Source organism: Lolium perenne, chromosome 4, assembly GCF_019359855.2.
Source record: "Lolium perenne isolate Kyuss_39 chromosome 4, Kyuss_2.0, whole genome shotgun sequence".
Lineage (NCBI taxonomy): Eukaryota > Viridiplantae > Streptophyta > Magnoliopsida > Poales > Poaceae > Lolium > Lolium perenne.
The window spans coordinates 272317308-272388998 of NC_067247.2; the positions used below are offsets into that span (position 1 = coordinate 272317308).

Below are 71691 nucleotides of genomic sequence, written 5' to 3' on the forward strand. Positions count from 1 at the left end.
AAATCTCGTGTGCAGATCCAAATCGAGTGATTCAAAGTTCCACGGATAGATGTTAAAAATATCTACAACTTGGCGTTGGTCTCATCCTCAAATTAGTTACAGATTTTCCTAGGTAAATAAAGTTCTGTAAACATGCAGAATCTCTGTTTGTTAGATTTCTTCCGTTTTACAAAATATTTTTGAGCAAAATCAACTGTGGGTGAAAGCCCTCTTCAGTACCTTCATTTTGGCGTTGGTTTCACTTCTAATGATCTCCTGAAATTGAAATGGTTCATAGATCAAGATTTGGTCGGATCTGACTTTGTCGAATTAAAACAGGAGCTTGGAAGCGAATTTTTGAATGAAATAAATTGGGGAAGAACCATCTTTTCAATACCTTTCAGATGCAGCTGACCTCATATTTTTATTAGCTGTGTATGATTTTTGGTGAATTAAACTTGTTCTGTGTGTTCTGCAGACATGGCTATTAGCTTTTAAATCACAAAAAATCCATCTTTAATCCAAATTGAGTGATTCTAATTTAGTAGTACTACTGAATGTTTTCTTTATCTTATCAAACAAGTTTCAAATATTTATCTATTCTGTAACTCCAGAGGTAAAGCAAATGGTAAATACATGCAGTAACCTTGTCAATCCATTTGTGAGAGTTTCAGAAACAATTTGAACCCAAATCCAATTGTGTATGCATCTCTGTTTGAATATCTTTCAAATGCCAGTGGCCTCATATTTTTAGGATTTTTCTACGATTTATGGCTTACAGATCTTTTTTTCTGTACAGTCAGATTCAAGGAAATTCCTAAAATTGTAGGTTTAATATTTTTGGGTGATTCCAATTGGGTTAGTCTTGTATTAGTACTGGCTATCTAGGAAAAATATTATTAGTCTCTGTTCATACATATTTGTTGCTGTTAGTAATGTTTATGTGTGACATGCATTGTTGAAGCAAAACTTTTCGGTTTATTTAAAACCCTTGACCAACTCTTTTTAGTAGAGATGGGCAACCTTTGTTTTATGCTTGCAAAACAAAACCTCTGCAACTTAACATTAGCTCTTTTGTTTAGCTTGAGTTTTCGAATGGTGTGGTATCTTGCTTGCTTCCTATTATTGCGTAGTGTTATGTGAACAAATTAAGTTCGGAAAACTGTTTTCTACTTTTCCAAAAATGTTTGAAAATGCTTTGTGAATTTTTTTGATGTCAAACTAATGCACTTGTCCTCTTTAGGATGTTATCTACCAGGGGATATTTGGTTTATACCATGGTGATACCCGAAAGAGGCAATTGCTAAGTTGTGATGCACTCATACCTCTACTAGGTAAATAAATGGGGTTTTCTAAACTAAAACTCTTAAAGTTGTTTTGTGGTATCTATAAGTCCTTAGTATGTTATACCTTGGCTGCATGGTTAGTTGTTGATTGTTGAATGTTGTCTTGTTGGTGCAATGTGATTGATTGTGTTCTTTTTTTTATTATTTTCCGGCGATAGATGCGAACAATTCCGGGGAAGAAGAAGAAGTGGAATCGGACAAGGATTTTATATATATTGTTGGGATTCTTATATTGATGGAGTTGAAGAAGTACAGGGACAAATAAGCCAAGGCAAGCCATCTTTTGATCTCTGACTTGGTGTCTAGTTGGATGTCATTTGTTGATGTCCAAAGCACCTTAATTCTATGTGTGTTATTCTCTCTATTTATGTCATCTATGTGTGATTGCAAGTGGGGTACTCCCTAGTGGTGATGCTCCACTATTGTCCTTGTGTTATGGGATGCATGCTATTATGGCCGTGCTATTCCACTTGGTTATCTTGTATGCTCAACTTGAGCATGTTCCATCTCAAGATAGTAACTTACACCACATCCACCCCCTTTGTAGTATAGAGGTATCAATGTCATGATCTTGGTATATTCTCAACTTGAGAGGAGTATGCCGTGTACCCATTGGAGAGTATGTTGGATAGTGATACTCCACTATCTAAGTTGTATAGTAGTACCTCAACTCTGAAAGTTTGATCCCCCCTTTGTCGTCTTTATACGTGCTTACCTTAAGCAAGTATAATCCTCTTTGAGCCACTCACACATACCCCTCATGGCGTGATGACCCTCATCTCGGCCATGGTGTTGTATTAGTTCCTTCTCATGAAACTATAGGTTGGGAACCCCTCAAGGTTTACCTTGTTGTAAATGTTTATGAAAACCTTGGGTGAGTTAACCCAAGTGTATGGTTTATGAAAGCAAAGGATCTTGATAAAGATGTTTGGGAAACTGGTGTATGGAGGTTGGTTGAACAACCGAGGTGTTGTGGGGAAAAAAAAGAAAAGGTTTCTAAAAAGGAGCACTGCGTATAAGTGTTCGCCGTCCCAACTTTTATTCGCGCAACCACATTATCCAAAGTGGGCACGGGCTTAGTCCGTAGTCGGTTGAAATTGGCATAAGCACCCTTCACAACTTTCTAGGGAGGGTCACGATGACCTCCGATGCCGGGTTGCGCTCTGGAGAAGGCAATACACTGTCTTAACTGATAGTGTAACATCCCAAGTTTCAACAATAATAATCAAGAAAGAGAATTTCCCAAACTCAAAAATTGCAATTAACAAAAACTTTTTCTATGCATATAGTGCCACATATAGTTTCATGCATATGAGTGATTTTCTTTTGTGCAATTGCCATGATGAGTGCTAGTATGTTGATCAAGTGTGCTTAAACCCTAAACCAAGATCATCTAACCCTAATTTGAGAAGAAAAGAAGAAAAAGAGAAAAACCTATTTCACACTCACATACACATTATGCCAAATTGCAAATCTTCCTCAAAGGCCATAATTGCTTGCTCTCTTGCTTGTAGAATACTTAGATATGATAAACAAACACAATTGCATCAATGAAACAAGAATCAAACCAAAGGAAATCTCAAAACCTTCACACATATGATAATGGTCATATGTCACCAATATATTTTCTTCACCACTTTGCCCCTCATTATCTCTTTATTCCTAAACTAAACTTGGTCAACCAATGCTATGTCATCCAAGACCATGTCAAGGTGAGTAACTTTCATGTTGACCACCAGGGCTAGAGTTGACTAGGTTGACCAGAAATAATGTGCCAAAATGGAACCCAAGTTTGAAAACAAGATCATCTCACTTTTGCCATTTTGCAAATCAACTCCAAAATGAACCCCACCACCACCAATCTTTCACTTTAATTATATAAATGAGATGTAACAAAAAGATTTCCAAAATTCAACCAAAAGTTTCTTGCGGGCATTGTGTCGAACACCTTGCAGGCTCTGTTCCAGAATTGTGTTACACCCTATTACACGATGGTTTCTTGCCTAAACCCACTTTAATTCGTGATGATCAGCTCTCTCTACACCCCCTGCATCAAGACCTGTCCTTGCCTTGGCCGTTTAAAGTGAAGAAATGAGGAGGAGAGCCCCAACCCGTACCATGCCGGCCACCTTTGGCATCTCTCCCTCTGGCCACCATCTCGCCCTTTCTCCTTGTCCTGGAGCATCTCTGCAGCTCAAGGACGCCGACGGTACACGCCCAAGCAACACCAAGCCACGGCATTGGCCAGACGAGCCGCGTCCAAAACCCTGCCAGTGCACGCCAGGCACGCGGTGAGCGCGCTCTGGACGCGCCAGAGCGTCACGCGATCGAGTACCCTCGTCCTTCCCCTGCATCCCTATGCCTACGACGAGCACTGCCACCCTCACCTCTACCGCATAGCCACACTCGAACGACTGCGGCCGCCTTGTCACCGTTGTCCTCGTCGGAATCGTACCGCGGGTACTGCCGCGATCATCGCATGCGCCCGAGCCCTCCCGTCACCTTTTCTCTGCGCCAGCTACACCTTGAGCATCGCCGGGACGACACCTACACCTAGCCGTCCTCGCCTTGCCCCTTCGAGCGCCGGAGACGCCGCGCCATGGACGCCCCTTCTCAGCACCCTGCGGCACCCCTCGACCCTATAAATAGAGACCCTCCCAGCACGCTCTCTTCACACCATTCAACTCCCCTCTCATCACTGATCCTCCTCACCACCGTAGCTCGTCCAATTACTGTCGGAGGCGCCTCAATTGCAAGATCGGAGCCGCCGGAGCCAGGACATCGACGCCGTTGATCCACGCCGCCCCAAGCCTCGCCACCGCTACCAGACGCTTCCTCGCCGTCGACAACGCCGCCTCGCCCTCACCAGAACCCCGCGGGAACGCCGGTAGGTCCTCTGACCCCCTAGGCTCGCCGCCAGTGAGCCCGTCGCTCGTCGGAGACGATGACGCTCACACGCCGTTGATTCCTGTTCTAATCCAACGGCTCATCTCGCGCGTACCGCTTCGCTGTGTTAAACGCCGCTGACAGGTGGCCCCCACCTCATCAGGGCAGCCCAAGTGCACCAGATGCTTGTTGGGCTGCGCGGTGCAAATTAAATTCGTTTCGGCCCGTTTACGTTTCCCGCCTAGCCCAATAATTCAAACTTAGGTTTAATTGATAATTCAAATTGTCCTGCAGATGCTTTAGTAAATTTTGAATAGTTTGAAATCTACCAAACCAAATTTATCAAACTTTATACCGTTGGAAAGCCCATGAAATTATCTAACTAATGCCACTGGTCCCACCTCCAAATTCAAAGAAGAATTAATCTGATAAAAATAACAAGACAGGGACTTTTGTAAATTCAAACTTTATTTAAAATTCAACCATAATTGATTTTGAGTTGATTCCAACTCTCATAATTCACAATTGATGTCCTCTAATTGATTATGCAATAATATAGATAGGTTATTTGTATGATCATGGACTAGATCAAAATGGTGGCTATGTAGCCATTACTAGTGCATTAAAACTTGAAATTCAAATTCAACAAATAGTATGAGAGCTACTCTCTCATTTAAATCTTGATCATAAGTAATACAATCAGAGGGAATGACCTTAGTCTAATGAACCTCTGATAATTATTACTTAGAGATTTTAATTCATTTAAATGTTAGTATTAAACTATGTGAAGTATAACACTTCAATTAAATTGTACTCACATATAATAGATATGGGATGTTGACTTTGGTCAACCTATATTTCATACCTGATTATTATATGAGGAGATTAAATCTTAATAAGATTTAATGAGAGGAAATTATTTTCCCTAAAGATCTAAATAGCAAATTAAAGAAATAAGAACAATGAGAGGAAATTATTTTTCTCTTAAATAAGAACCAACCCATTTAATCCACCATGCCATCAGTAATATGATGCTAAGATTAGTGTGTGAATCTTTGGTGTGTTTTAGACTAGTATGTGAGCTTGGTTTAGTATTTATACCTCGTATTCGTATATAGACGCTAGTAACGAGGAGTACCAAGAGGAGGAAGCCTACTCCCAAGAAGAAGAGGAGAACTTCGATAACTACTCTGCTCAAGGCAAGCTAACCCTTGCTAAACACCAAGTGCATAGCTCTACAAGAGCAAGGCACCATCACATATTATTTAATGCCTTACCTATCCCATGTTTTTACCTTGCAATTATTTTGCTTATTTACTTTCAAAGTACTTTTTGATTCATGATTCACTTGGGCCTAGAGTAGAACAATACTTGAAGTTAGCTTAGAACAAATCAAAGCTAGATAGCACCCCTCATGAAATAGTTGCTAGTGCTAATCAATTAAAATTGACTACTCTAGATGGGAACATGGTGAAGTGAAATAACTTGAAAGAATGTAAAGTGAAGGTGAATATGAACAAGAGAAGATGATGATTTTTGATAAAACTGATGATTGGGTTTGAATGCGATACCCTTCCAATTATACAAGTACCCCCACAATACCTGATTATGGGTAGGGCTTAACTAGAAACTTATGTATCTTAGTATGGGTTCCCTCTAAAACAAGCATCATAGGGGTTACGCCGAGGCTACCTCCGTTAAGTGTGGAACGATGTTAATATGAGGTGAATGTACGGCCCAAGCCCTGTGCAGTTCCCGGGTTGACTGTGGTTTTCACCGGGAGGCCAAGCTCATGGGGAGAGGTGCTCATACTAGCATATATAAGTGAAAGGTTATGGTTGATGATCCGCGTACTGAGTTACGATTATTCGGGGTTATCCTCGACGGATGAAATCAAAAGTTGTGGCACAAGAGTAAAACCTCTGCAGAGTGTTAAACCTATTTGAATAGCCGTGTCCACGGTTACGGACGATTGGAAAGGCCATACTATCTCGTTATCATAATTTTGATCTTAAAAAGGAATGATGAATTGAAAGGTGACATTGAGGTGAATCACCATGAGTTGTGGGAATGACACTAATGTTCCCACTTGAGTAGTCTAGCACATGATAAGGCTTTACTAAATGTTTATCAAACTAAAACTTGGCTTTATGCAAATAAACCTAGAGCTTAGCACCCTTACTACACTTAATAAGTAATTACTTTAGTGGTAGTTTGCGAGTACTTTAAAAGTACTCATGGCTTTGCCCTGGCTATTCAAATGCCAGACTTTGAAGGAGAGCAACAGTATCAGGATGATGGACAGCAGGACGTCTACGATAACTAGGACCGTCTTCTAACGTCAAGCGTTGCCTGTGGAATAGATAGTCCACTACTACTTTGCTTCCGCTACTATTTGTGTTGTGAACAATATATTTGTGTAATATTAGATCATGTGATCTATGGTTGTAAGACAATATGTGTTGTAATAAATGATGACTCTATGCTACTTACTATTATGTCTCGCAAAAACATTATTCCTGGGATTGCGATGTACGGCATAATAGGAATCTGGACTTAAAAATCCGGGTGTTGACAGATAGCCGGACGATTACTGAGGGTCTTCTGTCATGGCGCCGGAGATACGCTCAAAGGAGGTATGCTGCCGGGGTGCCGGGAAGGGGTAAGCCCGCGGGGAAGGACTTGTGCCAAGGGAGACGGGCGAAAGACTATGACTGATTATTCGAGACTCGCATACTTTCGTATGACGATCCGGGGATGATCCCGGCGGATTTATCAGTTCTTGTGGGGAAAGTGCGCAAACTCTGCAGAGTCAAATCTATTCGAATAGCCACGTCCGCGGTCATGGACGGGTTGAAATGGCCATACTTAACCGGGGCTTGCGTTTTGTTTTTGAACAAATGATTTCCAAAGGAAGTGTTGTGTTTGTGTGTACCGGAAAGGTACGGAAAATGGGTGTGTGTTGACCATATAGAGATGGTCGTGGAAAAATGGAGCCTAAGTGGGGAACTCTTTCCTAAATGTTTCTTGAAGAGGAACTCTTCTTTAACAAAGATATAGAGATGTCATAGATATCTTTTGAAGTATCTTCTTCAATAAAGATATAGGTATGTCATAGGAATTCTCTAGCATTCCCATCAACTGAGATGGACTCATGCTACCTCTTCTTCAATAAAGATATAGATATGTCATAGAACTTCCTTAGCGTTCCCATCAATTGAGATGGCGGTATGCTACCTTTCCTCCTAGAAGGTTGGCCGGATGTCTTTGAAATACCATAGTGTCCGCATCACTTGAGATGCCGACATGCTATATCCACAAGAGAAACTGACGCTCTTGTGCATGCCATATCCACAAGAGAAACTATGTCTCTTTCACCTGCTATATCCACAAGAGACACTGATTCTCTTCCTCATGCCATTTCCACTAGAGAAAATAGCTCTTCCTTCTTGTCTTCTTAGATTAGCACTTGTCATCTTGCACTCTTGCAAAGTACCTTTCTTGATGGTTTGCGAGTACAATTCCAAATGTACTCACGGCTTTGTCCCTGGCTATTTACTTGGCCAGACTTGGAGGTACACGACGGATGAAGAAGGAGTTGGCGAAGTCTATGCGAGCTAGGAACGTCTTCCCAGTCAGTTGCCTGTAGGGTTATGGTAGATGACTTGGGTACTGCGCTGTTGAAGTGATGATGCTACTCTGATGTTTAGATAGGCCCTTCGAGGCTATTATGTAAGAATGGTCATGTGACCTTGTTGTAATTTTCTTATTCCGCTTTGTAATGGATGGTGTAATTTGATATCAGTTCGGTTATGTGTTCACGACACACTGATCATGGGATCGTGAACTGTATACAGGGTATTTCGGACAGTTAGTCCGGGGTCCCCACAATGGTTTCAAGATATACTCTCAGAACAAGTTCAATAAAGGATACATTTCCTTCTGCTATCCTCTAGAACCCACAGCTGGTCCTCCCACTATCTCTGGCATGTGCTACTCCTACCTTGTACTTGCCAAGCTATTCCGTGAGAACCTCATCAGTAAGTCCAGAGATACAAGTGAATGTCGTGCATACCATCTAAACTTGATGTACTACTGCCGTCCTGAGAACCAGAAGACCATTGATGGTTGTGATCTCCTCTACTGTGAACTGAGGCGCTCTGTTCGCGAAAGGATGACTACAAATTATGCTCAGTGCATTCAGCTTCTCATCAACAAGGTTGTGCCAACACCTCACAATAAGCAAGATCAACGGGTCAAGATGGAAGCTTTCAAGGTACCTATACAAGGAGATAGACCGGAAATCCCTGCCATGATGCCCTCTGAGCGCCGGTCCAAGGAAAGGCATGACCCTGCTAGCTCCAGCTACTCCAGGCGCCCCAAGCGTGGTGCCTCACGGTTCTTCACCAGCTTGTGGTAGATGTGCAAAAATACCAATGATGTTGCACATCAAAGCCTTGCCTTGAACCAGGAAACTAGGAGGCGTCAAAATGACTTCATGGCTGCCAGAAACGCTCCTGTTCCTCCTCCTGGCCCTGAGATGGAGCCTGTGCATGCACCTAATTGGGAAATGCCTTCCATTACTGATGAGATGCTCCAGAACTTTGATCCCTCCATGTACACTCTTGGTGGTCTTCCTCCTCGGTATGCTCAGGACCCTGATACTACTGGAGATGGAGAAGAAGATGATGATGATGGCAACGAAGATGACGATGAGGATGATGAAGAGGATGATGGTGATGCTAGTGATGATGGCTCTCCACCCGCCGGGACCGAGTTCTGTTGACGGGAGCGCTAGCATTCCTACTTTTTTCTTCGCCTTTTTGGTGTTCCGATGCAAAAGGGGGAGAAAAGAGTAGAGTCTAGGATCACGGGGTTCCTTGGTTGCACAAGCCATGCTTGACATTTTATTTGCTTCTTATTTGGCTTGTGCTTATTGTTTGCTTTTCCATTCCAAGAACCATTTGCTACTTTAAGTAATTCGTGTATGGTCATGTACTTATATGCTTAACCTCTATGTTGGGATGTTTATGTGCTATGCTTATATATCTTGATATTCACATGTCCATACCATGCTTGTTTCCTAAAAATATTGGGGGAGCTTCTCATATTCCACAAATGGTGCACTTTGCATTCAAACGCAAATTCTCCAAGTGCACACATTATGGGGGAGTTGTCTCAATATCTCATATGGAATCAAGGTTTAAAGCTTATCATAATATCTATATGTGACTCTAGCTCGGTTTGTCATCGTATACCAAAAAGGGGGAGATTGTAAGGGTATTTTACCCTTATCCATTATTTTGGTAACTATGACACCGTGCTAGAGTATTTGGTCTAATACATGTCTACAGGATGATTCCCAGGTATTAGCCAAAGAGGTATAATGGTGTATCAATGGAACAAGAAGGCAATGGGAGAACCCCCACCTCGATGAAAAATCAACAAAGGATTTTCAGAGCATGGCCGGTCACTGGCCCGGTCAGACCGGCCCTAGCACCGGCCAGCCCAGCGCCGACCGGCCCCAGGACCGGTGCCAACCGGGTGGAGTCCAGTAAGGTCGGGCGCTCGTCCGGTCAGGGTCCGGTCTCCGGCCCGGTTTGGACCGGCCGATCCGGTACCAGGCCCGGTCGGACCGGGTGCAGGACCTGGCGCCCCGGCGTCCCACCGGCTCCCACGCCTGAGCCAACCGTACGATGTCCAGTATGCCAAAGAAGCTGCTCCGGTCAGGATCCGGCCCCAGATCCGGTTTGGACCGGCGGTCCGGTCCCTGGCCCGGTCTGACCGGCCTGTGCGCCGGCCTGTCCGGCGCCAGGCCCGGTTGACCGGGTTTCTCGAGGAATCTGCTGACGTGGCAAGTGAGCAATGGCCAGAATTCAAGTGACACTATATATACCCCTTCTTCTACCTCTGAAGGGGTAGGCACTACACTACAAGCTGTTCTTGAGCTCTCTCTCTCATACTCCATTGCTAGGAACACCAAAAGCCTCAGATCTCCCTCCCCCTCCACCCAAACTCAAATCCCTCCGGGGAAACGATAGAGGAGGACCCGATCTACTGTTCTACCAAGTCAAATCTCATTCCCCCTTGTATTCATCAAGAAACTTGCTCTCTTGGGTTCCTTGGAAACCCTAGGTGGGCAAGAGAGGTCCGGAAGCATCCGGGCTGTGGATTTGCTCCTGACAAGATTGTGAAGGTTTGGAGGCTACCTCAAAGTCTACCACAAGTGAGTGAGCTATTCCTTCGTGGGATAGGCTCTGAAGAATAGGGTGAGCCTTTGTGGCGTGGGGAATCCTTCGTGGGACCTCCACCCCTCCAAACGTGACGTACCTTCTTGCAAAGGAAGGGAACACGGGAATAAACCCTCGTCTCCGCGTGCTATCGGTTATCTCTAACCGAACTCCTTACTTGTGATATAATTGCCCGTGAGAGCCTCCGTGCTTGAGTTATTTGTATCCTCATATAGGTTGCTTCACCTAGTTTGCATTAGGCTCATCTTTATATTCCGCAAAGCCTAATATTGCAAAGAAAGAATTAAAATCTGTAGAAACCTATTCACCCCCTCTAGGTTTACCATCTCTGAAATTTCAAATATGACTATGTGGTGGGCAATGGAACCATGGTATGAGTATGGTGGAGGTTTCATTGCAATGGGTCTATATCCATCTAGGATTAACAACAAATGTCATCCAATGATTCTTGTGCCGTAAGACCCGTGTTAATCATAAGATCTGGAGTGGGACGGAGTAGTCAGTTGTATTTCTTCCTCTCGTACATCAACGGATGCGCTTACCGTAGTCAGTTGAATCCCGAGGGACAATTGGAGTGGGTGGGAAACCCCCAAGTCCCCAAGGTAATGCGGTCTATGATGGGTTGCAGAAGGCCGTCAAAGGTATCGAGGTCGGATGATACCCAATGGGGTATGCTGACCGACATGGATATTAGTCGAGGTTGGATGATATCCAATGGATATGCTGATCGGCGAGGAACCAAGGTCGGAACTGCAACAAAGGGTGGGTGTGCGGGGTCACGGAGAAATGTAATGATTGGCTAGGACCTTATACCTCATACCACAGAAGTGTGGACGGGGAAATTACCCGGTTGGCACCAAGGTTAAGATCTCTTATGGGTAAAGCAACACACCTCTGCAAAGTGTATCAAATCGTGACCTGTCACTCCCTGTTCCGGGTTTTGGAACTGCGAACGCGGCTGGAAAGGAACTCCATGAAGTTCTAGAAACCCGGTGAAGGCTGACGGACATAGCTCTTCAGAATAAAAGCAACATTTTGAAGAAATGTTTACAAAAACTTGCATTGCCTATGACTTTCTGGTCTATGGATGTAGCTAGTGCATTAAACACCTCTTTCCTATAATGAACTTGTTGAGTACACTCGTACTCATCCATCTTTAAATCCTAACTCGAAGGCAGAGGAGTCAATAAGTACTTCAAAAGACAGAATCCTTCCAGAGGAGTCAATTACCACATCCACCAAGGAGCAAACCTAGATTAACAGTAGAAGGGAACTAGCTCCCTAATCCTAGCTCCTAATTAGCTAGAATCCAATCATAGCCTCTATAGCTAGTCAAATCCTCTATAGATAGAGTTATCAATAAGTTAGACTACGCGTTGTTCTTCTGGAGTTTATTTGCAGTTTTCCCTCAATGTAAAGTTGCAGGCTGTGCTGATCTTCTGATCTTCTGTAAAGAGTCTGTGTGTAATTCTATAGACAAGCCTTGGACCCGCATATGTTTCTGTTGTACCACTCTGAGAGATGTAATACTAGTTCATTGGTGTTATGTCAACGACTTGCATGCTACACCATGCAGTGGTATGCTGGGTCACCACACAACTCTTGTGAAGTCCATTAAAGAGAAGAAAGGAAAACCCTTATCAAACAAAGAAGCTAATTTCACAAAGACACAAGAGGCAACCCGCAAAGACATCGAGAGAGCTTTCGGTGTTTTGCAAGCAAGATTTGCCATTGTTCGGGATCCAACTCATTTTTGGGACAAGAAAACCTTTGTGAACATCATGAAGTGTTGTGTCATTCTACACACCATGATACTCGAGGATGAGAGGGGGTTAAACTTGCCATATTTTTATGACAATGTTTACCCGAGTGCGAGCGGAGAGGAACCCCAATCGCCTTCAAGCTTTTCTCCAAACACATCGGAATATTGAAAATGCCAGCACTCATAACCAGTTCCGCGATGTTCTGGTCGAGCACCACTGGCAGCTGCTTGGCCGTGGCCAATGATCTACCTTTGTTTTAGTTGATTCATGTTCCATTTGATTCGAACACTTATTCACGTTTCTATTTGCTTCGAACTATTATTGTAATTTACAGAAAACATTGTTGTAAATAAGTCGATTTATTATTGTGTGTTTGAAACTATTATTTGTTGGTGTTTTATGATAGCGTAGAATGATTATTATGTGCTACAAACTATTATTGTTAGCTGTTGTATGAAATCATTTATTCTGTTTTGAGGATTGGTTTGAGGGCACTGATCTGCGTCAGCTGTTTTGGGTCTTCAAATTCACGTGTTTTTCGATTCTCAAACTGGTTTTGAGGGTTACCAGTTTGAGGGCACCGCTATGCTCTTAGACCCTAAATCGATAGTTATTATGCGAAAAATTCCACCATCCTTGCAATTAAGCACCCTACTACACGGACCCGACCCAATTGCCAACTAACCCCACGCCGTCGCAGAACAAGTGAACAACGAACGCTCGCCCATTCACAACACCACCACCACTAGTTTAGTGGCGAGCCCGGTAAAGCTTAGGAGTCGGAAGCCTCTATGGCCAAGCACAAGGCCTCGCTTCCGGTGATCCGCCGCCGCGTCGGCGGCGCCGGACTGTTGCGGTGGGCGGTGCGAGTCGCCTCGAGCATACTGCTGTGGACGGCGCTCCTCCAGCTCTCCACCTTCTTCGGCCTTCCCCGCTTGCCGCTCCGCGCCGCCCGGCCTTCCTGCCCAGGGAACCGCAACGCCTCTACCACCGCCTCCGCCGTCGCCTCCGACGAGGTCCTGGGCCTTGCGCCCCCAACTCCGCCTACCAGGAGTGAGTGACTCTTACCCTCTCGATCTCGCCGTTCGGGTGATTCTTGGTTCTTTGGTTGTGGGTTCTTGGAATCTGGTCCTACTTGCAGCAGTCTCCATTCAGAGGGGTTTCTCGCTACTCGGTAGGGGCAGGCGAAATGTGGCTGCCTACAGCATTCACGAGTCGGATCGAAGCGTGTACGGGGAATCGAACGAACGAGCCCAGTTAATTCGAGCCGTTCTTGGTGTAGATCGTTGATCTGGTGGCATTGGAATGTTCGGAGATTTAGGGTTGCCAAATTTCCGAGTCCGTAGTTGCATGGTTCCTCTTCCTCCTGAGTAGTGCCTGGCTTGGTGTCCTGGTTCTTGATTCGCCTCTTAGTTTGCAATGCCGATTTGGTGGATCAGTAAAAAAAATGGATTTCGATGGGCTGTTGTGACGGAGACGGGTTGCAGAATAATTGATGGCTTCGGTGTTGTCTTATGCTATTTTCAGTTAGCTGGTTAGTTGGGGTTCGTTTGGTTCTGTCTTTATGCCAAAAGGTGTGGCCTTAATTTGTGTTTTGGCTTGTCGACAAGGTGCATTTGTGTCGTTTGCATAGAAATGCTAGGTCTAGTGTCTGTTGTAAACATGGAGATATCGATAGTTTGGAAGGAAAATTTTCTGTTTCTGTAATCTGGGAGTTTTTCCCTATGATCGGTAGGGGTAGGTGATACATCCAATCCAACAGAAACACTTTGTAGCTCTCAGTGCTGTGATTTTCTTTTTCACCCAAATGTGTCTCGTTTTGTATAAGTAGAAGGCCAAGATGATGCAAAGTACAACATAAACACACTCAAAAGAAACAAAAGCAAACACACAAAAAACTGGCCAAGAGCCAAATACTGGAGAAAGAAACACAAAACGGAAACTGTACAGCAGCTAGTCTGCAACTAGCCTGCAGAGTTTACAATATATTTTAGTGCTCGAGAATAGAGTTCCTCATCTTTACCTGAGCCTGCAGTGTAGCTTGTTCTTGACATACATGCAGCATCACTCTGGTAGACTGGTAGCGATGTTGATACTACTAGTGACAACTGTATGTCGGTGGAATAAGTTCAGTCTGATAATATTTTCTTTGTTTCCTGTAGGACTTTACAGAAGTAACGGCTATCTTCTTATTTCATGCAATGGCGGTCTGAATCAAATGCGAGCTGCGGTTAGTACTGAATGCTAACTCTTTTGTCCTTTTTACTGAAAGGGCAGCTATAATCTACATCAATTGCGTCAACCCATGCTATTCTAGTGCTTCATGAAAGCTTCTCTTGTGCAGATATGTGACATGGTAACCGTGGCACGCTATTTGAATCTGACCATGGTGGTACCTGAACTCGATAAGCAATCCTTCTGGGCTGATCCTAGGTGTGTGGTTCTCGCACTTCCTTTCGCTAGTTGAGAATATCATTTGGAACTTGCAAGTGCTGACCTAATGTAGTTATACGTTTCAGTGATTTTGGGGATATATTTGATGTGGATCATTTCATCTATTCTCTAAGAGATGAGGTAAAGATTATCAGAGAACTCCCACGTAAATTCAATGGGAAAGTTCCACTATCAATGCAACCAGTCAGCTGGTCTAGTGAGAAATACTACTTGAGACAGGTTAGAAAGTAACCTTCCTCCGAGAATAGAGTTATACTTCTGTTCTATTCTCTGTTTGATTCTTACTTTCAGAGTTGCCTTGCTTTCAGATCCTGCCTCTTGTACGAAAGCACAAGGTTATACGTTTTAGCCGGACAGATTCTCGCCTTGCGAACAATGGCCTTCCTTTAAGGCTCCAAAAGCTTCGCTGCCGTGTGAACTACAATGCGCTAAGATTTACACCATCCATTGAGGCCCTAGGCAACAAGATGATATCAAGTCTCAGGAAGACTGGATCGTTTGTTGTGCTTCATCTGAGATATGAGATGGATATGCTTGCCTTCTCTGGTTGTACACATGGATGTTCTAATCAAGAAACAGCAGAGCTCACGAGAATGAGGTTCCTTTGGCTTTGCATATTTTCAATCATCTATAATTTCTCCTCCCATCCTTTGTCTTGATTCTTCGTTTTTGTCTGTTCTTTGGGCTTCAGGTATGCATATCCCTGGTGGAAAGAAAAGGAAATAGACTCTGAGAAGAAAAGGCTAGAGGGATTGTGCCCGCTTACACCTGGAGAAACAACATTAGTGCTCAAAGCTCTTGGTTTCCCCAGGGACACTCGGATTTATATTGCGTCAGGTGAAATCTATGGTGGTGAAAAAAGATTAGCTGCATTGAAGACAGAGTTCCCTAACATTGTAAGCAGATCATAATTCAACATCCAAAATTTTCTGCTAACACTGGAATGATGCTTATCTGCTATGTAAACTGTAGGTGCGTAAGGAGATGCTTTTATCTGATGATGAGCTACGGCTCTTCAAAAAACACTCAACTCAAATGGCAGCCCTGGACTATCTTGTTTCTGTTGCAAGTGATGTTTTTATTCCAAGTAATGATGGAAACATGGCTAAAGTTGTAGAAGGACACCGCAGGTATATCTACTCTGACCCTCCTAAGATGAATTCTTTTCTACTTGCTATCATGTGTATGGTATCATAATGATGTGGTTAGCTGAGTGGGACGTGAGAAGAAAAGAAATACGGAGTATTTGTGTGCACACACAGGTTTGTAGTGTGTAGCTTCCATGTATATGTAGATGCTTGTTTTGAGGAATCACCACTAATAGCGAGCAAGAATGAATATAGCAAAATAGACACCCATATGCTAACTGAGAATATATGTTGCAAATGCAGGTTTATGGGCTTCCACAGAACTATACAGCTTGATAGGAAGAAGCTTGTTGAGCTTATAGATCTTTTTGAAGACCAGGAACTGTCATGGGATGAATTCTGCATTGCTGTTAAGGAGATACACGAGGGCCGAATGAGCCAACCCACCAGAAGAAAAGTTATTGCTGGGCAGCCAAAGGAAGAAGACTACTTCTATGCAAATCCTTATGAATGTCTTGGGCCTGCTACAAAGAGAAGGGAAAAGCTAAAACATACTGAGACATGAACACTACACTTAGTGCCTGACTGGTACAGAAGGCTGGTGTGGAAGTGGTAAAAAGTAGTTTGACAATTTCATTTAGACACCGTCCTAATAACCTGATTAGTTGACTTCAGTAGTGACATAACAAGCTTCAGCACGTGCTCATATTTTTGCCGAGCCTCATCCTCATGAAGCGCAACTATGTGAATAAGTTGTAACACTACCATGCCTGTGCAAGCTGATAGCTCAGCTATGAAGCATCATTCTTCTGGATTGGATGATCAATATGGGAGGTGGAGTAGCTTATTACCACCCAGAGACTTGGTGGACATCATTGGTTTCTGTGCTCAGAGTTTGTTGATTCCATATTCATTTCTCCCTATTTTTGGCTGATGGCACAGCCTTGATGGAGCTGGAAGCGCTACATATGAGCTGTACATGTAGACCTGACCATTCTTGAGTCGCTGCCAGCTACTATGTTGTAATGTTAGGTTGATGCATCTGCTCCTGTGTAAAAAGTGTTGTTGCATTTGATTTTGATGTACATAAACCTTGCTTCAAAGTAATGGAAATGCATTGTATGCAAAGTAATGGAGGGCATTATTGGACTGTTGATGCAATAACTGAGCTCGTCTGACACTACGGCATACATGCCTTATTATCGTACGCTGTGTACGGTACACAGGAGCAACAGACGTCTACAGCTACTTCAGAGAGAATCTTGACACATCAGCACACGCATTCAAGCTGCTGTGTAGAACAAGAACACGAACACCAAGCACAACCATCTGGAGTAGGGTAACTGAAAATGTAATTCACCAAATGAGCAGTTTTAATAGCTCATATTTTCAGAATAAGTTTCTCCCAGCAGCTAATTTGCTAGTACTGTGACCAAATTGCAAACAAAAAACACCGGTGATTCAAATACATCACACTAAGAATTACATTTACTTTACACCCCAAAATCGAGATACGGCAGGATTGCAAAAGCTGGCTCGGTTGCAAACTATACAGCCAAGCTACTCGAAATATGAACATTTGGAGGGGAGCCCCAACTGAAAGAGCAACCATTCACCGGAAATCCACTTTGGCCCATAGACTAGATGCTCTCATTGCGGAAAACACAATTCAAAATGTAAAAATAACTTGTGGGTGTACATCTACACATTCTATGCACACACACAAAATATCATTGAAAAAAAAATATTTTTTGTGGTCTATATAAAAAGAAAATTTTGGTTGCGACGCTAAACATGTGTTCCCTTCACAAAAAATTTTAGTGCACGTAAAAACATGTACATTCTCAAGGAACTTTTTTTAAACATTCTAAAATGCATTTTCTGCCACGGGGCATTTACTCCCGTGAGCCAATACACCGCATCCAACCATTCACATGGTTCCTAATTGTCGTCTTGCCAACATCATAGCTCCGGAAGTTTAGCAGGTACAGAGTGAGAAAGCTCAACAATAAGAGAATGAAACCCACCGAAACGTTGTGCACGCTACTCCTGGTCTTCTTCCCATATCAATCTAAAACACACACACATTGTGCGCTTCGGTTCTCCTTCAACGCACAGTGTGGCCTAATAATGTTGAGCCAACATGCTAATGTATTGTGTGGGTGCATTTTATGTCCTTTGACATGCACTTCGTAAAACGGTAATGAAGACGATGTATTTATGATTTATTACTGGACAAGGAAGTTGTTTTTGAACTCGATCGTGCGATCAAGAGACTCTTGCGGCAGGAACCGCTCCTTCTTCTTAGGACTTCCAATAACGGAACCGCTCCAGGCGGAGATCCCATCTGACCGACGCCTCCTGCCCACGGTGCCGCCGGATCTGCCCCGCCTCTGTGGCCTTCGGGCCATGGGGGTGTGGTGGATCGTGGCTCTTGTCGGCGGGAGGGCTCCACCCCTTGTTTTGTGGGTTTCGTTCTTCATTTGTAGGGTCAATGTTTGTACGGGTGGCGCTCAGGTGGTGGTGGCGCCGCCTCGTGCAATAAGGTCTCCCCGGCTTCAACCCCATCTCGGCAGCAACTTCGAGGTTTTCTTCTGACTGTGGGGATCTTATCGTCAAGGAGCTTCAGTGGCAGTTCATCCTTCTTCTTCGTCTTCGGAATGGATGTTGTCTTCTTGACTCGTTCGGCGACTTCCCGTCCGCAATCAACAACGTCAAGCCGGCTCAGGGAGGAGCGGCAGCGGCGGCGCGCCGTCGACACGGTCTGGAGGTTGAAGTTGAAGGGCTTCTCAAGGATCTCGTTGTAATTTTCGTTTTTCTTGGGGTGCTTTGTACGGTTCGTTGTTTCTTTTAATGCCAGTGTCCGATACGCAAAAAAAAGAAAATTGTTTTTGAAGATTTTAATGTGATACGTACCTAATATCATGTCCACGTGTTGACTCATTAGACTATTATCCTATACCAAAAAATATTTTTGGTGAACCCTGATGCAATTTAGTGTCCAAATTTTACCACAAGAATTTTGTATGATTAATATTGATATTATTATCACCGTGAATGCCACTCTAATATTTACTCAGTTAAAAGTCACTTTTATCATTAATATTGGTACGAATGTAAAAAAAAAGTGCCAAAAATTCTGATTGGTATGAAAATATATTTCTAATAACATATTGAATTGCATTATAATGTTATTTTGTGATGGTTATTAATTAAAAAATCTAGTTATTGATCATTTTTAAAGTTTTTCTAATCAAAATGGAACAAACAGGAAGTTTTGATTAGAGATGAGCAAATGTATTTGAGGCATATAATAATATTTGACCAGCGTTGATGACTATTGTCATGCGTCAGTTGTGAGCAGATAAGGCTCTCTTCCATTTCCTTCCCAGCGGTGATACAGAATAGAGAAATAATAAAACCAACAATGAGTATCAATAATCATGTCAATTTTAGTTTTGGCATAGACCAATATATGTTAACGATCTTCCCGAGAAGAAGATAGGGACCCTTCTCTCATGTAAGGGAGGTCCCTCCATTTTTACCATCAACGTTGAAAGAAAATTATAATGATACCATGGGGGATTGACCTCATAAGAGCATCCACAATGTTGCCATAGCCAAATTTTAGGCATATCACAATTTGGCATCAGAGTAAAATTTGGCAATAGCTCTACAATGTTGCCATGGACAAATATCTCTACTGTGGGTCCCCACACTAAATAAAATCTGGTAAAAAAATGTCATATTTCTTCCTACCTCAGGCCACAATATACCGGTTCCCAGTTTTTGTGGTTTTGGAACTACCACCACATTGTAGATTTGTAGGGAACTAGTTCCAAAAGCCAAAAGCAAATATGAAACTACATTTAGCTACACATTGTGGCTGCTCTAAGTCAACTATATGACATTAATGTTCTAGCTGTAATAAGGGGAGCAATCCAGAAAACCAAAGTGGTAATAAATCTCTCTCTAGGATCATTTTAATCACTCCTAAGGATCATTTTATAATGAATCTTTCACGAGGATTGTTAGCTTATGTATGCTATGATATAATTAAGATTTAAGGTAAGTGAAAAACGATACCTTGTCAAATAGTGGTCAAGTTGCCACATTTTGAGGGTAAGATTGGAATGTCTCATTATATGGGATACTACATTCACTTTTCTTACTAAGACCATGACACAAGGAATAAGAGAAGAATATGAATGTGAGTGTCTCATTAAATATGAGATATCACACTCACTTTTCTTCCTAAGACCATGCCACATGGAATAATTAAGAGAAGAAAATGAATGTCCTTATTCTCTAAGTAGGAACCAACAACAAGTCTTATTTGAAGAATGAATATAAATCACACAAATTTCTTGACTCCTTTTATCATTCTAGGATGTACCACTTATGAACATTAAGAAACACATGAATGTTAAAGTGGCAAGTTTGCTAGTCTAGTGTCGATTATGATGTAGCACAAATATTGGGATTCATCTACTTTGATGGCCATAGCAGTCTGGTGCACAAAATAAAAAGATCATCTCGTGGGATAAGTAGCCTGTGAAAAACAACTTAGCAAGATACTAATCACCGTGCTGGTTTTTCACCCGCCATTTAAAAAGAGTAGATTACCCTTTTTTAATGAATAGGTAAGTTCTAATATTCACCATTTATTTGCATCAATATTCAAAAACTTATTTAGCGGGTGTGTACCGAAGCACACCCCTTTTATTATATAGTGCATTCTGGGCTTATCTAAGTCAATCTTTAATGTTTCACGACATTCATCAAAAAACATTAACATATACTCCTTGATGAATCTAACGATACTAGTTTGGTGTTGTTAATGTTGATGATATTTCTATAAATATACTCAAACTTTACTAAGTTTGACTTAAGACAAAATTAGAAAACAATACATTATAAAATAGAGGGAGTAAAATGCAAAGATTCATACCATCCACATAATAATAAGATACGTTTAGTCGAGCGGCGATTTGGCTCCCGGGAGCATTTGCTCCCGGTTTTTTCAAAAAATCAGAACAAATCGAAAACTTATCAAAAAAATCAGCACAAAATCGTGCACGTACCTGACCATGGCGCGCACCACCGTGTAAAATTTCGTTGCAAAATGTCATCATATGCGCCCTGGACAAAAATGACAAATTTCTGACATGAAATGAGATCCAAAAATTTGAATCTCAGATCTGGAAATTTGTCATTTTTTCCCAGAACGCATACGATGACATTTCGCAGCGAAATTTCACAAGGTAGTGCGTGCCATGGTCAGGTATGTGCATGATTTTTTTCGGAATTTTTTGAAAAGTTTTGAAAAAGAAAATTTGCTCCCCAAAAATCCGGGAGCAAATGCTCCCGGGAGCCAAGACGAATTTTAGTTAATCTCTTCTGTTCTGCCACAAAGAGGCAAGCCTTTTTGCTTGTGAACATGAACCATGAGTAGACACCCAATCATATGTTTAATATTTTCTTTGGCATGCAAGGAAGCTTCATTAAAGATGCCTCACAACCGTGTGATAAGATATCTACACCAAAAGGTACTGGCATATACTAACGACCCTCTAATGTGGTGATACTCATTGCACTCGCAGATTCTTCAATATTTTCCCTTGTTTCTCCAGCTTTGCAATTACCTAAATCAAAGTATAAGGGTTGCCTTGGTGCTGGAAGCAGTGCACTTTCATTCTCCAACATAAACATAACCGATGACATAAATGGCCTGTCACTCGGATGGTCCTGAATACACAACAGTCCTACATGGATACACCTTAGTACTTCATGAAATGGACAGTTCTCAATAATTGAAGAGTCCACCAATTGTACTGCTTTTCCATCTTCCCATAATCTCCATGCCTAAGCCAATAGAATCATTTTCTGATCAGGTAAGTACAAATTCCCCATTTTGAAAAAGGTAAATATAAATTCCACATTTTGTTTTGTACTAGCGAAATTTTGTGCATCCAACAATGCTTACATAACTAATAAGGCTGGAAAAGTTGACAGGCTGTCGTGAGTTGATCTTTAGTCCACTTAGAATCTCCAAGAGAAGAACACCAAAGCTGTATGTGTCTGATTTGACAGAAAATGCACCTCCCATTGCATATTCAGGCGACATATAACCACTGTATATTAAAACAACTTAACAAAAGTGTGAAATGAATAAATTAGACTAGACAATAAAATCTGGAGTGCCAAGAGTACATTAGTTTCTTACTATGTCCCAACAACCCGGCAAGTGTTTACTTGTTGCTGCTTTTCACTAAAAATCCTTGCCATGCCAAAGTCAGATATCTTGGGAGTCATTTCCGTGTCCAACAAGATGTTGCTTGCTTTGAGATCTCTGTGAATTATAGTTAATCTTGAATCTTGGTGAAGATAAAGAAGACCTCTCGCTACTCCCTTAATTATTTTGAACCGTGTAAGCCAATCGAGCACATGCTTTCTTGAAGCATCTTTCAAGATCAATATGAATGAGGGTAGATCATAGTTATACCAGTTTGTTTAATGTAGGAACATTTTGAAATATGCAACCAAAAGTCAGAAACATACCAAATAGGAAGGCGTCCAAACTTTTGTTAGGCAAGTATTCGTAGATCAGTAGCTTCTCATCTTCATGGACGCAACAAGCAAGAAGTCTGACTAGATTTCTGTGCTGCAATTTGGCAATTAGAACTACCTCATTTCTGAACTCCTCTATACCTTGACCTGAATCCTTACTAAGTCTTTTGACAGCGACTTCTTTTCCGCCTTGCAAATTTCCCTATATGCATGAGTACATGATTCAATCAAATTTGCTTCTTTTTGACTCCTGTAGGTATCCTTTTTTTACTATTGCCTTAGTCCAGTATAGATTCCAGAGCTCCAAAGTAGTCTTCTTTAGAGCCCGGCCTACCATAATTGGCGTAAACCACCCTACTGTCCTAAGCTACCTCTAGTTTTTGTTCACTCGAAAATGATATGTATAGGTTTCGTCAATTTGGTGCCCATTTGAACATGTATCACTCAATTAACCACAGCCCTCGATTAGGCAAAAAGAAATAATAAATACCCAGCCAAAATGGAGATGAGTTGGCCCTGTAGAGTCATAGTGCCTAAATTTATTCTTAACTCTGTGAATCAACTTCTATGGCTGATTACAATGACACCACTAAGGTAAACTTGCCAATGTATATGACAACGAATAACTGTATACCACTGAAAAAAACCCATCTTGTTTCAGTGATGTAAGGCAAATGGTCTCAGAATTAAGGAAAGCTTCCTTGACTCAACCAAAAATTGACTAGTGGTGTGGTGGGAAGACCATTACTCCTCATCTTATTTTCTAAAACTGATTGTACTAAAATTAACAAGTACTAATAATGGTTATTACCTTGTAGACTTTCCCGAAACCTCCTCTTCCAAGCAAGTTGGAATCAGAGAAATTATCTGTTGCAGCAAGAACTTCTTCGAGGGTAACAAATGGAAATTCAATGTTTTCGCCTTCAAGCTCATTGGAAGAGCTCAAGTACCCAGCCATCAGTTTCTTCTGAGCATTCTTCTTTCGTCTTTTGCCTGCTAGTTGGACATGGATATTTTTTGAACACTTGCACAATAAAGTTGTAGGCCGAAAACAAGGACATTTCTTACTTTACCTCTGTATTTGCGTATCCAGATAAGGGCAATGCATGTGAGTAGTAACATGCATGCTATAATCAGCAGTACATACTTCACCAAGTTTCCCTTTTTGGGAGCTGCAGAGATGTATTGCATCACAATTCAGTGAAAAAACTTTGAATAATAATGCTAGTCGTTTGTGTGCTTAAAACAACTAACTACTAGTAACCGCTTCAAACTTAATAAATACAGAGCTTTCGTTAAAATTGAGGTCTTATTTCACATTATGCTAGTGTAGAATATACAATTTCTAGAGTTACTTATTTTGCACACACCAAAGTATTAGCTGAAGCATTTGAAAATTATTGTTAAGTGCGGACAATGTAATTCTAGCTATTCCCATAAGAAGAAGAAGCAAACAATATTAGGTGAAAAAGGGTGCATACCAGCAGAGGAGTCAACAAGCCGGAGGTGCAAGTTTTCGCCATAGTCGCTAGATTTCCCTGTGTCGACAAGCTCCTCTGTCCAAACCAAGCATCTTGATGAGTCAACAACAGAGTTACCGCTGCCACTGCTCCAGTTGGCGTAAGCATAAGCCGTGCAGGAGCAGTTGCGGCTGCACTCATCCTCACATTGCTTCAAGCTTTTGTTGTGTATGTGCAAGAACTTGTCGGGAACCTTCATCTGAGGCAAAGTCAAGAAGTGGCTCTGCTTGCCGCATTTCAGCTCCTCCGTTCTCCGGCATCCAGTGGTAAAATTTGGACCGTTGGGCTCATATCCATCGAGGCACCGGCATGTCGAGCTGGTCCCGGCGGTGAAGTCGCAGTAGCTGAACGGGCCACACGAGGCGTAGAGCTCGCAAGCAGCAGCGGGGCGCTCACTGACGATGGTCCATGACGACGAGGCATTGTTCCAGCTTAGAGACCTCAGCCTGCCGGTGTGGTCGAGCGTGATCCGCGTGAACGGCGAGCCGACGGAGACTGTGAACTCGAAGAATAATTTGTCCCCTACGTTGATGGCTGTCTGGTACACCATGGAGCCATTGTTGTTGAGATCGAGGACCGACACGCTGTTCCATACGGTGATGCGGCAGTAGGGCCCAGTCCCCTGCCAGATGACGAGCTGGAGGTCGGGGAAGCTGGGGTCGCCGCTGCACGAGAAGTCACCCGACGACGGGTCATCCGGGCCCTTCCAGGCGACGAGGCGCGACACGACCTGGCCTTTGTAGCTCAATAGGACCTTCATGTTTGGAAGGATGGTATCCGTCAGGTAATGGAAGCTCTGCCATATGTCTGTGCCGTTCGGGAACCTGAGGACCAAGTTCCCCGAGTTCAGCAGCACCGCGTACGCTCCGGCTCCGGCTCCGGTGTCGGTGATGTTGTTCGCCGTCGTCCAAACTGCATGGCCTTGGGAGTCTGATAACACAAGGTCGGAGTTGTTGGTGATGACGAGCTTTGGGGATGAAGGCGTGGCTTCTATTATCGGCTTGTCACGGTTGGCGATCCACACCACGGTCCGTCCCGGAATGCTGTGGTACCATATGCAAAGGTATAGTAGGCTCTTATTACTGGAGCTGGGCGGGGATAAGAAGCCAAGAGCGAAATCCCCGCCATCGGAGATGAGCATGTCATCAAGGGTGAGTGGCTTTGAATGTGTCAAGTGGTCATCAGCTGACTTGCAGGATGAACTCAAGAACAGGAGCGTGAGAAAAAGAATGTAGGCCATGATCGCTAGGCTGTCTTCTTTGATTGCCATTGAAAGCAGCATGGAAAAATCGTTACTTATGAATTCATAGCACCAGTGATCCTACTCCTAGTGATGCCTCCACAAAGAAAAAACCGTGGCACACGGGTGGTCGAGAGCTCACATGTCTCCACAGCCGCAGCCGGAGAGAAAGGTAAGTCGGTGGCTATGGACGCTGCCGAATGGGTAGCATTTTCACTGGGTAGATAGGGACGCTGCAGAAGAGAATTGGACGAGCGGCGGTGAATAACCTGTTCACTGAAGCGTCTTCAGTCAGCCAGTGCCACCTGAATAATGATAAAAGTGTCCACTTCAGCAGTTACTAGCTATTTTGCTAGCACTTTCAGCAAACTGCAAACAAGAAGCACGATGTTTCAGATACAACACAAAAAAGAATTACATTTACTTTTACACCCCAAAAACGTGACACGGCAGAACCACACGAACCGGTTAGTTTCCAAACTATACAACCAAGCTATTCAAAATACGAATTTGGAGGGGAGCCCCAACTGAAAGAACAACCACTCAAATGCTACCTAACTGCCCACCTTGCTACAGTCAGAGCTCCGAAAGGATAGCAGGAATATAGTGAGAAAGCTCAGCAGTAAGAGACTGAAACCCATCGACAAGTTGCGTGTGGAACTCCTCGTCTTCTTCCCCTATCAACCTAAAATGCACACGGATTGCGCGCTTGCAGACAGCCATGAACTCAAGCAATGCGGCTATGAGCTGTTGCAGCTCTTGAGATCTGAGCCTGGTTGCAGGCTCGCCAGATAAGAATGCAGTGCACACACTTAATAGACCACTATTAACCTGCATCCATACATTTTGGGAAAATTAGCAAAAGAAAGAAAATAGAGAAGCAAGCAATAGCTAAACTGGTTCATATTGCGCAGAATGACAGGCTTACCTGAACAGCCACACTTCCTTGGAGTATCCTTTGCAGGCTTTGAAGTCTTGGTAATTGATCACCTTCAGAACTCCGCGGTTCTTCTAGCTCATTTCTCAACGCAGATGTCCTTGTTTCAATCATTCCAATCGCATTTTCGACAGGCGAAAACTCTAGAGATTCAGACTTTATCACCACCAGACGATTTACCAAAGCAGGAAAGGAACCCTCTGTCTGGAGCACTGTGCGCCTCTTCCATTGATCTTCTAGGCCACCTTGTGTTTTTCCATTCTTTGTGAACGGTGTGTCGAAAAGGAAACGGTCAAACACACGGGCACGAACAGTGCCAGTAGATAAAGAGAGAATCCTTTCTCTCCTGCTCTCCAAGTCCTCGTCCTCCATTACAGGATCAACAGCAGTTATCTGTAGATAGCATACACCAGGTTGCAGCTCATCAGCATTAACTTGTCTCGAGTCAGGAATGATATGTAAGGTTTGATTGCCATCCATCTTAGCCTCATAGGTACGATTAAGCTTCACCATAATGTCACCAAGCCGAACATCCCGTGGCTCCCTAAACACATACTCCTTTTTGTTGAGTTTGCCAAATCTTTCGCCATAAAATCCAACTCTGTAGTAAGTAGCATCAACGAATGGGATAGGGCTAGCCTCCTGTTCAAGAATTGACTCGTAGATGTTCGCAAGTGACGTGTGGCATTTAGCCAACTGCCCATAAGATCTTCTGCTTTTATACACCGGAATGATGAGTTCCTGAATGCTAGCACAAAAGTGGTATAGTTCAGCTTGCGCGAAGAGTTTGTTCGCAAGTTGAAGATACTTGACAGCTGAATCCACTGTAAGCTTGGATGCACCATATCCCTCGACTTCTGCTGCAGCTACTTCTGTGCCCACATCAGTGCCCACAACAGGACAAATCCTACAGAGAGAAGCAACATGCTCCTTGTTCCACACAGCATCGTTCCTTCCAACAAGGGCCTATAAGAAGGGTTCAAAGGTCATAAAACTTCGTAGATAATTACAGTATTGACGAACAGAAGTTAAGATTTCAACCTGCATGATCACACCAGCTACAGCAACTGCACATTGCGCAGCTTCAGCGCATGATTGCATCTCCTGGTGCGCATCACATAGGTGCAGTAACCACATAATGTGAAGGTCCGGAACAGGCGCATAGGCCAATGCTAACTTGTAGAAGCCCTCAGCAGCTGCACACCTGTCCACAGTCATTACAGACCCCTAAAAAGAAAATTGAGATTTACAGGTTCAGTGCTTCATGCTTGATTAAGACATTCGAATGCATAAAAATGACACTGCTCAAAGTATAATCACGTGCTGATGTTTCAGGTGTCCAGATGACATTGCCAGTCCCATTTTAGTGCAGTATATGCTACATCACTTTCACATATGGATAGCAGAGTAGGATTCATTTGCCAACTTGCTTACCAAAAGGGCATGTTCAAGGCCAGCATCAAGGGCTTGGACTAGACATTTTGAAAGATGCTTGACCTCTACCCAAGACCACCTATTGTCTGTGGAACCTTCAGCAGCCACTTCCAGTGCAGTAATAGGAAGGCCACAATCGATCAACTGATCCTTACTCCTTACATCAGCCATTTCCTCTAATGATTTCCTAAGACGCCGAGCTTCACCACTTTCTTCAAGAGATCCATCAGATTTCATCTGAGTTACTTGCACATCAGACAGCAATTCTGACAAAGTAATAGTCAGCATGACCCTCAGCCTTGTGGTGCTCTTGAAATAGTTGAATGAGTTCTAGAAGCACAAGAACATCTGTATCAGGCCAGTTCCTTTCATGATTTTATATAACTAAAAGTCAGCAAACAGCTTACCCTAACAAGGATCTGCAACCCAAGAACGGCCCTTTTTCTGACAGAATCATTTCGGAATACAGCCAGTCGCAATAGATGAAACGCAATTTGCTTCAAGAAGCGGTCATTCTCCCTTGACATTAGTGTTGCACCATGTAGACTAAATATATTATAGAGCACAGGAAGGAAAGCTTTCCAAAAAGTTAAGGGCTGGCTCCTAGATAGAAGACCCATTAAGATAGATGTTACACAATCTAGCTTAGCATAGTCAGTCGAGATGCTGCGAGAAGCTGCCGCAACCGAAAACTTCTCAATTATTCCCAACACTTCAAGACTCACAGCGCTACTAAGATTTTCTTCCCAGAGTTCCTGTAGAATTTTCTGTCAGACTCAAGGTTTAAAACACCACAAGATTCATAATGTAATACCTACCAACTTTTGTCTCAGTATTGGATGCAGAGACTCTCTCAGTGCCCTGGTTGTTGCTCCAATTCTTGAAGATTGTGCTTGGGCAAGGGCTTCTCTCAATGAATATGGTTGATTTGGGGAACCTAGCTCAGGACTAATCCTGTTCCACATGAATCCATTTTCTGGTGTTCCCTGAGGCTGCATTAAAAAGTAGTCATGACACATAACTGACAAAAAAAATATAATCACAGAGATTTTTTGTCCGTCCTACAAATTATAGCAAGTAAACAAAATCATTTTTTTATCTAGTATGAAACAGGGTCAAGTTCACCATTGCAGGCTTAGTAGATATTAGTGAAAGTCAACACTCACTCGGACTCAAAGTAAACCCCCCTTAGGGCCAGAGCAAATAATCCATCAAGGTGTCGATTTAATGCATACCTAGGGGGCATAGGTAATAGTTCAAGCAAGTTTCAGAGAGCTAGTGTCCAACAAATTACCAGTGTCACGTCTGAAATGTTCGCCGCAAACTAGGATTTTTAGTGATTAGCCAAGGATGGTTGGCTTGGCATTAGATGGAATACTTAGGCGCACCGGAAGGGTCACTTGGTCAAAGCCCTTTAACTTTGTCAGTAGGCATCTTCTGAAGAATTACGTGATTCCAGTAGCATTAAATAAGCAAGTCGAGAAAACAACTATTACTCTTTTTTTTTAGTTTACAGCGCACTTGATATACATGAACCATACTTAATGTTCTGTTTTCGAATAACACCAGTCAAGTCTTATCAGTTTCTTAACTGTTCACATTCTATGCAATAGCATATTAACTGTTCCCGTAAAAGAACACTAAGCAATAATGCTGACAAGGTATTGTAACCTCGTCCAGTACATGCTATACAAACTCTACCCAAGGTGTATCCAACCTATGTAAAAACACTAGTGCTGGAAAAATAGGCTCATATAAATAATGTTCCAACATACCCTTATTTCATGGCGTGAAGCCTCCGACAAATATGTATTGACTGATGGGGATAGCCGGTCAGAATACTTGGGGGACGCAGGGCGCTCAGCATCAGAGCTCCGAGAACTAGAGCCTACTAGCAAGCTGTCTCCCGCTCTGTTATGCTGCAGAGAGCATTCAAGAGATTTAGTTCTGGACAAACTATTATGAATCAAAATAGTTTGATGGCAACAACAATTCAGAACAAATAACAAATCAATGTGAGCTTCCTATTTGCAAATTCTTATATATTTTTTTTTCGAAAAGGGTTGCCCCAGCCTCTGCATCCAAGAGATGCAAATTCTTATATGGACTGGATATTATACTACCAGTTAAAAGATGGGTGTGCTTGTCGAAGTTTGAATAAGAGAAAACATCCAACAGGAATGCCATGAAAACGAATTGGATTCAGGTATACTCCAACCAGTCACCTGAGAGTAATTTGCAAATCATTGAACTAATTGTACACCAGTCAGAAAGCTTTTATGCACTGAGGTTTTACTGGTCAGGATTATAATATCAGAAATCACATTCAGTCACAGAAGTTGATAATACTGACAAATACTACAACATTCTAAACTACCAAGGGTTATTGTACAAACCTCAAAATGGGTTATACATTCTTCCAATAGCTTGAAGAACAATCGGGTTCTAGCAATGCTCTGTTGCCATGCTTTTACAAGAGTCGTGTCATCCAAGTTTCTTATGATTTGCAAAATGACTACTAGCACTTCACGCTTTTCAATGACATTTAGATTATAGAACACAGGCATCTCATCCAGAATCTGCAACAAGTATTTTTCACAGGAAAAGAACTTGTAAGAAAAACATGCCAAAGCTTGCAGATAAACAAAGTATTGATTACTGGTGTTCATTTCAAGGAAGTTACTTGTGAATCACACACCTGTCCTATAAGAGGAAAATACAGCTGAGCAATGTACAACTTGTCTTCGCTTTTTTGATATCGTGCGTCAAATTCATGCTTGCATATTAGGACAACCAAAATACGAGCCGCCTATAATAAATGCAAAACAACAAATAAACAGCTAAGAATAAGTTGCAATCACATGTGAGATGGCTATGTAGCCCAGAGTATTTCTGTTGCAATTGAGATGCTTACTTTCGCTCGCTGTGATAAATCATCATGGTCAAGGGTGAGAAAGATCTCTTGAATAAGGACAGATGAGAGATAATTCCTGTAAAAAGAGATTTTTTAGTAAAAAAACTCACCCAAAAGTATAAGGCTAAAATGATTTGCAGCATGTTAGCACGTATTCACTAGTGTTTTCATTGGACTTCAAGAGAATATTTGCACTTAATTTAATTGTAACACCGTAAGCAAAGAGTTATCCAGGGTTAATAATTTACAGTAACACGGGGCCTAATCATTGAAAGGATTAGAGGAAGAAAAGATATAAAATCTCTATGCCATGATATTTATGGAAAATGGATAAAAATGTCTTTCTATTGGCAGTAAGAAAACTTAGAGCTGCCAAAATTAGAACACTTTTAGTGAACTGGGATATCGATGCTTCACTAGCTCGGCAATCCACGAATTTAGAAACAAGTCAAACATACCTATCAGACGGATCCCGACCAGGCATCTCAACAAACAGATCGTGATCACATATTATTTGCAGGAATGTCAACTTGCAATCATGGAGGACTGACTGGCAAACCCCTGCAAACTTGTCCATATACAACGAAACCTGAAGAACGCAGATGTTTAGTTAGGCATTTCGATGCATGAAATTAAGCTCCTCGCTAGCTTTACTCCAGTAAACCAAATCAACAGTAAAAAGAACAAAGAACTAGGGGCGAGGAAAAATTAAAATGTGACTTCCAACATTACCAACTCAAAAACTTGGCGTGGCTCAATGATTGATAAAAGATCGTAACAGAAGAAAGCAAGAGTGCTGTTCAAGCGCTTTGCCAAGTTTAAGCCCTTTTTACAACGTTCATGAACCTCAGTTAGAAGGCAATCAAATAGCTGCATTATACATCTGAAGACTCCTTCTTTCAACTGTAGTGGTGGGACATCTTCACCTAGAGCATGACAGCAAACAATTAGAACCATACTTTGTAGTGTAATTTAATATTTACGTACTAAAAGTCTGAAACTGCTATACTAATAACTGCAGCTACAAGCATTCGGTGGTTGGTGTTACCCAGTGGAAGATTGTGGTAGAAAAGACGACTTTGTTCCAGTCCCATTGATTTTACAATAAGCTCCAGAAAAAACCATGCCATTGCCAATACATCATCATAGACAGGTCCAACTCTATAACCTTTAGCCTACATTGACAAAAGAGTATAATGGTGAAGCAGAGCAGCAGAAACATGCATCTGTGTCAAAAACATGCTGATTGAACAAACGGCCACCTCTGGAGTATTCAAAATAAGCAGAAAAGTGTAAGCAAAGTAAACCATTAACAGAGGATATACTGGAATGCGGTAACAGTAAAAGCAAAAGGTTAAGTGGTTGTTTGGATTGGTAGTAATGTTTGTGGTGCCTGCCGCTATTTAGCTCTTACCTGAGCTAGACACCAGTGGACATAAAAAATATATAACCATTCCAAGCAGGCCCTAAGAATCAATTCGGCTGGAATTAGCTAGTCCTTGGTGCAACGGTGACAACAGCCAACAAGGGCATAATTCAGGTACTAAGATATTTCAGCAGTAATGAGAGTTGGCAATGTCATTACTGCGGTGCATATAGTCACAACAATGGTTCAGCTCACGAGCCAACCAAGACCATAGGGATGTCTGCGCACAGTAGCCAACCAGGCGAGTCAGCGGCATGCATATCCTACGATTTGTCAGGTGCATATTGCTTGGTGGATATGATGTCTTCACCCTTCAGCTTATTGGTTTGCACTAGATATCCTTGCTAGGCAGACGGCTATATAAAGGCATATCACCCCTTTACATCAAAGACGAATAATGAAGAAGTCTATCCTAGTCCCGAAGTCCTGTTGTGCACTCCTCTACGCCGACTATTCTAGGTCCAGTCCTCCCCAAAATGGCACCCTCCTCAGGTAGATGTTTACCCCCAGTAACATAGCAGCATACCGCCATTCTATATCTCAAGTCATCAACACAGGACCTACCTCAGATGAATGTTTACCCCCGTGAATCCATCATTAACACGTCCATACATAAAAAAGAATTAAACAAGAGAAGAGATAGAGTAGAACAAATTCAATAATTGATTACTCCAAACAGTGAGAAGAAATCCATACTAACCTTACTCCGAGCTAGGCTACCCCAAACAGTAGATAGCCCAGGGTACACATGTGTCTGCCGATCGCCGAAGTCATCGAAAGCAAAATCAACATAATTAACAAGAAACCTATTTCTCTCAGCCCCATCAGATGATTCCTGTTGCACCCTGCAATAGAAGTGCATCGAGTTTAACTGGAGGTACATACATTACTGAATGAACAATTCTATTGAGAAAAATCATAAAACAAAATTTATAGAATTGAAGCCAGAGATTCAATATCGCCAAAGATGAGAGGAGAGAGCACCGATCCTGTGTGATAGGCCTCTAAAGACAAGTATGACAATAAGGCAACATGACAGTAACAGCTTTCCAACAACTGTGTTTGTTGTGCAGCAACATGCAAGTGCTATCAGCAAACACTCACATAAGATGAAACTTAACAGTTTGTAGCTACTCAAAATGCAGGGCCTCTTTTGTGAACACAAACTAAGAGAATATGATTTCATGATACATGTGAAGAAAATGGCATCCAAAGATTTGATTTATTTTTTCTCCAGTAAATGATTGGCCGTCTGAAGGTTAGGAACTAGGATTTTTAGAAATCATGCTAGAGCTCTGGAAAGAAACTGGTGCACACAAATATCAGAGGCATGAGCATAAACCAACAAAAAAGGGGGGACTTACCGGGTTAGAATATTAACCATGGCACGAAATGCAGCAACCTGCAGGAAAAAAATCCGCAGAGTCAAACCTGGTGTGTATTATTATGAAGACTAAACACTCAACTACAAATGCAGTTCAGTAAAAAGGCAAGTGTGCTCTTTAGAGAAGGAGGCAAAATGTTCTGCCAAGTGGAAGCATAAGCAAAGCAATAACCTGCAGGGTTTCACCACCATCGCCAATAAGATGCAGCAGCATATTGAGTATTGGTTGAAGAAAGTGCAGCAATGCCGTATATTCAACATTCTTTAAACTATTTATGGCCTGCACCAAAAATTTACCAGCGTTAGAGATAAATTTTCAGCATATAGTGCAAAGTACCAATTGTGAGAGTAATCCTTGCTTAGGAGTTAAGCTAGTACCTTCTAGCAGGACTAGCAGGTTCTAGTAGTACTGTAGGTGCTAGTATGTTCTAGTAGTACTATTCATATGTAAGCCTTAGGCAGTAGCAAACTCTGGTTAGCAGTAGAAAGTGGAGCAGTAGAAATCTAAATCTAGCTGTTGTACCTAGCTTGTATCCTATAAATAGCACTATGCAATACAAGCTACAGTAGCTTTTGGCAGCCACAAATAGACTACTTCCCATACACTACCGGTGAACTAACAAGACTAACACCAATATATTATAAATATGTGTCACAGACAAAGACTGAAATACACAGTGCAGATAATTTTCCCTATGCTCTAGAATCTGACCACATTCTATACCTAATTAGACGTGTGGCGCAATATTTAATCAGGTTGTAGAGCATACAAATACTGAACATATTAAAAAAATAAGAAGTGAGCTAGACTCAATTGGTTAGGGCAGTGGATGTACAACCTGGCCACCCAGGTTCAAGTGCCCATGGATGCGACGTTGGGTTCATATTAATTTTTAAAAACTTTCTGTGGGGAGGCCCCACACGCTTTCCTTCCAAAAAGAACTTCACATATTCTTTCCATTTTTTACATATTTCACTGGATATCATCCAGGAATGATAACGAACAGGAAGTTAAAAGGTATGCTGATTATCGAAGAACAAAAAAGGCTAAGATCAGTAGCACGCCACGCAAACAAAAAATTGCTAAGAAATTGCTCAATAGATAACAGTCGGAATAGGATGTGCAAGCAGTAAAAGAACATGGGTTTGTACTACTGCTTATTGTAAAGCGTCAAAATAAACAACAGGCCAAATAAACCATCTGTTGGCTGCAAAAGCAGGATATTCTGCCTGTGTGTTTAGCATAAAAGCGAAAGCATCAGCAGGGGAGGAATCATGAAGGAAACTAACAGCAGAAGTTACAACCTAAGCCATTCAACAGAAATAGACATACCTCAAGAAGCTCAGAACCCCAAGGTGGACTTGTATGTAGTGTGTGACGGTCATACTCGACGAAAAAGTCTCTTATCCTTTCATTAACTGGAAACAACGAAGAGCAAAGTCTTAACCGCAGCCTGAAAACAGTTTTTCCATCCTCCAGGTAGTTCATTCTTTCCTGTATGATAATTGCAACTTTCAGGTAAAATCTTTTACAGCAAATCGTATATAATAAGATAATTTTGCAACCAATGTGAAAAAAACAGCAAAACGAAACAGGAAAAGTAGCAAACCTTTCCACTTTCCTGCAGGTAATGCGGAACAAGCTCTCGCAAAATTGGCAAAGATATGTCCGAAAGTAACCTATTATTCACGAAAACTTGTTATATATCCAATTCAATTCCATTCTCATCAGTCAATACTTATTTTTTAGAGACTACGAACAATTCAGAGTTCCTCGTCAAACTTTTGGTAGCAACTGAGACAGGATGAGATGTAAATGTCTAAATGGGCTTTGAACATTACATGGAAAAGAAAAGGTATTTTCCCAGAAGTACGTGTATATGTAATGTCGAAACTGTGCTTGAAAATGGAAACCAGCTCCTACCATTTTTAATTATCTTTACTCATGGTTTGATTTGACAGAGGCGGTAGTATTATCTCTTTAAAATGTATGAGCTCTTTTAATCCATAAACAATGTACGGACATTGTGCTAGTAAGTGCAGTAAGAAGTAAGCAGTATGCATTATGCAGTCTTGCTAGTGAATGAGTACCAGAGTGTTTTTCCTTACTTAAACGATCTAAAATTTACTAAGATTAGATAATTTGCTAGTCAATCTATGTACCAATAAAGCATGAAGAGTTAAACAAATAAAAGATTGTTTCCCAAGTTTTGCCAATAAGCCTTAGTTTTCATATATTCCCTTTCCGTCACAAAATTGCATAAGTTAATTTGCTGATAAAGCATTGACTTGGAAGTGATCCCACATATGAAGTGACAAACTCAGGCTAGTTCAATTTAAGCATTTGGTGTATACAAAGATGACAAATTAATACATACTGAATGTGTGTTGACAATGGAAGTGCAGCGTATCCCACAATCACCTGAAGGAACACAAACATGTTGAGACACCAACAAAATAAACCTGAAGGGATGAACCAACCATAGTAGTGTGTTCTTATTAACAAGGAACAGAAGGCATACTGGTTTAGGGGCTTCAAGTTTCATTTGGAGATCTACATGGAAAAATGTGAACAGAAGATGATGTTGGGGCGTTAATAGAGCAGGCAGACTGATCTTGACTTCATCATGGTAGCAAGACATTCTTGTGCCAACAGAAATTTGGGTATGGGCACACTTCTGTAGTGCTGTATTATGATCCCTTGGATGAACAGCCTGAAACCACATCGCTAAGAATACTGAGCAGACATCAACAACAAAACAAAAATAGTATAATAACTTCGTAAACAAACCTCTACTGGAAGTTTGCTCATGTCAGAATCATCGTTTCTCAATTCTACTCTTACAAATAGATTTCTTTTGCGGCTCAAGCTAACAGTCAATGGGTACACATAGAGGCAGTGGAAGAGTTGTGAAAATGGTTCACTCCGGGCCAGCATCCGAAAGTCGAACGCTTGAAACTGTAATAAAAAAGAATGCATGTCATAAAAACAGCATAGAACGTGTAATCCTAAGCCATAAGTTTCAAAAATGAAAAGTCAACACAAAAAAAGGCAGATGAGAAACTCGTCTAGTTACATTGTCGCCATTCTCTGCCTGCGAATTTTGACCATTCGGGCGTGTATCTTTCTTGACAATGGTACTAGAATTCAGAGAACTATGGATCCCATCAACGCTATTCCTGCTGTGTCTGCCATTATTGAGCTCGCCAGCATCATGCAATTCACTGTTCATGCTCCCACCTTCAGAAATGGTATCCACGTCATTGCGGTCATTATGGAGTTTTTCCACTTCTAGCCTCAGTACACCTTTCACTGGTTTGTGTACTTTCCGTTTCGGATCCTACAAGGGACAAACGAATTGGTATAATTAATTAGTTAATAATCACTTAAATATAACTCGCTTTGCTGATGCAGAGGCTGGGGCTTCCCCCTTTTCGAGAAAAACTGGCTTTGCTCAGCTACTGATGCTTACTTGGAGGGAGTCCTCTATGTAGCTTTCCTTCACTTTGTTTAAGTTCGGTATCTCTATGATAACTGAAGTTCCACTTGAATAATTGTTGATTTTTCCATCTAACGTGAATTTGGAAATAGGCTCCACAATGCTATCTTGAGAGCTTGAGCCTGGCATACTTGGTGCTAAAGGGCTGCTAGGAGAGGCAGTATCACCAGCGCCAGCAGAATGGTTGTTTTCGAATAGAGGAATCATTGCCCATGCAAATGGCTCTCTATATGGCATGATTCGAGACCAAACTTGCAGCTTCTGCTTCTCTTTCTCAGTCAAGTGCACCTTTCACAAAACTGAGCATAAGAGCAATGAAACATGTGATTAAAAGAGGGACTTTGTTTCTTACAGGTTCTTTGCGGGAATAAACTGAAGGAGTTACTCCCCCTTCATCAGTAGCAGCCTTTTCTAGCTGGATCAGAAGGCAGATTGATGGTGAAGGGGCATCCAGTGAAAAAACACCCCGACGGTCCAAAGAAATATGAGCCTGATCAAATAAAAAAAATATTTGAAAATGGTCAATGATCTGAATTAGAGGATAGAAACAATGGCACAGTAGGGAGAAATATACATTGTTCCTTACATCTTGCATTTCTGTTGGAAGTATGTTAAAGTAGAAGTCTTCTGATAGCTTTTCTCTCCTATCTCTGTTGTACAAGCAGACTGTACCGCTAAAAGGTTCTGCACATGATACATGGTCAAAAGGCAGTTCAGTCATTCATGCTTGTGAAATATAAATGAAAATATAATGCAGTTTACCAGTGTTTAAACAAACACAAAAAAGAATATTTATGTTTGCTCACCAACTAATCCAGCTTGGAACGACAAAGATAATACCTTCACAGTTATCTTCAATCCACTAAGAAGTAGAGATCAAGTTATAACATGTGACTAGTAAGTAGTATTGTAAAAAACACTGCTCCGAGCGTGGAGTACAAACAAAAGCAAAGAGATATTTAATGCTTAAATGTGCAAATTAGCGAACCTGCTGTGTGTTGCAGGGAGACTTTCTGGTACGCGTTGGCCGAATATCAGAGATCTCTCATTGTCCCAATCAAATGCCGGTTCATATGCCGGTAAAGGTGAGATAGTACAATGCTGAAAACCCAAGTGGAGCAACATGTTGTTAATGCTTACATCAAGATGGAAATGCTACGGCATATGGTAATGCCAAATCGTCATGTATATCGTAAATTGGTACAGATATTACAGATGAGAAACTGAGAGACATAAAAACAAGAAACTCGAGAATGGGTGACTTATGAGCATGCAAACAAACTTCCCAGCTTGATGTCTCAAAAGCTTAAACTGCTTTGCCAGAAATATTCACATCAACAATAATACTGTGTTCCTTAAGTGCGTAGAGTAGGCTCAGCTTCTTAGGTTTCTAAATACTCTTTTATCTAGTCTTAAGACTAGGGCACTCGTGTAAATCACAGAAAGGGGGAGGTTAGAAAGAAAAGCACATGGCAATCATCCACCTAAAACAGAAATCTAACAAAAATGCTCTTACAATTTTTGAAGTTGAAGCAGATAGTTCAGTCTCATATGTTTGCCTCCCTGAGGTGCTCGGCATATCATCTTCAGTAGTTTCCTCTGGCTTGGAATGCCTAGCGTTGCAAAGCTGCAATTCTATGAGAAAGCAAATATATAAATTATAAAGTAAAAAAAAAAAATGTATAAGGAGCTAATTCAACCAAAAGGATGGTGGATTACCTGTTTCCATGTCGGTATCAGGTCCCTCAAAAATTTGATTCTGAAAGGACGGCGGCGCAACACTCTCATAGTGTCCATATTTGCAGTCATCTTTCACGAAATCAGCCTTATAACACTTCACCAGCTCGTTTAGATGTGGCCACTGCTCCAGATTTTCATTGAGCTGGAAAGAAAGGCATGTAGATTCGTCATATTTAATTCTCAAAATTGCAGACCTAAATTGTATTTTTCTATTGGTTGTAATCCAAAGGAGCAAACTGAATCATCAGCCACAAAGTATGCGCAATACTAATACCAAGGGAATAGCTGTATCAACCATGAAAACATTAGTTATCTGTGGAAAACCCATACACAAGGTTCCTGGAAACAAGGAGATTAAACTATATGCTGCGATGCACACCAGCACATAGTTAGCGCCAGTTCAGCACTAATACCAGCACCACCAGTTTAAACTCCTCAGCTTACACTGAAGCATGGGAACATTAAGAACCCCAAACCCCTAAGGAACGAACGCAGAGATCTGGAGCACACATTTCGACGCATTTCAAACATCTCGGGCTTCCCAGGCACCACATTGTATGCACTACCACAAACACCCAAGAAACACCACAGCGGCGGCATCCGCACAACCAAATCAACGAAACACGGGCACACGCACTGGAGCAGGGAGTGACACACACATACCAGTGGATCCAGCTCCAGGTTCCGCGCACACGACTGCCTCGGAATCCGCTTGAACCGCTGCCCCTCCCCCGCCGCCGTAGAATCCATCGCCGCCGCCGCGCAGCACTCCTCGTCGGTTCCTCTTTCTGCTCCACGGCAAGAAAAAAAATCATTTTTTTTTTTTGAAGAAGCGGAGGATTGGGGGTTGATTTAGATGGGTCTCAGGGAAATGAAACAAACCGTGGAGATTTCTGGAGCAGGAACTAGCAGAAGCTTGAGGATGGGAAAGCGGGAGAGTTGAGATTCATGGCGACCTTGCCAATCTGTATGGTGCTGCCCCCATTGCTCCTGCCCTGAAGTGCAGAGGAAGCGAAGCAGGTGGAGTTGGGAGCAGTGTGTTTTTAGTGGTGGGGAAAAGTGAAATATAAAAAAACAAAGATTTGGGTTGGCTTCTACCGGTGCATTTGTTCGGGCCTTGAAAATTCAATTCTTTTGATGAAATGCCAGCGGGCTGCTCTCGCTGTCTCGCAAATACGGATGCTTCGCTGTCAAGGGTGTGACTGACAACACCAGACTGCTGTGTGCCTGCCATGGCCATGGGGCACAGCGACCTGCACTCGTAGTACAAGGGTCTTCTGTATAAACTGGAGTTGTTGTTTTCTTCCTTTTTTTTTGTGGGGCGAAATTGTTTGACACTTGGAGCTTTCTGCAGTATATATACTTGTTGTTTAGCTGCGTTGATAAGCTGATAATTTCAATGAAATACACACCCTGATAAAGTGATAATGGCCGGTTCCACCTGTGATGCGACTTGTTAGTAGTACGTACAATCACTCTTGATTGCAGAGTGGACCTGTGTCTAGGGCAGCTACCATGATAAGCTGCTCACGTTCTTTTTTAGGTGGTTACATGATTACCTCTAACTCCGGCCGGGCATAACCGAACCGAAACCGAAAACCGAAGCCGAAAAAACCTAACTGCACCGAAAAATTTGGTTTTATCAGTTTACAGTTAAGATTACAGTTAGCAGAATCACTAACCATTTAACCCTCGGTTTTTTCGGTTTTAAACCGAAAAACCGCGGTTTTAACCGAAATTAACCGAGATGCCCAGGCCCAGACGTGGAGATGGCCAGCCGGCAGGCCCAGCTAGTCGCTCTTCCAGTCTTCGTCTCGTCTCCTCGTCTCGCCTGGCCCCCCAATCCCGCACGACCTGACCAGAGGCGAGCAGAGGGCGCTGAACCCTAATCTGCTGGCGGCGGGCCGACCGGCGACGCCCTCATCGACTGCTGCAAGCCTCCGCCGGATCCCCCCGTCCCCTCCCGTCCGGCGACCCCCCCGTCCCCTCCCGTCCGGCCGTCCCCATCCTCTCCACTCTCCAGTCTCCACCATCCCCACGGGCCACGGGCGGACGGGCCACGGCGACGGCTCCGCACGGTTCCGCCACGGCCACGGCTCGACGCCTCCACCATCTCCTCCGCCACGGCCACGGCTCGACGGCTCCACCATCCCCACGGACCACGGTCACGGCTCACTGCTCAAGCCTCAACCGGCGTCAACGCGACACCGCCTCAGGTAACCACTCCGCAGTCCGCACCTCAGTACTAAGTTCTTATTTTCTTAGCAGTTAGCACTCCTATTCTTTAGAGATTTCAGATATTGTCATGTCATGTATCGTATTATGAGAGAAATTTCGTGTCTTGATTTAGATGTCCGAGACCGAGAGTCATAGCATGGCACACTTGGAATTTGATCTTGGTGTTGAAGGTGATGGCTCCGGCAGTGGTACCGGCATTGGATCTGGTCCTACAAATTCGACCCCGGATCGGCGGTGTCAAGAAACAAATGAACAAACGTAGCAAGATATGGCAGCACTTCACTGTCCATGAAAATGATCCAAATCGTGCCGTTTGTAACTATTGCGGTTCAAATCTGGGCTGCAAATCTTCAAGTGCAGGTAATTCTATTCCTTCGGGAGGTACAGGTTGTAGCTTCACAAAGAAGATACTGATTTACACTTATATGATTGGGCCTGTTGTGATTTTTTTTAACGAATGTGACCATAATTCTATGCAGCACTACAGGAAAGCTAGTTTCTTCTAATATGTTGTCTTCTTGATCTTGCTGTTTTCCGCAGGTACTTCTTCCCTCATAAACCATATGAAATCTTGCAAGAAGAATCCTAGCAAGCTTGGTGGCCATCAAACAGAGCTCGTGAGAATTCTCTTATGAGAGAACGATACAACAAGAGAATGCGACTTAATAATGTGGATGGTGCAAATAGCAAAACTGAATTGGACAAGTACCTATCCGAGGATCCAGAAGAGCAATCTCCTGAATTTGATGTTCTCTGTTGGTGGAAGTGCAACTCTGCTCGTTTTCCCGTCCTTTCAAAACTGGCACGTGACATACTAGCAATCCCCATCTCGACTGTTGCTTCTGAATCAGCTTTCAGTACTAGTGGTCGTATTCTAGATGACTTTAGAAGCTCTTTGACCCCGATGACACTACAAGCCTTGATATGTACACAAGACTGGTTGCGCCGTAAGCGTATCAATATTGAGGCTGATCTTGCTGAGTTGACCAAGCTAGAGGAAGGTAAAAACGGTGTGCATTTCTATTGTTTATGGATTATACAACATTCCATACTAATTCTATTCCTGGTGTTATAATGTAGATTTTGGAGGCCTCCAAGTGGATGATGATGAGATAATACCTCTTGACTGATCCTCATGTGTGGAGACGTGGAGTAACTGTTGGCGAAAATCCAAGACCATGGTGTATTGCTAGCTGTAGCCTATAGCTGCTAATCGCTCGTTTTGTAGTTGCTGTTTGAGAATTTCAGAATTGCTGTTTGAGAATTGCTGCCTGTTTAAGTTTGCCCCATGGACCATGGTCTAGGTGGCCATATCTAGTTATCTACCCAGCTGCACCTGCAGATTCAAAGGCAGAATTATTGGGTCCAAGAGTCAAGCAGCGGCAGCAGCTTAAAAGCTGAGTCGTTTGCATGGTTATATGCTTTTGGTTCATTGCTTTGCTAGCAGCGACATGGTGTATCAGTGTATGGATGTATCCTGTATGCCTGTATGCTTTGCTAGCTGTAGGCTGTAGCTGCCAATCTGCTATAGTGCTATTTTCTATGTACTGAACTACTGATCTATGAATCTATGATGTACTGATGTGATACTGTATGGCTGTATGCTTTTGGTGTATGGCTGTATGCTTTTGGTTCATTGCTTGTTACTTGTTCCTCTTGTGAATTTATGAGTTTGCACAATATCTGTGAATATATGATATATATCTCTCCTGTTATATTTTGCCATGAAGCAAAAAGGTCATGCCAAAATTTTCACTTGACCGAATGCACCATAGAAAAATACATGCCAAAAGTTGTCTACTATTCAAAAATTCGCGTCAACTTTGGTTAATTTGGTTATTACCGAAACCGAACCGGATGTTATTGGTTATTACCGAAACCGAATCGTATTCTCGTACAAAACCGTATTTACCGAAGTATTGAAATCGTATTTACCGAAAACTCGTATAAACCGAACCGATTTAACCGATTTAACCGAATGCGCAGCCGGACCTCTAACACTCACCATTGGCGACCGCATGGTGGTGTCACATATGGTCAGATAAATAGTTCTTTTTTTAAATAAGGCACAAGGTTTGCCATTTTCATCGAATAAGGAGAAGTTTTATAACCCGTCTCGGCTATAAGCCAAGATCAAAGGCTAGAAACAACTACTTTCGTGGCATTACATTACTTAGAGCTTTTGCGTATGCTGGTCGCCACATTTCCGCCTCCTCTTTGATTTTCGCCAAAAGCATAGTGATGGTGAGGGACTTGTTACGAAATGCGCTAGCATTTCTTTCTTTCCAAATTTCCCAAGAGACGAGCATTGCAAGAGAGGCCAAAGCTTTCCTTGATTGCCCTCTCTTGTGAATCACCTCAATCCACCACCTTTTGACGGAGTAAAAGCCATGCCAAGTTGTTGTTTCGATATCATCGATACCTAGCCAATTTTTTAAGTTGGACCACACTCGGATTGAGAACCGACACTTGAAAAGAAGATGGGTCGCCGACTCTTGGTGTTGATTGAAAAGATTACAAAGGCCACAATTTTTCCATCCTCTCCGTGCGAGCCTATCCGCTGTCCAAACATGGTTTTGTAGGATCAACCAAGCAAAGATCTTGCACTTTGGAGGCACCCAGGCCTTCAAAACCAAGGAAGGCATCGGGGATGAAGTGAGGGCTAAGAATTGCATTTTGTATGCCGATTTTGCCGAGTTGCATCCATCATTGGTGAGCTTCCAAGATATTGTGTCTTGAGCTTGAGGGTCCAAGGACATTGGCAAGCCTTTCCCAAAGGTTGTAGAATTGGGAAATGTGGTCAAAGGAGAGGCCATCATGGGTATTTATTTGGGAGACCCAAAAGTCATTTCCCAACGCTTTATGCAGCGTGCATTTCTTGTTTTTTGAACGAGCAAAGAGGAGCGGAGCCAAATCTTTGGGTCGTATTCCATCAAGCCAAGCCGCCTCCCAAAAGAGAGCCTTCTTTCCATCTCGAATAGTTACTTTAGTGGCCGATGCGAAGAGATCTTGGTCATGTGAAGTGCATGGCTTTCCAAGTCCAACCCAAGGCTTTGCCTCATTTTTCTATTCATGCTAAGGCCACCTCAACCTAAGAGCCGCGGTAAACTTCTTCAGGTTAAGGATCCCAAGACCTCCCTTGTCTTTGGGTCTACACACCATCTCCCAATTCACTTTAAATTTTCCTCCAGAAACCTTGTCACATGTCGACCAAAGAAAGTCTCTTCTTAAGCTATCAATCTTCATAAGAACATCCATATACACATCAAGCACGGTGATGAAGTAGATGACTACACTTGTCAAGACCGCCTTGACAAGGGTGGTTCGGCCGGCCATGGTGATGTGGTTTCCAAGCCAAGGCACAAGTTTGGAAGCAACATTATCTTCCAAGTGTTGGAAACTTCTTAGGCGAGTCACCGACAAAGGTAGGCCAAGGTACCTCACAGGGGAAGAAGCGCGAGTAGTTGGGAAGGCTTGGAGGATGTCTTCAAGGTTTATGCCATCGCAACGAATGGGAGCTACTTGGATTTTGGCACAATTGGTAACAAGCCCCGAATTGATGAAGCGTAGCATCCAAGAAATCAGTGTCATTTTATTGGGAGTGACGAAGATGGCCGCGTCATCAGCAAATAAGGAGGTTCTAATCGTGGGCACTCTTCCCCGGAGCCTATGGAGGTGGCCTTGTTCGGTTTGCTTTGCGAGGAATGTAGTGGAGAGGACCAATGGCTATCACAAAGAGGAGTGGAGAGAGCGGGTCGCCTTGTCGAAGGCCTCTACCATGCTTGATTGGATCACCGGGAACTGATGGCTCCCAAGTGCAGGAGATCAATTTTAGTACTTTTCAATAAGAAAGGTCGGACCCACGAGGAGCCGAAGGTATTGGTTAACAGAATCGACAAGAAAACAACAATAATAAAGTACCAGTTTGGTATTTTAGGTGTACATTTTGCAATAAAAAATAGAGTGCAGAAAGTAAATAGCAAATAAGTAAAAGCTCTAAATGAGAGAAAATCATAATCCTCTATGCAGTAAGAGTACAAGCTTAAGTGTGTGCTTATATGAGACAAAAGTTCCCGGGGGTGGCATGGATTTACTAGCATCTGAGTTCTACACAACATGATAAATATTTTGTCAAGTTTTATTCAGTTAGGGGCGGAGCCTAAATTAGGTGCAACCATAAATATGATCAAGTGCACCCCTTATGATGGGTCCTAGAGCCATTTTCATGAGCAAGTATAGGAATCATTAAGACATAAATATCCCACCATAGCAATAAGATCATTGGTCCCCAACATAAGCCCCTCTAATGCAACTCATAGTATTGGAAAACGATTTTTATCAGTCTGTCCCTTCCAACACACATTCATTACATTAAAGTGCAGCCCTATGAGCCCATGTAGGTGAAGTAATATGCACTAGACATTCGCATAAAATCATCATAGAACAACATAAAAGACAGAAAACTTGATCAAATACTCATTGCACATCATATAGAATCATAGCCAGATCATCCTATGCCCTCGGGAACGTGGGAAACTACTCACGGGTGTCAAACATGATATGGACCAGAGGCATAATGATTACAACACAATCTGAATATATAATATCCCCACCAAATAATGAAGTACCAATCAAAAACACGCAATAGCACTAAAAATAATATCCGGGGTTCAATTCAACACAAACTATGAGGGGGATGACGTCGATCTCGTTGATGGAGATGGTGGTGATGATGGTGTTGGTGGAGATGTTGATGGAGATCCCTCCCCCCAAGCCAAGTAGGAGCGGTGATGTCGATGGCGTCGATTTCCCTTTCACCAGAGGCACCGGTGCGGCAGGATCTGCCCTCTCCCCCAATAGGAGAGGACTATCGCCTCTGCTGCCACCTCAATAAATCTCGGGAAAATATGGCTTAGGTTTTTAGGCAAAATATAGGCTCTGGTATAAAGGGGGCCCCGAGACAATGCTCGAGGTGCAAATGGGCCAGGGTGGCACGCCCCCACCTGGTGCCGTTTGGCCCTCGTAGCTCCTTTCGCGTGCTTCTTTCGCTCATGGTCCTTCTCTGGGTGAAAAACTGATCAAGTATTTTTGCCTCAATTTTTAGGTGTCCGGAAAGCCCTGAAACAACTAAAAAACGAAAAAGGAGGTTTTCTGCCTCCTAGGAATTAAATACCAGTGAGGGGGATTTTGTAGGAAAGTCCCGGAAATTAACTAAAAATGCATAAATAATGGTGTATGATGGCATATATCAATGTAAACTAAACATATATGTAGCAATAATGATGATGTAAAATTCACGTATAACCAACACCACTGAGGAGCACCCTTCAGGTTGAGGATGATAAAAGAGCCACGATCCATTCCCCAAACTTTTGTGGGAAGCCCATGTGGTGCAACAACTCCACCAAGTAGTCCCACCACACGAAGTCAAAAGCTTTTTTGATGTCAAGCTTGAAGAGGAGAGTTGGCATTTTTGTCTTGTGAAGCTTTCTCGCTAGGTTCTTCACATACAAAAGTTGTCATGTATACTTATTTTCTCGATGAAAGCGCTTTGTGCATTGGAGACAAGATCGTTCATGTGGGGATAAAGGAGGGTAGCCATCATCTTGGAAATGAGCTTGGAGATAGCATGTATGAGGCTAATATGCGAAAATCGGTGGGGCGCCATATTTCTTGGGAATGAGAGCCATATTCGTGGAGTTGAGCCAATGAAGGTTATTTGTATGAAGGTTTTGGGAATTGCGCAATGACGGCCATGATGTCCATTTTGATGATGTTCCAACAAACCTTGTAGAAGGCCCCCATAAAGCCATCCGAGCCCATAGCCTTATCGCAAGCGGTCCTATCTACCGCGGCCTTAATGTCGTTGCCTATTCGACGGTACTCCAGAGGAGGGATCCTCATGGAGGGGAGAAGAAGTAGGGGCCATAGGGCGGAGAGTCCTCGGGACAGTGGTACGCGATTTACCCAGCTTCGGAACACCTGCTTGAAGACAGGGCCTACTGCTACTTGTCTGGAATTATCTGGGCGCTTTCGCGTTGTTACAATGAGTTGTGGTTGTGGTTGTGCCTCCAGGGCTCCCGGGATCCGGCTTATAAAGACGCACGGATCTAGGGTTTACATGGAGAGTCCTAGCCGGAATACAAGTTGCCTAACTACGGTACAATATCTTGTCGTGTACGTCAAGGATCCGCCTTCCATCAAGACCGTGCTAGATCCGGATACTTCATGTGACTTCATGGATCCGGCCTCCTTCGTAGGTCGGTTGGGATCCGGCTCCTCGTTCCTGAGCTGGACTTCATCCTTCAGGATCTACAGCAATTGGGCTGCTGAAAGGATCGTATGCCGCACCTAGAAGGGGGGGTGAATAGGTGCTAACCAATTTTTAGTCCTTTTTCAATTTAGGCTTGACACAAAGGTAAATTCTCTAGATATGCAACTATGTGAATTTACCTATATGGCAAGGTCAACGACTAAGCAAGATATGGCTACACAATATAGAGGAGATAAAGGATAGAGGTAACCGAGAGTGGAGCACACGGAGACACGGAGTTGATTCCCATAGTTCCCTTCCTTTGCAAGAAGGTACATCTACGTTCGGAAGAGTGTGGTCGCTACGAAAGCCAGACCAACAGCCACGAAGGCTTCACTCAGATCTCCTGTGAGCAACGCCATGAAGGCCTAGCCCACTTCCACTAAGGTATTTCCTCGAGGCGGAAACCGGGCCTTTACAAGGTTCTTGGGGCACACATCCACAACCAAATTGGAGGCTCCCAAATCTGTAACAACACAACAATCAACAACAATACATCAATAACAAACAACTAGGGATCCAAAGAGGAACACTAGCAAGAGGGCCCTCAAGCATATGAGGGGGAAATGTAAATCGCTTCGGTAAGGATGTATATCGGTGTCTTCTCCTTCGAATCTCCAAAGATCAAGAGCTTTGGTTGGGTGAGGGAGGAGATCTTGCAAATCTTGTGTTCTTGAGGTGGCTCTAATGGTGGTGAGGCTTGGCAGAATTTGTGCAATGATTGAGCAAGGAGGAAGGTAGAAGAAGGGGGTATAAATACCCCCTCTCAAAATCCAGCCGTTGGTGACTTTCGAGGGCCGGATAATCTAGCCTAAGTTGGGGCCGGATAATCCGGCCCCCCAAAAAATCCGGACCTGGAGAAAAATCGGCCAAATGTCCGGCCCCATGCCAGGGAAGTACTGAGCCACATCGCCTCTGGTCCTTAGCCAAATTTTGGGGGCCGGATATTTTGCAAATATCCGGCCCGGATTATCCGGCCTGGTGATACTTTTTCAGCTTCCTTTTGACTCGTTTTTCCACACAAGTCACGCATATACATGTATCTATATAATCCATGCACCACTTTATCAAACATTAGTGTATCACATACATTGACATCCAACACACAAAACATACTGTGAGAGATGTTCTTTCAATCTCCCCCTTTTTGGTGTTTGATGACAATATACGGATTTGCAAGAAAATCACTATAGAGAGCAAGCATGTTGGCAAAACATAGAGGCACTCCCCCTTCATGTGTGCATAGAAGTAATTTTCATTTGAATACAAATACACAACATATAGGTGTGAGGTGCCTCAACACAAGAGGTATCCAACATGAGCTCAAACAAGAGCATAGACATATACACAAGGTGATTGAAATCATACCCATATGGAGATATATAATACCGGATATATAACATCACACACCATATAATAAACCTTGGTCTCAACATATAGAAATCCGAAATCCTTAACATAATGTCTCACATCCACACATAACACATAGTTTTGAACAAACAAACCAACAAGCCAAATAGTTCAAATAAACGACATAAAGGAGGACACAAGCAATAAAGGAATGATAAACGCATATGCTTGTGCCCTAACCATGCAAATCCCTGAGAGAAGACCTAATAGAACACTTCTCCCCCTTTGGCATTGAGACGCCAAAAAGGGGAAAAGCGCGATGCTACTCGCACCATGGAGATCACTCGGATTCCTCTTCGGACTGGTACTCATCTTCAGTGTCAGCGGCAGGAGGAGAGTCGCGAGTGTAGACGGCCCGCTGAATGCACTGCTCAAGATCATTCCAAGGAACCTGAGAAGAGTGCCACCCACTGTAACCTGGGTGAACTGGAGGCTGAGGCGGAGGTCCTTGCTCACCACTGAGCTTGTGAAGAATGACCGCCTGAGTATGCTGAATCTCAGAACGCTGACGGCTGGCCTCAAAGTTTTCCTTGTGAATCTCAATGTTCATGCATAGAATGTTGCGTTGAAACCAACTAAGCTTCTTCACATGCTTATGCATCACAGGAATATCAACATGGCGAGCAGGGGCAAAGCCACTAGAGCGGGCATCTCCCATAAAGGAGTCAGGAGCAGGTGCAGCATGGGGAATTGGCTTCTTCTTGTAAGCCTTCTTGACAGTGTGGCTCTCCTTTGGGAATCTACCCAAGTCTTCAGTAAGACTAGCAGTGTTGTTGATGAGAAGCTGGATATATGGAGCGTAGGGCATGGTGGTCCGGGAGACCATGGCATCATGAATCTCATTGAAGATGAAGTCCATAATATCAAGGGTGAAGTATAATTCCTCATTACCATCACGAGCACACTGAAAGCCGAGGTGCATAAGATCCACAAGAGCTCCACGGATTGCATTATTGTTTCCACCACTTGGAGCAATGGTGGCTCGAAAGAAATGGAGCAGCTGGCTGTAGATAGGAAGAAGCCCCTTGGTAGAACCAACAGCTCCAGATGAGTCATAGAGATCAAAGAGCACCATCTTGTCAGTCTTCTGGGGGCCATGAAGGCAGTGACTGCCTCCCTCGGGAACACCAAGAATCGAAGCAAAACGGCGCATGGTAGCCTGACAATGGGTGGAGCCAGTCATCCACTCCATAGTGCGCTCAATATCTTTCTTGAAGGCAAGTGTAGCAAAGAATTGCTTAATCAAGTCAGGACTATAGTCACACTGTATCTTCATCAGATCCTACAACCCCATCCTGCCAGTGACCCATATGGCATCCTCAAAGTAATTATTGACAGCCAGAAGATCCACATGGATTGCTTGCATGGGTCTCACTTTCTTCATGGGTTCATATATATCATTGAAAATGAACTCCTGCTCCATGCACCAGAAGCGCTTGTCCTCTATCTCATCATCCCTCTCAATGTCTTCATACCAGTTCTTCTGATGGATAGCTGCATAAGAGACAATGTCCATTGACTTGTAGTTCTCCCTAGATGACTTGCCCTTTTGCCTTAGAGTGGCGGACTTGCGAGGAGCATTCTGAGCAAATTCATCACTCGACCGGTTATGCCTTGAGCGCCTCCGAGTACCACTACCTGTGAGAGGCAAAGATGGATAGCAAAGAGAAGATAATGCTCATAAGTCATGCATTGATACAGTAATGTACTCTAGAAACATACTATGAGTCGATAAAAGTTTAGACATGAAAGATTGAATCAAAACTGCAGCAGCAAATGGAGTATACTACACATGATTTGGAACAACTAAACACCATCTCCATCAAGAAAATAGCACATATAAATCACAACACCTAGGGTTAGGGATTGTGAGCCATACCCTCATCCATTGGAGGAGCCGCTTGGAGGAGATGAGAGCTAGGGAAGAGGGGCACCCGATCCACCCAAAAACTCCGAGAGGGAGCGGACGGGGCGGCTCCGGTGAGGAGGAGGAGCTCCGGCGGCCTTGAGGGAAGAGAGAGGAGAGAGGCACGTGGGGGTCTGGTTGTGAACCGTTCACCCCCGCGGCCTCCCTCTCAAGACCTTCAAGACATGCCCAGGCCGGAGAATCCGGCCGGGCCGGATTTTTCGGGGTGCCCAAAGGCCGGATTATCCGGTTTTCTGGAAAATTCCAGAACACCGGAAATCCTGCCTATCTTTTGTTGGTTATTTGCATAAGCCCATATGTGGTGCAATTAAGTATCACGTCACATATAAGATGCATATTGACCAATAAGATGGGGCACCCTAGATCATCCGACCGAAATTCCTCAAACTCCAAGTTTTTACCAAAACATGACATATGAGCAAGATGGAAATGGCTTATAGATGAGTGTAGGCTTGGGTTTAGAAAGCTCAAACCATTGATGGTACATGATCACTCAAGTTTGCAAGATACAAGCAAATGAGGCCAAACTAGAGTGATTTCTCATAAGAACAAGGAGATGTCAAATAAAATCATTAAGATCCAAATAACTCCAACTCTTCACAGAGAAGAGTGTGGTGGCCTAGGCCACCATATATGAGTGTTATGGCATGGCACCGCAAAGATATGTCTTGGGCCCAAACCACTACTCATCATTGAAGCTCACATATCAACATATGATATAAAGAGAATGATTTCTTAATGTTGGCATTATGGGGGGATAGCTGATACGTCTCCGACGTATCGATAATTTCTTATGTTCCATGCCACATTATTGATGATATCTACATGTTTTATGCATACTTTATGTCATATTTATGCGTTTTCCGGAACTAACCTATTGACGAGATGCCGAAGGGCCAGTTCCTGTTTTCTGCTGTTTTTGGTTTCAGAAATCCTAGTAAGGAAATATTCTCGGAATCGGACGAAATCAACGCCCAGCATCTTAGAATCCCCGGAAGCATCCAGAACACCCGAGAGAGTCCAGAGGGGGGCCACAGGCCCACCAGATGGTAGGCCGGCGCAGCCTGGGGGTGGCCCGCGCCCCCCTAGCGTGTCGTCGCCTCGTTGACCTTCCGACTCCGCCTCTTCGCCTATTTAAAGGTCCCTGACCTAGAACCTCGATACGGAAAAGCCACGGTACGAGAAACCTTCCAGAGCCGCCTCCATCGCGAAGCCAAGATCTGGGGGACAGGAGTCTCTGTTCCGGCACGCCGCCGGGACGGGGAAGTGCCCCCGGAAGGCTTCTCCATCGACACCACCGCCATCTTCATCACCGCTGTTGTCTCCCATGAGGAGGGAGTAGTTCTCCATCGAGGCTCGGGGCTGTACCGGTAGCTATGTGGTTAATCTCTCTCCTATGTACTTCAATACAATGATCTCATGAGCTGCTTTACATGATTGAGATTCATATGAGTTTTGTATCACTATTCATCTATGTGCTACTCTAGTGATGTTATTAAAGTATTCTATTCCTCCTGCATGGTGTAAAGTGGACAGTGTGTGCATCATGTAGTACTTGTCGTAGTTTATGATTGTGATTTCTTGTGGATTATGAAGTTAACTATTACTATGATGGTATTGATGTGATCTATTTGGTTATGTTGATCTATCTTGCACTCTAAGGTTATTTAAATATGAACATTGAATATTGTGGAGCATGTTAACTCCGGCATTGAGGGTTCGTGTAATCCTACACAATTAGTGGTGTTCATCATCCAACAAGAGGGTGTAGAGTCTAGCATCTATCTATTTATTTATGTGATCAATGTTGAGAGTGTCCACTAGTGAAAGTATAATCCCTAGGCCTTGTTCGCAAATACTGCTATCGCTGCTTGTTTACTGATCCACTGCATCTCTACTTACTGCAATATTACCACCATCCATCACACGCCAGTCCTGGACAGCAAAGCACTTTTCTGGTGTTGTTGCTACTGCTCATATTTATTCATACCACATGTATTTCACTATCTCTTCGCCGAACTAGTGCACCTATTAGGTGTGTTGGGGACACAAGAGACTTCTTGCTTTGTGGTTGCAGGGTTGCATGAGAGGGATATCTTTGACCTCTTCCTCCCTGAGATCGATAAACCTTGGGTGATCCACTTAAGGGAAACTTGCTGCTGTTCTACAAACCTCTGCTCTTGGAGGCCCAACACTGTCTACAAGAATAGAAGCTCCCGTAGACATCAAGCACTTTTCTGGCGCCGTTGCCGGGGAGGAAAGGTAAAAGGCACTCATACTCCGGTTCCAGGTAACAGTACTTTTCTGGCGCCATTGTGTGTGTGCTCGAAGCTATTTCCTTTAGATCCTGCAATTGCATCTTTTTGTTTCTTGTTTACACTAGTTAGGCATAATGAACAACAATGAGCTTCTTATTCTATTTCCTGATTTAAGACATGGATGGTTTGATGCGAAAATTTAAAAACCTAAACATATTAGTATGAACGCTTTGAACACCATTGTTGCTAAAGATATGGAAAATTCTAAGCTTGGGGAAGCTGGCTTTGATGAGCATGATATTTTTAGTCCCCCAAGCATTGAGGAGAAAATTTACTTTGATGATACTTTGCCTCCTATTTATGATGATTATAATGATAGTAGTCTTTTGGTGCCACCTGTTATGGAGGATAAATTTGATTATGAATACAATATGCCTCCTATATTTGATGATGCGAATAATAATGATAGCTACTTTGTTGAGTTTGCTCCCACTACAACTAATAAAATTGACTATGCTTATGTTGGGAGTAGTAATAATTTTATGCATGAGACTCATGATAAGAATGCTTTATGTGATAGTTATATTGTTGAGTTTGCTCATGTTGCTACTGAAAGTTATTATGAGAGAGGAAAATATGGTTGTAGAAATTTTCATGTTACTAAAATGCCTCTCTATGTGCTGAAATTTTTGAAGCTACACTTGTTCTATCTTCCTATGCTTGTTACTTTTTCCTTCATGAACTTGTTTATTTACAAAACTCATATGCATAGGAAGCATGTTAGACTTAAATTTGTTTTGAATTTGCCTCTTGATGCTCTCTTTTGCTTCAACTACTATTTCTTGCGAGTGCATCATTAAAACTGCTGAGCCCATCTTAATGGCTATAAAGAAAGAACTTCTTGGGAGATAACCCATGTGTTTATTTTGCTACAGAAATTTTGTTTTATATTTGAGTCTTGGAAGTTGTTACTACTGTAGCAACCTCTCCTTATCTTATTTTATTGCATTGTTGTGCCAAGTAAAGTCTTTGATAGTAAGGTTGATACTAGATTTGGATTACTGCGCAGAAACAGATTTCTTGCTGTCACGAATCTGGGCTGAATTCTCTGTAGGTAACTCAGAAAATTATGCAAATTTACGTGAGTGATCCTCAGATATGTACGCAACTTTCATTCAATTTGAGCATTTTCATTTGAGCAAGTCTGGTGCCTCAATAAAATTCGTCTTTACGGACTGTTCTGTTTTGACAGATTCTGCCTTTTATTTCGCATTGCCTCTTTTGCTATGTGGGATGGATTTCTTTGTTCCATTGACTTCCAGTAGCTTTAAGCAATGTCCAGAAGTGTTAAGAATGATTGTGTCACCTCTGAACATGTGAATTTTTGATTATGCACTAACCCTCTAATGAGTTGTTTTGAGTTTGGTGTGGAGGAAGTTTTCAAGGGTCAAGAGAGGAGGATGATACAATATGATCAAGGAGAGTGAAAGCTCTAAGCTTGGGGATGCCCCGGTGGTTCATCCCTGCATATTTCAAGAAGACTCAAGCATCTAAGCTTGGGGATGCCCAAGGCATCCCCTTCTTCATCGACAAATTATCAGGTTCCTTCTCTTGAAACTATATTTTTATTCGGCCACATCTTATGTACTTTACTTGGAGCGTCTGTTTGCTTTCGTTTTTGTTTTTGTTTGAATAAATGCTTGTGTGGGAGAGAGACACGCTCTGCTGGTTCATATGAACACATGTGTTCTTAGCTTTTAATGTTCATGGCGAAGGTTGAAACTGCTTCATTAAATTGTTATATGGTTGGAAACAGAAAATGCTACATGCAGTAATTGGTATGATGTCTTGAATAACTTGATACTTGGCAATTGTTGTGCTCATGTTTAAGCTCTTGCATCATATACTTTGCACCTATTAATGAAGAAATACATAGAGCTTGCTAAAATTTGGTTTGCATAATTGGTCTCTCTAAGGTCTAGATAATTTCTAGTAAAGTGTTTTGAACAACAAGGAAGACGGTGTAGAGTCTTATAATGTTTACAATATGTCTTTTATGTGAGTTTTGCTGCACCGGTTCATCCTTGTGTTTGTTTCAAATAACCTTGCTAGCCTAAGCCTTGTATCGAGAGGGAATACTTCTCATGCATCCAAATCCTTGAGCCAACCACTATGCCATTTGTGTCCACCATACCTACCTACTACATGGTATTTCTCCGCCATTCCAAAGTAAATTGCTTGAGTGCTACCTTTAAACAATTCAAAATTTATCACCTCTGATTTGTGTCAATGTTTTATAGCTCATGAGGAAGTATGTGGTGTTTATCTTTCAATCTTGTTGGGCAACTTTCACCAATGGACTAGTGGCTTCATCCGCTTATCTAATAATTTTGCAAAAAGAGCTGGCAATGGGATTCCCAGTCCCAAATTAATTAACAAAAATAGACACTCCTCCATGGTATGTGATTGTTGGACGGCACCCGAAGGATTCGGTTAGCCATGGCTTGAGAAAGCAAAGGTGGGGAGGAGTTTCATCATAATAAAACTAAAATAAAAAGGCACTCCTTCATGGTATGAGATTGTTGGCAGGCACTCGAGGATTCGGTTAGCCATGGTTTGTGAAAGAAAGGTTGGAAGGAGTGCCACATAAAAATAAAATAAAATGGGAGCCGTTCTTTGAGGGTTTGTCTGGCAAGGGGGTTAGAGTGCCCACTAACATTCGTTGACAACAACAAACACCTCTCAAAATTTTACTTTTATGCTCTGTTTATGTTTTCAAAACCAAAGCTCTAGCACAAATATAGCAATCGATGCTTTCCTCTTTGAAGGACCTTTCTTCTACTTTTATGTTGAGTCAGTTCACCTATTTCTCTCCACCTCAAGAAGCAAACACTTGTGTGAACTGTGCATTGATTCCCACATACTTGCATATTGCATTTGTTATGTTACTCTATGTTGACAATTATCCATGAGATATACATGTTACAAGTTGAAAGCAACCGCTGAAACTTAATCTTCCTTTGTGTTGCTTCAATGCCTTTACTTTGAATTATTGCTTTATGAGTTAACTCTTATGCAAGACTTATTGATGCTTGTCTTGAAGTACTATTCATGAAAAGTCTTTGCTATATGATTCATTTGTTTACTCATGTCATTTACCATTGCTTTGATCGCTGCATTCATTACATGTGCTTACAATAGTATGATCAAGGTTATGATGGCATGTCACTCCAGAAATTATCTTTGTTATCGTTTACCTGCTCGGGACGAGCAGAAACTAAGCTTGGGGATGCTGATACGTCTCCGATGTATCGATAATTTCTTATGTTCCATGCCACATTATTGATGATATCTACATGTTTTATGCATACTTTATGTCATATTTATGCGTTTTCCGGAACTAACCTATTGACGAGATGCCGAAGGGCCAGTTCCTGTTTTCTGCTATTTTTGGTTTCAGAAATCCTAGTAAGGAAATATTCTCGGAATCGGACGAAATCAACGCCCAGCATCTTAGAATCCCCGGAAGCATCCAGAACACCCGAGAGAGGCCAGAGGGGGGTCACAGGCCCACCAGATGGTAGGCCGGCGCGGCCTGGGGGTGGCCCGCGCCCCCCTAGCGTGTCGTCGCCTCGTTGACCTTCCGACTCCGCCTCTTCGCCTATTTAAAGGTCCCTGACCTAAAACCTCGATACGGAAAAGCCACGGTACGAGAAACCTTCCAGAGCCGCCGCCATCGCGAAGCCAAGATCTGGGGGACAGGAGTCTCTATTCCGGCACGCCGCCCGGACGGGGAAGTGCCCCCGGAAGGCTTCTCCATCGACACCACCGCCATCTTCATCACCGCTGCTGTCTCCCATGAGGAGGGAGTAGTTCTCCATCGAGGCTCGGGGCTGTACCGGTAGCTATGTGGTTAATCTCTCTCCTATGTACTTCAATACAATGATCTCATGAGCTGCTTTACATGATTGAGATTCATATGAGTTTTGTATCACTATTCATCTATGTGCTACTCTAGTGATGTTATTAAAGTATTCTATTCCTCCTGCATGGTGTAAAGTGGACAGTGTGTGCATCATGTTGTACTTGGCGTAGTTTATGATTGTGATCTCTTGTGGATTATGAAGTTAACTATTACTATGATGGTATTGATGTGATCTATTTGGTTATGTTGATCTATCTTGCACTCTAAGGTTATTTAAATATGAACATTGAATATTGTGGAGCTTGTTAACTCCGGCATTGAGGGTTCGTGTAATCCTACACAATTAGTGGTGTTCATCATCCAACAAGAGGGTGTAGAGTCTAGCATCTATCTATTTATTTATGTGATCAATGTTGAGAGTTGATACGTCCAATTTGCATCACTATTTTATATCATAATTTGCTGTTATTCATTGATATATTTCATATTGGGACACAATACTTATGTTATTTCATCTATTTTGCATGTTTCATCATTATTGGAGGATCAAGCACCGGAGCCAGATTCTTTGGAAAAAGCACCGTCAGAACGCAATATTTCGGAAGATCAACTGTGGGAGGAAATTATACCAAAATTCCTATTTTTCAAGATGACGAAGGAAGCCAGAAGGAGGAGCCAGCTGGACCCAGGGGGGCCCACACCATAGGGCGGCGCGGCCCATGGCCTGGCCACGCCACCATGTGGTGTGGGGGCCCCACAGCCCCTTTCGCCTCCTTTTCTTCGCGAAATCCTTCGTCCCGAAAACCTAAGCCACAGAGGGTACCTCGCGAAGAGTTACAGCCGCCTCTGCGGGGCGGAGAACACCAGAGAGAAAAGAGCTCTCCGGCGGGCAGGAATCCACCGGGGAAATTCCCTCCGGGAGGGGGAAATCGACGCCATCGTCACCGTCATCGAGCTGGACATCATCTCCATCACCATCATCATCATCTCCACCATCATCACCGCCGTCTCCACCGCTGGACACCGTCACCGCTGTAACAATTTGGGTTTGATCTTGATTGTTTGATAGGGGAAACTCTCCCGGTATCGATCTTTACTTGTTGTTGATGCTATTGAGTGAAACCATTGAACCAAGTTTATGTTCAGATTGTTATTCATCATCATATCACCTCTGATCATGTTCCATTTGATGTCTCGTGAGTAGTTCGTTTAGTTCTTGAGGACATGGGTGAAGTCTAGATGTTAGTAGTGAACTATGGTTGAGTAATATTCAATGGTATGATATTTAAGTTGTGGTGTTATTCTTCTAGTGGTGTCATGTGAACGTCGACTACATGACACTTCACCATTTATGGGCCTAGGGGAATGCATCTTGTATTCGTTTGCCAATTGCGGGTTGCCGGAGTGACAGAAACCTAAACCCCCGTTGGTATATCGATGCGGGGAGGGATCGCGAGGATCTCGAGTTTAAGGCCGTGTGGTTAGATTTATTCTTAATTACTTTCTTGTAGTTGCGGATGCTTGCAAGGGGTATAATCACAAGTATGTATTAGTCCTAGGAAGGGCGGTACATTAGCATAGGTTCACCCACACAACACTTATCATAACAATGAAGATTATTTAGCCGTATGTAGCGAAAGCACTAGACTAAAATCCCGTGTGTCCTCGAGAATGTTTGGTCATTATAAGTAAACAAACCGGCTTGTCCTTTGTGCTAAAAAGGATTGGGCCACTCGCTGCAATTGTTACTCTCGCACTTTACTTACTCGTACTTTATTCAACTGTTACATCTAAACCCCCTGAATACTTGTCTCGTGAGCATTTACGGTGAATCCTTCATCAAAACCGCTTGTCAACACCTTCTCGCTCCTCGTTGGGATCGACATTCTTACTTATCGAAAATACTACGATACACCCCTATACTTGTGGGTCATCAAGACTATTTTCCGGCGCCGTTGCCGGGGAGTGAAGCGCTATTGGTAAGTGGAATTGGTAAGGAAAACCTTTACCGTTTGTGCTGATTTTATTTCTCGCACTTCGCTATAAGTTATTATGGAGAGATCTTCTCTTCAATTTCTATTTGGGAAATCTACTACTACGCAACGGTAGTGGATGAGGCGCTGTGTGAGGAAGTGATACCATATAAAATACCTATGAAAATTATTGAACGCGTTATGGATAACCGCTATGAAGGGGATGGAACTGTCCACCCTGGAGATCATTTATTGTTCTTACATGAATTATGCGGTTTATTCAAGTGTGCAGGTATTGCTATGGATGAAGTGAGGAAGAAACTATTCTCTTTATCGCTGTCTGGTAAAGCGGCGCATTGGTATAAATTACTGGATAATGGGGATTCTCTTGAATGGAATGATATTGTGCCCCAGTTTTATTCTAAGTTCTATCCTCCAAGTGAAATTCACAAGGATCGAAATCGCATATATAATTTTTGGCCTCATGATGGAGAGAGTATTGCCCAAGCTTGGGGGAGATTGAAGTCTTTAATGCTCAAATGCCCCATTCATGAGCTTCCTGGTAATGTTATTATTGATAATTTCTATGCAAGACTTTCTTTTCAAGACAAGACCTTGCTGGATACTTCTTGTTCTGGATCATTTACACGCAACAAAGAAGAGTTTAAAAGGGACCTTCTTGATCGGATCCAAGAAAATACTGAAGGTTGGGAGAACGACAAGGATAGAGAATCGGGTATAATTTATGATTATAAATGCATTGAAGCTTTTATGGATACTGATAAATTTTGTAATATGAGTGCTACATATGGTCTTGATTCTCAAGTTGCTGCAAATCTTTATAAAGCTTTTGCCTCTCATTATGAATTGCCAAAGAAGAATTTTGATAAGTATCATGAACCTTATAAAGATAAAATTGATTCATCTATTAATAAATGCGTTGTAGTTGAAACTGCTGATCATGTTATTCCTGAAACTTATATTGAAAAAACTCCTTTCCCTGCTAAAATGAAGGAGTACTCTGTTATAAATAGTGCGGTTCATAAAAGTGAAAAGAAACCTGTAGAACCTGAAGAACAAATAAAAGTTGAACCTGCTGTTGCAATAGTTAAAGATCTTGTGACTGAAAATGTGGAGGATGGTCATATTATTTTCTGTGAAGATGCTTCTAATATTGTTTCACATCCTAATAAACCCAAACAAGCTAGTGTTCCTATGCTATCTGTTAAAATTGGTGATCATTGCTATTATGGATTATGTGATATTGGTGCAAGTGTTAGTGCTATTCCTTATGAGCTTTACACGGAGATTATGCACGAAATTGATTCTTGTGAACTTGAAGATATTGATGTGGTTATTCAGCTGGCTAATAGAGAAACTATTTCTCCAATTGGTATTGTTCGAGATGTGGAAGTTTTACACGGTAAGATTAAATATCCTGCTGACTTTTTGGTACTTGGTTCTGCTGCTAGTGATTATTGTCCTATTATTTTTGGTAGACCTTTTCTAAATACTTGTGGAGCTATTATAGATTGCAAGAAAGAGAAAATTTTGACTAAATTTGCTGGTGAATCTTATGAGTTTAACTTCTCTAAATTTACCAAAACCCCTTATAAAGCTGATTTGCCTAGTGATGATTTTAAAATGGAGCAATGTGCATCTATTGTTCTTGTTCCTAACAATCCTTTGCAGCAACATTTGGAGGATAGCGAGAGTGAAGTTTTTAGGAAAGAAAGAGATGAGCTTGAGGAAATTTTTCTTCGCCAACCTATTCTCAAGCATGATTTACCGGTGGAAGATTTGGGTACAACACCGCCACCAAAGGAAGATCCTGTTTTTGATTTAAAGCCTTTGCCTGATAATCTTAAATATGCTCATATTGATGATAAGAAAATATATCCTGTTATTATTAGTTCTAAGCTTTCAGAGATTGAGGAAGAAAGGTTATTGGAAATATTGAAGAAGCACTGAGGAGCTATTGGCTATACTCTTGATGATTTGAAGGGGATTTCTCCATCTATTTGCCAACATGCTATTAATATGGAAGATGATGCAAAGCCTATTGTTGAACCTCAGCGTCGTCTAATTCCGAAGATGAAGGAAGTGGTAAGGAATGAGGTATTAAGACTTCTTGAAGCTGGTATTATATATCCTATTGCTGATAGTAGATGGGTTAGTCTTGTGCATTGCGTTCCCAAGAAAGGAGGAATGACTGTTGTGCCTAATGATAATGATGAGCTCATCCCACAAAGAGTAGTTGTAGGATATAGAATGTGCATTGATTTTCGAAAAGTTAATAAAGTTACTAAGAAAGATCATTACCCTTTACCATTTATTGATCAAATGCTAGAAAGATTGTCTAAAAATACTCATTTTTGTTTTCTTGATGGTTATTCTGGGTTTTCACAAATTGCTGTTAAAGCTAAAGATCAAGAGAAAACTACTTTCACTTGTCCCTATGGAACTTATGCTTATAGACGTATGCCTTTTGGTTTATGTAATGCTCCTGCTACTTTTCAAAGATGCATGTCTGCTATTTTTCATGGTTTTTGTGAGAGTATTGTAGAGGTATTCATGGATGATTTTTCCGTCTATGGGAATTCTTTTGATAGTTGCTTGCGAAACCTTGATAAAGTTTTGCAGAGATGTGAAGAAACTAACCTTGTTCTTAATTGGGAGAAATGCCACTTTATGGTTAATGAAGGAATTGTATTGGGACATAAAATTTCTGAGAGGGGTATTGAAGTTGATAGAGCTAAAGTTGAAGCAATTGAGAAGATGCCCTATCCTAGGGATGTTAAAGGTATTCGTAGTGTTCTTGGTCATGCTGGGTTTTATAGGAGATTTATTAAAGATTTCTCCAAGATTTCAAAACCTCTTACTAATCTTCTTCAAAAAGACGTACCTTTTGTTTTTGATGATGATTGTAAGGAAGCTTTTGAAACTCTTAAGAAAGCCTTAACAACTGCTCCTATAGTTGAACCTCCTGATTGGAACTTACCATTTGAAATTATGTGTGATGCTAGTGATTTTGCTGTGGGCGCTGTTCTTGGACAGCGAGTAGATAAAAAACTGAATGTTATTCATTATGCTAGTAAAACTCTTGATGCTGCTCAAAGAAATTATGCTACGACTGAAAAAGAATTATTAGCTGTAGTTTTTGCTTGTGATAAATTTAGATCTTATATTGTTGATTCAAAAGTTACGATTCATACTGATCATGCTGCAATTAGATACCTTATGACAAAGAAAGATGCTAAGCCGAGGCTTATGAGATGGGTACTTCTTTTGCAAGAATTTGATTTACATATTGTAGATAGGAAAGGTGCTGATAATCCTGTTGCTGATAATTTGTCTAGATTGGAAAATATTGCTTATGATCCTGTTCCTGTTAATGATAGTTTTCCAAATGAACAATTGGCTGTAATAAAGGTGAGCTCGCGAGACAGGTCCTTGGTATCTTGATTATGCTAACTTTATTGTTTCCAAGTACTTGCCTCCAACCTTTTCAGCTCAAAGAAAGGAGGAAATTCTTTTATGACTTGAGGCATTATTTCTGGGATGACCCACACTTATATAAAGAAGGAGTGGATGGTATTATGCGAAGATGTGTTCCCGAATATGAACAACAAGAGATATTGAGTAAATGTCATGGTAGTGCTTATGGAGGACATCACGCCGGAGAAAGAACCGCGCAAAAGGTTCTACAATCAGGTTTTTATTGGCCAACTCTCTTCAAGGATGCGAGAAAGTTTATTTTATCTTGTGATGAATGCCAAAGGGTTGGTAATATCTCCAGACGTAATGAAATGCCTATGAATTATACTCTTGTTATTGAACCGTTTGATTGTTGGGGATTTGACTTCATGGGACCTTTTCCGTCTTCAGAAGGTAACACTCATATACTTGTTGCTATTGATTATGTTACTAAATGGGTGGAAGCCATACCTACAAAAAGTGCTGATGGTGAGACCTCTTTAAGAATGCTTTTAGACATTATTTTTCCTAGATTTGGAGTGCCTAGATATATTATGACTGATGGAGGTTCTCATTTTATTCATGGAGGTTTTAGAAAAACTCTTGCTAAGTATGGTATTAATCATAGAATTGCTTCCGCTTATCATCCTCAAACTAGTGGTCAAGTAGAATTATCAAATAGAGAGATTAAATCTATTTTGGGAAAGACTGTTAATAAAACTAGAAAGAATTGGGCTAGTAAATTGAAGGATGCACTATGGGCTTATAGAACTGCTTATAAAAATCCCATGGGAATGTCACCTTATAAAATGGTTTATGGGAAAGCTTGTCATTTACCTTTAGAACTAGAGCACAAAGCTTATTGGGCAGTTAGAGAGTTAAATAAAGATCCTAAACTTGCCGGTGATAAGAGGTTGTTGCAATTGAGTTCTCTAGATGAATGGAGAAGTGAAGCTTATGAAAATGCTAAACTCTTTAAAGAGAAAGTTAAAAAATGGCATGATAGAAGGATTATCAAAAGAGAATTTAATATTGGGGATAAAGTCCTATTGTATCGGTCTCGTCTCAGATTCTTTGCAGGGAAATTACTCTCGAAATGGGAAGGACCATATGTTGTCGAGGAGGTGTATCGTTCAGGAGCAATCAAAATTAGCTCTCTCCAAGGCAATGCTACGCAAGTGGTGAATGGACAAAGACTCAAGCATTATATCTCAGGTGATTCTTATAATGTTGATGTTGATATTATTCAAGTGGAAACACCGGAGGCTTTCATCAAAAGGCAAACTGACAGTCCGCCAGAACTCGACTTTGAATAGGTAACAGTTCTGGTAATGAAAAGTTCGCAATTTACTTTCCGAACAATATTTTTGCTGTTTTTGGAAAATATGAAAAATTACGAGTTCGAAACGGAGTGGAAAGGACGCACGAGGGGGTGCCACCATAGGGCGGCGCGGCCTGACCCGGGCCCGCGCCGACCTATGGTTTGGCCGCCTCGTCGCCCCTTTCCAACTCTAGTTCGATCTGGTACTTTCCTTTTGTCGCGAATTTTTTTGCTATATAATCCCCCGGACCCCTGGAGGTCCGTATATTGTTTTCTCGACGTGTTTTGTTTCGAGCTGTTTCTGCCAGGATCTGTTTTCGGTCTAGAAGCACCATGGCCTCCAACAACAAGGGCAAGGGGCTTTCGGAGGAAGAAGTGAAGAGGGTGCCATCAAGACAAGAGCAGCAAGCCATTGGGAGCAAGCAAATCTTGGTGGGATCTGTTGACACTCGACGTTCTTTTTCTCATAACTTGCAGGGACCTTTACCACCCGCTCGTAGCCTCGACTCCTTCCCTGTGTTGGAAGAAGCTCTACGGACTACCGATGAGTTTTGTGATCAATATCGGGCTCTAAGAAGAGAAGTGGAGATACTCCAGGAGGAGAATTGCCGTCTCCGAAGGATACTGGAATACCATTCGATTCACATCACAAGGTCATCATCGCCAACTTCAGATAACAATGAATATCTTCGAGTTTTAGTGCAGAATTGCCAAGCTGAGAAACTGAAGCTAAAGGAGCTCGTTGAGAAGCTTATCAGGAATTCATCATCACCACCGCCGAAGGAGTAATTCATCATCGGTATTGGCATCCCCTTGGTTTGTTCCAAGCTTGGGGGAGTGCCGCGGTATCACATTATCACTACCTTTTACTTTTTATTGTCAAGTAGTGTTATATCATGAGTAGGGAAGTTATCATATAAGATGGGTTGCAGTTTGGAAGTATCTCTCCTTTAGTTGGTTGTCTATGTATCCCTTGGTGTGAGTTATCGTTATGGAATATTAATAAGAAGTCTTATCATTTACATATTACACATCTTATTTTAGTTTGCAATCTCTATTATATGATTTACCTTGTTGTTAGTATTGGTATTACTTTGGGAGCATTGAATAAATCTATTTGGTTTTGGCAAACTTGGCATTGGTCAATAGCAACAACACTTTGAGGTTTAAGTAGAAAAGAGAAATACATGTAGTTGTTTCATTGTCTTTCTTTCCTGTTAGCTCATAGCTTATTATTCTGAAGTTAAAACTGTTTGTGCTTATAAGGAAGATGCATGATTGTTTCTATCACATGTATATTTGTTTGTTTCCCTCGACTCTTATGCTTGCTAATTAACCTTGCTAGCCAAAGACCTGTACTGAGAGGGAATACTTCTCGTGCATCCAAACCTTAGCCCAAACCTATGTCATTTGTGTCCACCATACCTACCTACTACATGGTATTTTCTGCCATTCCAAGTAAATACTTCATGTGCTACCTTTAAACAATTCAAAACTTAATATCTCTTATTTGTGTCAATGTTTTATAGCTCATGAGGAAGTATGTGGTGTTTTATCTTTCAATCTTGTTGGGCAACTTTCACCAATGGACTAGTGGCTTCATCCGCTTATCCAATAATTTTACAAAAAGAGCTGGCAATGGGATTCCCAGTCCCAAATTAATTAAACTAAATAGACACTCCTCCATGGTATGTGATTGATGGACGGCACCCGAAGGATTCGGTTAGCCATGGCTTGTGTAAGCAAAGGTTGGGGGGAGTGTCATCATCATAATAAAACCAGAATAAAAAGGCACTCCTTCATGGTATGAGATTGTTGGCAGGCACTCGAGGATTCGGTTAGCCATGGTTTGTGAAAGAAAGGTTGGAAGGAGTGCCACACAAAATGAAAATAATATGGGAGCCGCTCTTTGAAGGTTTGTTTGGCAAGGGGGTTAGAGTACCCGCTACCAGTCGTTGACAACAACAAACACCTCTCAAATGTTACTTTTATTATCTCTATATGATTTCAAAACTGAAAAAGCTCTAGCACATGATTTAATCACTGCTTCCCTCTGCGAAGGGCCTGTCTTTTACTTTATGTTGAGTCAGTAAACCTATTTCCCTCCATCTCAAGCAAGCATTTGAGTTGTTGTGATCAAACCATTATATTCTGATTTGCTTCATCATGTCTTTTATTCTTCCTTGTTTACTACAAGTTTTATCTAAATGAATATAGCTTTGCAAGTTATCAATGATTATGAGGAGACCATTATGATTGAGTATGCAAGTTGTGCCATATAACCTTTAACATGAGAGCGCTGCTCAATGAGATAAATATAATCTGTTAATTGTTCTCTGACCAAGAACGAAGTTTGCCATCACCAACTATGATTTCTTATGCACCTTTATTTGTGATTACCTTATACTTGTTTCAAGTTGAGTTATATGAGGAAGTTGTTTACTATAATGTCTTGTGTGAATGAATATGATGCTTCTTGTCCGTATTTTATTTGTCGACTCTTCACTCCATAAACACGTGGTCCTGTTTACCGAGCTCAGTTTCGCTTGGGGACAAGCGAAGTCTAAGCTTGGGGGGAGTTGATACGTCCAATTTGCATCACTATTTTATATCATAATTTGCTGTTATTCATTGATATATTTCATATTGGGACACAATACTTATGTCATTTCATCTATTTTGCATGTTTCATCATTATTGGAGGATCAAGCACCGGAGCCAGGATTCTGCTGGAAAAAGCACCGTCAGAACGCAATATTTCGGAAGATCAACTGTGGGAGGAAATTATACCAAAATTCCTATTTTTCAAGATGACGAAGGAAGCCAGAAGGAGGAGCCAGCTGGACCCAGGGGGGCCCACACCATAGGGCGGCGCGGCCCATGGCCTGGCCGCGCCACCATGTGGTGTGGGGGCCCCACAGCCCCTTTCGCCTCCTTTTCTTCGCGAAATCCTTCGTCCCAAAAACCTAAGCCACAGAGGGTACCTCGCGAAGAGTTCTGACCGCCTCTGCGGGGCGGAGAACACCAGAGAGAAAAGAGCTCTCCGGCGGGCAGGAATCCGCCGGGGAAATTCCCTCCGGGAGGGGGAAATCGACGCCATCGTCACCGTCATCGAGCTGGACATCATCTCCATCACCATCATCATCATCTCCACCATCATCACCGCCGTCTCCACTGCTGGACACCGTCACCGCTGTAACAATTTGGGTTTGATCTTGATTGTTTGATAGGGGAAACTCTCCCGGTATCGATCTTTACTTGTTGTTGATGCTATTGAGTGAAACCATTGAACCAAGTTTATGTTCAGATTGTTATTCATCATCATATCACCTCTGATCATGTTCCATATGATGTCTCGTGAGTAGTTCGTTTAGTTCTTGAGGACATGGGTGAAGTCTAAATGTTAGTAGTGAACTATGGTTGAGTAATATTCAATGGTATGATATTTAAGTTGTGGTGTTATTCTTCTAGTGGTGTCATGTGAACGTCGACTACATGACACTTCACCATTTATGGGCCTAGGGGAATGCATCTTGTATTCGTTTGCCAATTGCGGGGTTGCCGGAGTGACAGAAACCTAAACCCCCGTTGGTATATCGATGCAGGAGGGATCGCAGGATCTCAGAGTTTAAGGCTGTGGTTAGATTTATTCTTAATTACTTTCTTGTAGTTGCGGATGCTTGCAAGGGGTATAATCACAAGTATGCATTAGTCCTAGGAAGGGCGGTACATTAGCATAGGTTCACCCACACAACACTTATCATAACAATGAAGATTATTTAGCCGTATGTAGCGAAAGCACTAGACTAAAATCCCGTGTGTCCTCGAGAACGTTTGGTCATTATAAGTAAACAAACCGGCTTGTCCTTTGTGCTAAAAAGGATTGGGCCACTCGCTGCAATTGTTACTCTCGCACTTTACTTACTCGTACTTTATTCAACTGTTACATCTAAACCCCCTGAATACTTGTCTGTGAGCATTTACAGTGAATCCTTCATCGAAACTGCTTGTCAACACCTTCTGCTCCTCGTTGGGATCGACATTCTTACTTATCGAAAATACTACGATACACCCCCTATACTTGTGGGTCATCAAGAGTGTCCACTAGTGAAAGTATAATCCCTAGGCCTTGTTCGCAAATACTGCTATCGCTGCTTGTTTACTGTTCTACTGCATCTCTACTTACTGCAATATTACCACCATCCATCACACGCCAGTCCTGGACAGCAAAGCACTTTTTTGGTGTTGTTGCTACTGCTCATATTTATTCATACCACATGTATTTCACTATCTCTTCGCCGAACTAGTGCACCTATCAGGTGTGTTGGGGACACAAGAGACTTCTTGCTTTGTGGTTGCAGGGTTGCATGAGAGGGATATCTTTGACCTCTTCCTCCCTGAGATCGATAAACCTTGGGTGATCCACTTAAGGGAAACTTGCTGCTGTTCTACAAACCTCTGCTCTTGGAGGCCCAACACTGTCTACAAGAATAGAAGCTCCCATAGACATCAATAGCTCAATAATTTAAACCGCACTCCTCCTATTTCCATGCCCACATCTAAACCAAATAAAGTTTTGAGATAAAGGTGTGTTTGCAAGATGGTCAAGCTATACTCCTTGAATCAATGATATTTAGCTCATTCCTCAAATAGCAAAACCTTGCTTCATCAAGAGGCTTCGTGAATATATCGGCAAGTTGATCTTTGGTAGGAACATAGATAAGCTCAATATCACCACGGGCAACATGATCCCTAATGAAATGATTCCGGATCTCAATATGCTTCGTTCTTGAATGTTGCACCAGATTATAGGCAATCTTGATGGCACTTTCATTGTCACATAATAGAGGCACTTTGTCACAAATGACACCGTATTCCTTTAAAGTTTGCCTCATCCATAACAATTGAGTGCATCCACTTGCAGCGGCAACATATTCGGCTTCGGCGGTGGAGAGAGATATACAATTTTGCTTCTTAGAAGACCAACACACCAAGGACCTACCAAGGAATTGGCAAACCTCAGAAGTTGATTTCCTATCATCCTTGTCTCCCACCCAATCCGCATCGGTGTATCCATTGAGAATAAAACTTTAGCCTTTAGGGTACCAAATACCATATCTTGGGGTATCAACTAAATATCGAAAGATTCTTTTGAGAGCCATCATGTGACTCTCCTTAGGAGAAGCTTGATACCTTGCACAACACCAACACTCAACACTATGTCCGATCTAGATGCACAAAGGTAAAGCAAGGATCCAATCATGGAGCGATATACCTTTTGATCCACCTCTTTACCATTGGGATCAAGTGCAAGATGACATTTAGTAACCATAGGAGTGGCTACACCCTTCATCTCGGTCATCTTGAACCTCTTGAGAATGTCTTGGAGATATTTTGCTTGATTGATGAAGGTTCCTTCTCTCAATTGCTTGATCTCAAAACCAAGGAAGAACTTCATCTCTCCCATCATAGACATCTCAAACCTATCGGTCATAAGCTTTGAAAATTCATCATTGAAAGCTTTGTTAGTAGAGCCAAAGATAATATCATCAACATATAATTGGCAAACGAAAATCTCCCCATTGACCCTCTTAGTAAAAAGAGTGGGATCTATTAGCCCAACATCAAACCCACGGTCTATCAACAATTCTTTAAGGTGCTCGAACCAAGCTCTAGGAGCTTGTTTGAGACCATAAAGTGCTTTATCAAGCTTATAGACATGGTTAGGAAAGTTGAGATCCTCAAACCCCGGCGGTTGCTTAACATAAACCTCTTCATGCAAAGGACCATTAAGAAATGCAATTTTCACATCCATTTGTTGTAACTTAAAGTTATGATGCGATGCATAAGCAAGAAGGATACGGATGGACTCAAGGCGAGCCACGGGATCATAAGTTTCTCCAAAGTCAATTCCTTCAACTTGAGAGAAACCTTGAGCCACCAATCTTGCCTTGTTCCTCACAACATTTCCAAACTCATCTTGCTTGTTCTTGAAAATCCATTTAGTGCCTATAACATTGTGGCACCCCTTTGGCTTCTCTACTAAGGTCCACACTTTGTTGCGCTTGAAGTTGTTGAGTTCCTCGTGCATAGCTTCCAACCAATCCGAATCTTCAAGGGCTTCAAATACTTTCTTGGGTTCCACTAAGGAGATATAAGCATGATGATTGCTAAATTTAGCCAATTGCCTTCTTGTGGTAACACTTGCCCTTAAATCACCAAGGACCTTGTCATGTGTGTGTTCACGAATTTCAAGGTTCCTTTCTCTTCTTGCTAGACGACGGGTCTCGATCTCCTCCTTGGTTCTTCTTGGCTTTGGAGGTATCACTTGATCAATTTGATCATTTGGGTCCCCGTCTTGACCTTCAACTTGAGCTTCCTCAATTTCTTGAGATTGCTCAACTTCATGTGCTTGATCTTGGACATTATTTGGTGAATGACAAGAATTGAATGGATCTTCATTGGAGCCATCATGAACGTTTGGTTGATATTGTCCTTGATCTTGCACACAAGAGGGAGGGTTTTGTTCATGTTCTTGGGTTGGTGCATCGTTTGCTTCAAGAGATGGGGTTTGTTGATGTTGAGAAGATGAGGGCTCCACCGTGGTAGAGCATAGTCTGTAGCACCCTACCTTTTAAATAAAGGCAAGATACCTGTGTATAGTGCTATTCCCGGGATCACTGATAGCACACACATTTCAAATGTAGTAATCATAGCAATAGTATCAAATTTATTACAACGCAGATCCTCAGGAGACAAAATAAAGTCTTACAAATTGCATAGCCAAAATAGACTAGCTCAAAATATAATGTTCAAAGCAAACACAACGGAAAAATAACTGCAGTGAGCCTCCATTGTCTTCATGCGCCACAGGCAGACATGTTGGAATGTAGACTCGAGATCCTACCTAATAATCCTCTTCAGACGAACCTGCACGTTTGAATATGCAGCCCCACGAATGGAGGTCAGTACAATGATGTACTGGCAAATGACACTTATATGGTGGATGTTTTGGGCATAGCTATCTACATGATATTTGGCAAGTGGAGTTTAGGCAAATTTGCACAAAGCCAATTTTATCCTACATTTTATTTCAAATCAAAACATTTTGCAAAACTCATAATGATGTCTTAAACAGTATCATGGTTACATCTCCCATGTACTATCCGACAGTTGCTACTCAAATTTTAACTTATTCAGAAAGGGTGATGAGATTCTTCCGTACATTCCCTGCCTAGAAAGCTCAAATTGTCCATAACCGGGGACACGGCTAAGATCTTAGGTTTAACTCTCGAGAGGTCGCGCTCTTTACCCACAATTCGCAACCAAGCCTTTTTGCCGAAATTCTTCATCTTCATTAAGGCCAGGACAAGGTCACTACGAAGCTTTTCCTTAGTAGCCCCCCTACCTACCGGATCCGCCCGTACCCAGATTCCCCCCACTGGCGGTACCCTAGGCGAGGTTTCCCACTACATACTTAGCCAAGACAGAGCCCATATTGTATTGTGGTTGCACTGGAAGCTATCTAAAACATGGACGACATAATAATCTCTTTAATCCTGGGTGGCCATCCACAAGTGCACTCTCAGGCGATGACAACCACAATGTGGCCCCGAGTAGCCACTCAACATAATCCAAAACCACACTAATTCCACCCAGGCGTTTCATTAATGTTGTTAATTTTTAATTTCCCAATGATCACAATCCAGAATAATCAAAACAGCATTGGCATTTTTGTTATTGCTAAGCATACTAAGGATACTAGCAATGGTTCAAGGGTGGCTACACACTACTAGGATCTAATAGGCATAGCATAATTTTTCGAAAACAAAACCTACCATGCATACTAGTTTGAAAACACTAATGCATAATAAAAAGTAAGTAGGAAATGAGCGTCACTTGCCTTGATCAAAGCAACCCGCACAATCACAGCAATCGCAAGCACCACCTTGATCTCCTCCACTATCTATTCAAACAATTTACAACAAATAAACAAACATTCGATATGAACAATCATAGACATGTATGCATGCATGCTATGCAACAATTTAATTTCACAAAAGAGGTGGTGTGTAAGTGTTGCATTATGTGCTCTCTGATATGTGTCACGTTAATAAAATATTTTGGACATTTAGTTTGATTTAGAAAATCATTAACCGAGTATTTACTTAACATATACAAACTTAATAATTAGCTACTGCAAGCATTATGTGTTGTAAAAATATGATTTTTACCTCCCTGGATAGGTTACAGTAATACGAAAGTAGTGCAATTGGAATTATTCGAAAACGATTTATGGAATTTGAATTATCTTCGAATTACTGATTCGGATAGATTTTACTAAAGCAAGTTTGTGCACGTATCAAAGTTGTACAAATCCTATACCAAGTTGAAGTACATAATCTGAGGATTCCAGA

The 71691-nt window shown here is 42.2% G+C and overlaps 3 protein-coding genes across 5 annotated transcripts; 1 reads left to right on the forward strand and 2 right to left on the reverse strand.

Annotated features, from left to right (window-relative positions):
* Positions 1–12937: 12937 nt before the first annotated feature.
* LOC127295443 (rhamnogalacturonan I rhamnosyltransferase 4) lies at positions 12938–16895 on the forward strand. Its single transcript, XM_051325398.1, has 8 exons — positions 12938–13278; positions 14388–14455; positions 14570–14658; positions 14745–14898; positions 14988–15277; positions 15371–15575; positions 15652–15809; positions 16071–16895. The coding sequence occupies exons 1-8, from the start codon at positions 13017–13019 to the stop codon at positions 16330–16332; spliced, it is 1488 nt and encodes a 495-aa protein (XP_051181358.1). The 5' UTR covers positions 12938–13016; the 3' UTR covers positions 16333–16895.
* Positions 16896–21219: 4324 nt separating this feature from the next.
* LOC127295445 (G-type lectin S-receptor-like serine/threonine-protein kinase B120) lies at positions 21220–25465 on the reverse strand. 3 transcript variants are annotated; one of them, XM_051325402.1, is made up of 7 exons: positions 23819–25465; positions 23411–23509; positions 23149–23330; positions 22329–22539; positions 21994–22231; positions 21754–21901; positions 21220–21632 (listed from the first exon to the last, which is right to left on the reverse strand). In XM_051325402.1, the coding sequence occupies exons 1-7, from the start codon at positions 25137–25139 to the stop codon at positions 21330–21332; spliced, it is 2502 nt and encodes an 833-aa protein (XP_051181362.1). In that variant the 5' UTR covers positions 25140–25465; the 3' UTR covers positions 21220–21329. The 3 variants fall into 3 exon arrangements, with proteins under 3 accessions (XP_051181362.1, XP_051181360.1, XP_071675261.1); XM_051325400.1 differs by having other exon boundaries at positions 23149–23333; XM_071819160.1 differs by lacking the exon at positions 21220–21632 and having other exon boundaries at positions 21754–21917; positions 23149–23333.
* Positions 25466–25467: 2 nt separating this feature from the next.
* LOC127295444 (guanine nucleotide exchange factor SPIKE 1) lies at positions 25468–39498 on the reverse strand. The gene is made up of 31 exons (XM_051325399.2): positions 39315–39498; positions 39096–39220; positions 38412–38574; positions 38209–38327; positions 37681–37793; positions 37499–37554; positions 37279–37376; positions 37045–37182; positions 36666–36980; positions 36270–36533; positions 35984–36151; positions 35715–35906; positions 35571–35614; positions 34803–34872; positions 34526–34687; positions 33365–33472; positions 33173–33210; positions 32509–32653; positions 31431–31557; positions 31115–31308; positions 30841–30971; positions 30383–30458; positions 30167–30277; positions 29865–30047; positions 29244–29387; positions 28287–28460; positions 27876–28223; positions 27469–27798; positions 27076–27261; positions 26026–27000; positions 25468–25928 (listed from the first exon to the last, which is right to left on the reverse strand). Exons 2-31 carry the CDS (start codon positions 39180–39182, stop codon positions 25674–25676), a joined length of 5514 nt encoding a protein of 1837 aa, XP_051181359.1. The 5' UTR covers positions 39183–39220; positions 39315–39498; the 3' UTR covers positions 25468–25673.
* Positions 39499–71691: the final 32193 nt, after the last annotated feature.

Excerpts from the sequence above, each read along its gene's own strand:
- LOC127295444 (XM_051325399.2), bottom strand. The coding sequence starts at position 39,182 with ATGGATTCTACGGCGGCGGGGGAGGGGCAGCGGTTCAAGCGGATTCCG. Across the intron at positions 28,461-29,243 it reads CTTCACGCCATGAAATAAGG|CCTCAGGGAACACCAGAAAA; the intron begins GTATGTTGGAAC and ends TTTTTAATGCAG. Across the intron at positions 27,001-27,075 it reads TAGCTGGTGTGATCATGCAG|GCCCTTGTTGGAAGGAACGA; the intron begins GTTGAAATCTTA and ends CCCTTCTTATAG.
- LOC127295445 (XM_051325400.1), bottom strand. The coding sequence starts at position 25,139 with ATGCTGCTTTCAATGGCAATCAAAGAAGACAGCCTAGCGATCATGGCC. Across the intron at positions 22,540-23,148 it reads GTTTCGGGAAAGTCTACAAG|GGAAATTTGCAAGGCGGAAA; the intron begins GTAATAACCATT and ends TCATGCATATAG. Across the intron at positions 21,902-21,993 it reads TGCCGGGTTGTTGGGACATA|TGGTTATATGTCGCCTGAAT; the intron begins GTAAGAAACTAA and ends TTTAATATACAG.
- LOC127295443 (XM_051325398.1), top strand. The coding sequence starts at position 13,017 with ATGGCCAAGCACAAGGCCTCGCTTCCGGTGATCCGCCGCCGCGTCGGC. Across the intron at positions 15,576-15,651 it reads AGACAGAGTTCCCTAACATT|GTGCGTAAGGAGATGCTTTT; the intron begins GTAAGCAGATCA and ends TGTAAACTGTAG. Across the intron at positions 15,810-16,070 it reads GTTGTAGAAGGACACCGCAG|GTTTATGGGCTTCCACAGAA; the intron begins GTATATCTACTC and ends TTGCAAATGCAG.